Source organism: Leptodactylus fuscus, chromosome 1 (genome assembly GCF_031893055.1).
Source record: "Leptodactylus fuscus isolate aLepFus1 chromosome 1, aLepFus1.hap2, whole genome shotgun sequence".
NCBI lineage: Eukaryota > Metazoa > Chordata > Amphibia > Anura > Leptodactylidae > Leptodactylus > Leptodactylus fuscus.
Window position 1 is genome coordinate 218,518,985 of NC_134265.1, and position 72,089 is coordinate 218,591,073.

The following is a 72,089-nucleotide window of genomic DNA, read 5'->3' on the forward strand; positions in this document are numbered from 1 at the left end:
AACTCTGTGGAGGAGGGGAAAGAGCGCAGAAAGTAGTGGAACTGCTTCTCCTGCCATGTGTCCAGGGGAAAGAATTCAGGAGAAGCCTGAGGGCCTGAGAGCATATTCCATCCTACATCATCTCAAAGGTGACAGACACGGAAGATCCCATGACAACGCCAGTTGCGAAAGACGCGGTCGAGCAGTCCGGGTGGAAAGTGAGGGTTACCTAGCACTGGGAAAAAGGGAGAGTCCTTGGGAAGGAGGGTGGAGCGGACAAGGCCTCTAGAGCAGATCCGGATCGTGGGACCAATTGTTGGATGTGAGAAGAGGGACGACAAAGAGGAAGAGTCTAACCATGGGGCAACCTGCAGTGGAAACGGGGAGAATGCCTGCTCAATGTAGACCCAAGGCTATGACACACATACGGTATATACACTCACCGGCCACTTTATTAGGTACACCTGTCCAACTGCTCGTTAACACTTAATTTCTAATCAGCCAATCACATGGCGGCAACTCAGTGCATTTAGGCATGTAGACATGGTCAAGACAATCTCCTGCCGTTCAAACAGAGCATCAGTATGGGGAAGAAAGGTGATTTGAGTGCCTTTGAACGTGGTATGGTTGTTGGTGCCAGAAGGGCTGGTCTGAGTATTTCAGAAACTGCTGATCTACTGGGATTTTCACGCACAACCATCTCTAGGGTTTACAGAGAATGGTCCGAAAAAGAAAAAACATCCAGTGAGCGGCAGTTCTGTGGGCGGAAATGCGTTGTTGATGCCAGAGGAGAAAGGCCAGACTGGTTCGAGCTGATAGAAAGGCAACAGTGACTCAAATAGCCACCCGTTACAACCAAGGTAGCCAGAAGAGCATCTCTGAACGCACAGTACGTCGAACTTTGAGGCAGATGGGCTACAGCAGCAGAAGACCACACCGGGTGCCACTCCTTTCAGCTAAGAACAGGAAACTGAGGCTACAATTTGCACAAGCTCATCGAAATTGGACAATTGAAGATTGGAAAAACGTTGCCTGGTCTGATGAGTCTCTATTTCTGCTGCGACATTCAGATGGTAGGGTCAGAATTTGGCGTCAACAACATGAAAGCATGGATCCATCCTGCCTTGTATCAATGGTTCAGGCTGGTGGTGGTGGTGTCATGGTGTGGGGAATATTTTCTTGGCACTCTTTGGGCCCCTTGGTACCAATTGAGCATCGTTGCAACGCCAAAGCCTACCTGAGTATTGTTGCTGACCATGTCCATCCCTTTATGACCACAATGTACCTAACATCTGATGGCTACTTTCAGCAGGATAATGCGCCATGTCATAAAGCTGGAATCATCTCAGACTGGTTTCTTGAACATGACAATGAGTTCACTGTACTCCAATGGCCTCCACAGTCACCAGATCTCAATCCAATAGAGCATCTTTGGGATGTGGTGGAACGGGAGATTCGCATCATGGATGTGCAGCCGACAAATCTGCGGCAACTGTGTGATGCCATCATGTCAATATGGACCAAAATCTCTGAGGAATGCTTCCAGCACCTTGTTGAATCTATGCCACGAAGAATTGAGGCAGTTCTGAAGGCAAAAGGGGGTCCAACCCGCTACTAGCATGGTGTACCTAATAAAGTGGCCGGTGAGTGTATATATATATATATATATATATATATATATATATATATATATATATATATTATATATATATGTTTCGGTCCCAGGTGGTGTTTTAGTAGTTTTGTTTTTTATACACTGTAATAATATTCCTAAAAAGAGGAGCATAATATTTCTTCAAAAGTGGGACATATTCTTGTAAAACATTCCCTTTAAGTCTCATAAAATGATGCCCCCTTCCCCTGACAGATATCAAACCGCACAACTATTTTCATCTGCTTTTATTTTTTTATTTATTTTTAAGTACCATACAAAATGCCATTTTGAGTACCAGTCTTGGAAACAAATACTGGGTGTACATTAGTAAACATTTAGAAACAGAAACATTGTTAAGGAAAAAAAGACTAAATTTTCTGGTAACATATGTAACAAGTAGTTTTACGTACACGAGAAATTTAAAGTTTATGTTCCCACTGTTCAATGGATAAAACAGCCTTATGTCATAAAACAAAGTTAAACATACAACAATAAAGACAGCTTATGAAGAACAAACTTTCCGCGTCTGTGTCAAATTGCTTGTCATGTTAAAAAGAAAAAAAAAAAAAAAAAAAAAAAAAGAAAAGCTACCTGCTACAAAGCATCAGGTTTCCTCTACTCCACTTCCTAGTAAAAGGGTTAATAGTATGTATAGGTATCATTTTCACAGTATGCTTGATTTCCTGCACAATCTACAGCAAGAAAAGCTTACATGTAATAATCTTGAAGTGAAATGAAATAACATCTATATATAAAACATGGTTAGGTATAAAAATCTATAACACTTTCTAAATCGGCTTTATTGTCTGCATAGGGTTATAAAGTATAAAAGAATTTTAATTCTCTGCCTTAAGAAACAATCGTAGTAATGTGTCTGGATCAGGCACTAAAGAAAATATGAAGCAAAACAGATATAGTGCACTGTACACACCTTGTCACCTGTACATTAACTCTTGCAGTGCATGGCGGAGCTGTATCATTTTTAAAAACAAAATGGAATATACTTTTTGGGAGAGACTACTAATATGGTATCAAGGTGCTACAAGTGACCTGAAAGCTAGGCGAGTCTCCACAAGGCCAACCTGAAAACAGGTCATATCAGAAATATTGCTAATATGAAGGTTTTATGAAAGATTCATACTAGTCTGTCCCGGTGATCAGCAATCCGTTGACTACCTGCTTACTGCACTATATGTAGCAGTCAAACTGGACAAGTATAAAGCTACATGCACAGAATTGGATCAGATTAGAAAAGTCTTGCTTTTATAAGAAAAGATGCAAGAGCCCAGCATATCAACCCAGCTCTGCAGACAAATGTCAGGGTCGCCGGACTCAAACTGTGTTTTCCTCTTATGAATCAGTGTAGCCGAGATATCGCCATTTTTGGCAACCTCGATGCTACAAAGAGCTCATTTGCCTATTGACAAAGATGGGCAAATCTTGTCTATGGAGTCACCAGTTCACAAGGGGGAATACTGTTTGAGTCAGATGACATTAACTTGCGGGGTTGTGTTGAGATGCTGGTTCTGGTCCATTTATAATTACTAATAAGACCTAAATCAGTTATAACAGAAGGGACAATTGCTAGGAGCTACTGGTTCTACTTCTGTATATACCAGATAAGAACTACCCTCCAGTAGACCACAACTAGGTATAACTAGTATTTATCCACCTCCTTTTATAGTAGATTCTATAAATGAGAACTGCAAATAAAATGTCATCAACGTTTGCTCCAAATGTTTCCTTATACGTAACTCAAGAATGTGACACACTGCTCCCGACTGTTTCAAGGGGCAGGGATAGTCTAGTGCAATGACCCCTTGCAAACCTACAGATTCAATCTAAACTGCAGAAAAAGCATAGATAGAAAAATAGGCACACATTATCTAAAATAAAAAAAGTGTTACAATAGCTTATTTAAAAATGTTAAACGCACTAAGGGCAGGAATAAAGAATAAGGTACAGCATTCTAATAATAGAACAGCTTCCAACATGTCATTCATGACGCCCATCTTCAAATGCATATGAGAGGCTCTACTTGGATTCAAGAGTAGCTAGCAGTCTGCCATAGTTGTAGAAAGCTGCATGCTCGGGGCACAGCCTTCTGCAATATCCAAATACGGTATACATTGAAGAAGATATATCATCTACCTACCCCAATAGTCAAGCCTAGGTATCAGTCATTAAACAAGACCATAAAGAATTGAGGGAGGTGGTATACGTGACGATCAAAAACGTGTGTACCAGACTTTAAAAGACTAAAGTGCAAGTTTTTATTTTACCGTTGACTAAGTCTCTAGTATTCTGACCTTATCTGGTTGGAGAAACCAGGATCAGAATTTTTTGTAATCAAGATGTGCGGGGCCAGATTATTTGGCAGCAGATTGTCCTCCACCCATAGACGTAACATGGCCAATGTGTAGATAAAGGGGACGGGGAGGATATCCGTCAGCCAGTCTATGGTCAGCTTCACTGTGAGGTATACTATTGCAATAACTAAGAAAGGTGTTTTTTTTTTTTAACCATCTGGCGATGATTGTTTAGGAATGGTCAACCACACGAGGTGGTCTCTGAATTTTTTTTTTATTAAAAAACAAACAAAAAACCCCTATAATCCAGCAGTGTTCTCAAACTAAAAAAGCAATGTGAATTTTAGTGCATAAGTAACTGGACTGTACATTATCATATGACTAATAGGATTAACTGATATCAATTACAGCTTATGTGCAGTGGAATCAAGTCTAGGTTATGATAAAGTATATAACATCCACACTGAATGGCAGATTCTGACAGCAATGAAATTAAACTGTAGCTATACATAGTCACTTTTTGATAATCAACTAGCTCTCACTGGATTTCCACTCTCCTGTGAACAGATCCATTTCCGACACTCACTATATTGGGGTGCTGGAAGGGAGGGAGTACCTAAGTATCTGCCATAGTTTATATGTAAGAAGGAGAGAATAGTATAGCATAGCATGAAGAGCTCTAGGATTTTTTTTCATGAATACAGTACATTAAATGTGCAAACATTTTCTGACATTACCACTGTCCATTTTGACCTGTACAAAGAACTAAATTTACAGTAAATGTGAAGTAAACTGATATTGGTATCACTACTCCTTCCTACTCAATGTACATAGCTATCCTCTTATTGGACGTGATGGGGAAATGTAGTGTTCACACTCAATATTGCTCTAAATCTATCTAAAATTACACCATTTTAGTTATAGGTGGACAGTAACACTTCTGAAAACTCTAACGTACGTAGAGTTTTTTTCCTTTTTTTGTGTGGAAGTTTCCTTTAATAGTAGACTGTGCAGCTTTATTTTTACAAATATATCTGCAGTGCAAAATGATGGAGGTTAAGCTCTAAGCAGGAAACAGCGTATCCCATGACCTGCAAAGAAAAGATCAACCGTGTAGCAGCCAAGGTCCAGAAATGACAAATCTCAATGGTTTCATGGATTATAACTATGTGGGATAGACTACCTCAGAGCTGTTCACTGAAGTAACACTTCACGGCGTCAAATGTTTTCTTAGAACAAAACAACCTTCGTGCTTATGAGAACATAGAACACTCTTGTTTAGACTGGATCAATATTCAAATCACCAATTCCAGAGGGGGGAATTTTTTGTTTTCTTCTATCGAGGTCCATGCCTTTTTTTTTTTTTTACCTTGCTCTGGATCATTAGCGAAAGCCAAAGTTATAATTTATTCACACTACCCTTCATCCATGTCCTTTCATATCTTTTAATTGAACAAGATGTACAACCATGTAGTGTAAAATAGAGCATACTAATGTGTATCTTGCTGAAGTCTGTATGGGGATGAATGATCATTAATATGTCCCCATACAGTTGGAAGCACTCCCCGTTTTCATGGGGAGATGTGCCACCAACAACAATTCATTTTTGGCTAGCATAATATCAACCACTCAAAAACAAAACCCCATAAAAAGTGTTTGCACATTTGTAGGCTGATAAGGCCTTTTAGTGCGTGTGAAGGTTTTTGATGCAGTTTCTGAAATCAAACCCAAGTATAAAGAAATTATCACGGACAGATGGTACTGTCTTTTAAAATGGAAACACGTCCTTACATAAGACAATGATGGGGAAATCTCTTAAAAGGATTTTTTTCAATCATTGCATGACATTGTCGCAGTAATAAGAAAGGCACAAGGGAGAATATTATTTTACCCCTCTATAAAGCACTGGTGCAGCCGCATTTTAACTGTACCACCTAGTTTTGGACACCAGTTCATAAAAATAGAGAGCTGGAGAGTGTTCAGAGAAAGGAAACCAAATAAACATGATATATATATATATATATTTGGTCCTAAAAAGTGCAATATGGTAAAATATTTGTTCCACAAACGGGACAAAGAACACTGTGCCGAATTGCATTTTCTTTAATCATAAGCAGCAATCCTGTTTATGGCTCAGAGTTCAGAAGCATTACTATAACCTGTAATATTATGGAACATGCTTCCACATTAGGTAGAGGCAGAAAGTCTTGAGCTTATCTACACCACTACTCTATTCACATGATCCAACTAAGGTTCCCCATGCTCAGAGTCCTGTGGATAGAGAATAAATGGCATTAGAGACAAAACCCCCTTTAAGGCTTTTAGTTGAAATATATGGGTAATATAGTAGGTGCAATGTCATACTATACCTTAAAACCGTAGTTAAAAACCAAACAAGATTAATTTAATGAGGCCGAATCAAAGAAGGAAATCCCTTCATATCCGTACTATCTGATCCCAAATATCTGAACCCAAGGCTGTCAGAACAACTGCCAGCCAGGTAGAAAACGGAGCTTTCACATTGCCTTTTTATAATAAAGTATTATATTTCTTAATCAGATGCCAGTGATTCATGTTCATACAAGATAAAAATGTTAATAAAAAGGGAAAGAATGTCAGCATTTTACATAATTGTCAAGTACTAGTTATTAAACTAAAAAAAACTCCTTCTACTAGCATATTAAATATGCATATCATGAGTGCCGTTTTCTAAATGCTGGTTTGTAAAAGCAGGAGACTTAGGACAAATTCAGATTAGTATAGTGCCAGGTTTGTTACATGTGTCACAAGTAATTCAGCATCAGGTTACCCATTTGGATTGTAGACTCAGAATCCCACTGACCTTCACAAAGCCAAGTGAGAATATATACACTTTAACATGTGATTGACATGAACTACTTACAAGGTGAAATACTCTCACCACCCAGAAAACCATGACAAACTTGATACAGGTTCAATCTGTTCTCAAGGAGGTAAGTAATAAGCGTTGTGGTGAGCCCGCACCACAATCTGGTAACAACATTCAATTTCAGTCCAAAATCTTTAAGATAAGAGACTTATTTTCACAGCCATGGGTAACCCTCTGACAAGACAAATCAGATATTGCAGCAGGTGAATGGCTTCCATCCACATGTTATTGAGACCACTGAAAATGTGTTACAAAATACAGTTCTCCTGCTTACCCCAGCACAGGTATTAAATATATGAGCAAAACTAATTTTTGTAGACTGCTTTAGTGTTCTGCATCACCTCCATTAGCTTGGCTTTCCACAGTAGGAGATTTTCCTGTCGGTTTATAGACTTCACTTATGTGTACAGCACTAAATAAGTAAAAGAGGAAGAAAACCTTTTCTTGAGTACACGGGAAAGTGCTACAAATTGGACATATTCTAGTTCTGCTGCCTACACGTAATGTAAATGCTCACACACGCGGTGCTCATGGCAAGATGCAGATGAAGTGATTTGTACTTTAGAGTCTGATAAAATCATCTACATGGAAAGAGAAACATTGCAGGACTGACAAAAAAAAACTGATAATTGAAGATGTGACATCCCAGGTCAGAAAGGAATCCTGATTCTCCCTAGGTTTAATAACGCCAAGGAGAAAACTAACAGAAATCATATAAAAAAGATGAAATACCTCTAAGAGAAAATTGGAGGTATAATTCTTACTGCAAGTTGTTACATTAGATAGACTTTATACTACTACTGTTTATGGTATAAGCATTTATCAAAAGCATTAGGTGACACAATGCTACTGATATAACTGCAGCATATAAACACATCCAGCTTCACAATGGCAATGCTCAAAACAGCAAGATGTTCTAAAAAGGACCGAATATCCAAAGTCACATTTCTATAAAAATGTGACCCACAAAGCCATTAATCCCCTTGGAGAGTATTCTAGTAGGTAGTAGATCTTCATCAAAAGGTACAAGATCCTAAAGAGCAAACAGACTCAAAACTTTCCTCCAAGGGCACATTCCCATGTGGTAGAAGATACCATTGGTAGGTAATGAAAGGTTCACCGTGATGGTGGTGCCAACACAGGGTACATCAGAGTGACATTCAGGGCATCATTGTGTTGCACAAGTGATGTGTGCTGGTAATGTAGCACTAGTTCTTTTAGAGAAGCATAAAGGTAATAAGGTTCAGCAAAGCCATAGCCGGTGGCAGTCTTGTAGATAACGCAGTGCTTGGTGTCCCCATCAACCCTACAAATGGGAGATTTCAATTGTTAGTCATGTAGAATAATTAAATAGAGTATATAATGCCACATGTATCCCTTTACAATTTACTTACACAACTGAGCATGCATAGCAACCTTTCTGCCTGCTCTCTCGGATCAAGAAAGTACCATCTGGCTTCCCAGTAAGCATTTCTTCAGCCTGCTCACGTTTCATCTTTCCCATGTACCAGGTTCTCTCTTCGTGGTGTGGGAGATCCTCCTCATCATCCATCATGGAATATGGACTGAAAGGGAAGAAGCATCAGTGATAATGTCTTAGTGAAATGCATCATCTCAACCAACCAGTGATAATATCGTTTGGATAATAGTAGTATCGTAAAAAGTAGTCAAAAATGTCAAATGATATAAATGACTGGAATATGTTTCTTTCAAGTTAATAAGCTTTGTCGATTTAACACAAAATAAACAAACACAACACTTACTCTTCAGGCTCATTCTTCATGTCCAGCCACTCACTGATATCTTTCTGCCGAGCTCCTTTTCCAACCAGCCAGCTAAAAAATAAAAAAGCAATTGGTCAGTTCAATCAATTAAATATTGTAATTAGAGATGAGCGAACACTATTCGAAACAGCCATTTCGAATAGCACGCTCCCACAGAAATGAATGGACGTAGTCATCATGGCCGCTTTCATTCATTTCTATGGGAGCGTGCTATTCAAAACTGCTGTTTCGAATAGTGTTCGCTCATCTCTAATTGTAATGAAAATATAGTCAAAGTGTCTATTAAATGCAAAGAATGGTTAAAGAAAAAAAAAAATACAGAATACAACAAAAAGTATGTAATGGCACACTCAAAACACACAATAAAACCCTAAAGAAGAATTAGCAGTAGAGATGAGCGAGAACTATTCGAAATGGTAGTTCCGAATAGCACGCTCCCATAGGAATGAATGGGAGCAGCCGGCGTGCAGGGGGTTAAGCAGCAGGACGCCGGCCCCAGCTGCGTCCATTCATTCCTATGGGAGTGTGCTATTCGGAACTGCCGTTTTGAATAGTACTCGCTCATCTCTAATAAACAGCCAAACAGAAATCAGCCTTCATCTTTCTAAATGGTTCCGGAAACTGGTCACTACAGCACTATGCAAGAATCAACTCCAATATATCACATATACAAACAGGCCACAGAGAGGAACATCTGGAGTTAGATAATACGTCAACAAATCTGTGTAGCCCAAAATCAGTGCAAGTCCAGGGGTGCTCACATTGCAAAAAGACTGAATTTTACAGTACCTGCAAAGTGGATGGCTAATCCCATCCACATATTGCAGAAAAAAAATCTGCAGCAGAGATGCTGCAATTTAAAAAATGGGAGCGTTTTTTGAAAATCGCAGCATGTCAATTATACCTACGGAAAGGCGTTTACCATATAGGTGTAATAGAAGGTGAAAGTCTGCAGTGGAAAACTGGCCAAACTATCTGCAAAAAGCAGTGTGGGGAAAAAAAAACCACAATGTGTTTCCGCCACTGTCTTTTCAACAGCATTTTTGGCTGCGGCTTGTTATGTGGGGCCTTAGCCTAAAGGGCTAGTTCACACAGTTTTTTTGCAGGCAGATTTTGATGCGGAATCCACCTCAAAATGCGCCTGCAAAAAAGGCTCCCATTGATTTCAATGGGAGTGACTTACTTTTTTTTTTTTTCTGCTAGTGTTTTTTTTCTGTTAGTGGAAAAAAGAAGCGTCATGCCTTATCTAGCCGTGGCGTCCACAGCTGGAGACACGCTCCTGTTTAGGCCCATTCATTCTGGCTTAATCAAAAGCAGAATACCGCGACAGAATGCTGCATCAGCATCCTGTTGCGGCTAGCCGGGCGTAATGTTAACAAGGTGAAAAAGGTTTCCGCGACCTTTTCCTCCGTGTAAACATACCCCAAAGGTGGAGAAATGTAAGAACTAACTTCCAGTCACGAAATCCAATACAGTCAATCATTTTCCCCCTGATATTTCCTGTTGAATTAAAGATGGAAGGCGTTCAAGCACATAACATTGTTAGAGTAGGGGCACGTTTTACACGTTTGAACACCTTTAGGTTACATTCGCATCTGTGCTTGAGACTCCAAAAAGTTTCCTGTATTGGCTTCTGCAGAGTCTATGTTTTATAGTACACTAGCTTCTGCTGGCGACTTCGTCTGCTGGTTGTTGTTGGCGATGAGCCGCTAATAATTAGCCAAATGTGGTTGGTGGTGACCCACCTGCGTCCACGTGTCAGCTCTGCTACATCTGTGCAGCAGCCCCAGCTGTATGCACATCTGTATGGAGATCAGAGCAAGCTGTGGTACCATGCTGCCTCAGATCGGTTACATAGGGCAATTTGGATCACAGGGGTTGTCTTGTTTGAGTGTCCTAGCAGCGTCTGTGTTAGACACGGCTGAATGGCTGCTGGTGAAATTTGACACAGTTCGCCCTCCCAGCATAGTCCAAGACCACATGCCCCCGTGTTACGCACACAAACTGCTAGCGCACCGCCCCAGCGCTGCTACATCTGCTAATTTTGAATACAGGGCTTGCGTTGTGTGAGAGTGTCTGAGCAGCTTCTGTGTTAGACACAGCTGAACGGATGTTGCTGAAATGTACAACAGTTCTCCTTTCTCCCCCATCCGAGGCAGAACAACATATTCCTCACTGAAACTCTAAAGCCGATATACTACTCTTGTCAAGACACAGCCTGTATGATCTGTAGTCTCCTGATCTTGTATGAGACTCCATTTTCTTCAGCTTTCATACTGTCTGGCTCCCTCCTGTTTAGCGCTGCCCCCAAATTAGTGTGTAGCTCCACCCACCACATAGCATGATCCTATGGGGTGGCTGAAGGGCCTGTGATGACATCAACGGTTCTCAAACATAGAGTGTGTGTAAATTCATGCTTAATGGTCATGTAGTGAGGTCATTTACCGGGTTAAAAAGTAGCCTATATTTCAATCGGGGTTCCTATCTATCTATGTGCCAAATTTCAGCCAAATCCGTTCAGCCGTTTTTGCGTGATTGAGTAACACACACACAAACTTTCACATTTATAATTAGTAGGATTTATAATATTAGTAGGAAGTAGGATAGGATAGGATAGCAGTACATGGCAAGCTACAGAATGACAAAATGTGATAAATCAAGAGCTCTAAACAGATCATAGAGTAATTCAGCAAAGAAAATTTGCAGACAGACTTGCTATTAATGACAGCTTACTACTGCTATGTACTGTGTAAATAAATGCCAGTTGTAGAAGTCATAACACACTGAAATATTTTTTTAGCCCAAAATACATGCACATCAACCATAAAAAAAAACTTCAAAGCCTTGAAGTGAGACAGAAGAAGCATTAAGCCAAGCTACTTACACAAGATACTGATCTCTAAGCTTCCGAAGCTGCATTAGGTCAGGCTTCAAGCTATTCATTTTTTTGTCAATCTCTCGGTTTTCATTTGCTTGCTTCTTTAAGTCTTGTTCCAGTTTCTTTTTGCTGTCATGGATCTCAGTTACCCGAGATTTTAGTTTTTCAGAATTTATCATGATTCTGTTAAAAGTTGGATATATAATATCAGTGACAAAAAGGACAAATATTGTATGTACACGTTTAAGTAAATTATCTCGCAAAAAGTCTTAGAACTAACACCTCAGATAATAGATAAAAACACTTCAAAGCAAATCATGCATTTGTCTATTCATTCTGTATTTTGTTTGTAGATGGTGTTAGGTCATGGTTCTTTTCTTGGATTGGTAGAGAACCAAGGCATTCCTATCGTAAAAAGGTGAACTGATAGGGTTACACACCAATAGCCAACAGTAATGTAATTCAGGCACTCAAAATAGCGCAAAAAAGATTATATTTTATAAGTAGAATATTGTTGTTTTGAAGATGATATGAGAAGATAAAGTAAAGTGTCCATAGAAGTATCAGGTGAGTGGGAAATGCCCACATAGGAGTTAAGACACCAAAAGAGAAAGGAGAGAAAGCCCTCACAGTTTGTTACACAATTTCTCCTGAGCACGGCAATACCCCAATACGTGGTCATAATCTGCTGTATGACATGGTGGGGCTCAGAATGGAAAGAGTGATATTTTGCTTTTGGAGGGTGAATTTTGCTGGAATAGTTTTCAGGTGCCATGTCACATTTGCAGAGCCGCCAGAGTACCAATACAATGGAAACCCCCCAAAAGTGACCCCATTTTTGGAAATTACACCCGTCATAGAATTTATCTAGGGGTAGAGTGAACATTTTAACCTCACAGCAGTTTCACAGATTTTATTAACATTGGGATGTAAAAATGAAAAAATTATTATTTTTTTTTTCCAATAAATCATCCATTTAGCTCCATATTTAAATTTTTTGCAAGTGGTTAAAGAAGAAAAACCACACCAAAGTTTGTTACATAATTTCTCCTGAACACAGCAATACCCCATATGTGGCCTAATCTGCTGTATGGGTACATGGTGGGGCTCAGATTGGAAAGAGCGCCATTTGGCTTTTGGAGGGCAGATGTTGCTGGAATAGTTTTCTGGTGCCATGTCATATTTGCAGATCCCCTAAAGTACCAATACAATGGAAACTCCTCAAAAGTGACCCCATTTTAGAAACTACACCCGTCAAGGAATATATCAAGGGGTATTATCATTTGAGCCTAAAAATGCTTCCCAAAAATGTATTGTACAAAATGAAAATTGAAATTTTTAAAGAAATATGCAGGTCTCTAATGCCCCTTTGTAGCATCAGAGACCTGCACTCCTAAAACTAATAAGTGGGCCATCCCAAGGGGCAAAAAATAATATATATGGATGTACACTGCTGTTTGGGCACACAGCAGGGCTCAGAAGGGAAGGAGCACTGCGCTTTTTAGCTTTTGGAGTACGGATTTAGAGGGACTTTCTGGACACCATTTTGTTTTTGCAGAGCTCTAGAGGTGCCAGTAAACTGGAATTCACCAAGAAGTGACCCCATTTTGTAGGGGAGGTTTAAGGGTCTCTGCAAATGTAACATGGTGTCCAAAAACCAACAATATAAACCTGCACTCCAAAATCACATATCGCTCCTTCACATCCACACCCTGCTGTGTGCCCAAATGGCGGTGTATGCCCACATGTATGACACTGGTGGACCCAGGAAGACTTGTCAAACATCCAGAGCTAACTTATTTAAAGCGTAACTAAACTTTTGGACAACTTTTGATTTTCTGGCAGTATTTGTGTCATTAATAAATTTGGTATAAATATACTTTAACAATTTTTGGATCCTTTTTGTGAAATCCTGAACTTTTTCCCTCTTTCCCTTATTTCTGTATTGAGAGCAGTTCTGCTTCTCACTGAATGTTACTGTGTATGGAATATGGGGCTGTGTAAGATGTAGAGAAAATGAGAGTAGGAGGGAGGGTGAGTTATATTTCAGCCATAAAATAAAGTGCATACACTTGGTGTAATATGAAAGAGGAGATTATCTTCTTTCATATGAAACTAAAGTATTATTTCCAGAGATATCACGGTTTGAAAACAGTCGGGATTGGGATTCTTATATCATATATGTAATACAACAGTATATAAATATCCCACTCACAACTATTTTCAGCCAATGGTATCTCAGAAATAATTCAGTCATATGTATTGTGTTTGGAGGAAGTAAATGCTAGTAAAAAAACAAATTTGGGGGGATTATTCATTATTTCTTGTATCTAGTTCTGACCTTTCTATCTCCTGGTTGTTTCCCTCCCGGCGACACTTCTCGATATAGTCCTTTGTAAATGCTTCTTGGGTCTGACATTGCTCCTCAAAGATTTTGATGGTTTCTTTGAAAGCTTCAATAGCTGTCCGCTTCATTTGCAGTTCCTATTAAAAACGACAGACAGAGGATGTGATGTAAAACCTGTGCAGAGCAGAAAATCCCCTAAAACTAAGCACAGTCAAGGGGATTACCTGAGTTGTCCTGGTATATTCCTCATAAAGAGAATCAAACTCCCGACTTTTATCTCTGTACTGTTGGCTGTAAATTTTAAGCTGTTCCCCTACAGCCTCCACACTGTCTTCCTTGACAATTTGGTCCTAAATTTCCATAGAAAAAAAGAAATTAGCTTGATTAAGGAAAACATGAATATATCTGTGGAGCCCACAGTAACTAATCTTACCTGCTGGTATTTGGACATAGGGTACAGAAGTTTGGTGTCCAGTTTAGCATTGTACTGAGCGAGAGACTCATGCCGATAATGTGCAATCAGAGCCACAACAGATGTAAAAGTCAGAGGTTCCGAAAAACCGTACATGTTTTCCCGATGGAATATTTTGATCAGCTTATTGTTCCCACCCTTCCTAAAATACAGAGGTTACAAATGGTATTAAAAGAACACGAATGCTGACTGAATTTGAAGAGCTGCAAATAAACCCACCCTGTTGTAACTCACCAATATCATTGAGATAAAACACAACAAAACCACAAGGGAAGACAATTTCATGTAGAGTTTTATTACCTTAGAGTAAGTGTGTACTCCCCTGGGATTTTGCTAGAAGCATCTCTCACCAAAAATGTCCCATCTGGAGTATCGCGAAGTTTATCATTTACTTCCTCCCTGAAACAAGGTATTATTGAAGAATTTAATAGATATGGAAATGTCAAGATCACATAACCTGCTCTGATGCACCTCCGTTTCAATCAAATAAAACAAACAAAAAACAGGATCATTTGAAATCAAGCATTTACACAAATTTGCCACACCAGCAGTCTTAATGTACTCCTAAAGCTACCTTGAACAATTTGAAATTGATGACCTATCTTAAGAATAGGATCAGATAACACAGACTATATTGTATAAACAAGTGAAAATCTTTACTGATATCACGTATGTTCAGGATCTGAAGCCCGGATGCTTGTACATGAGGCAGCTAGATTCACAAAAGCATGATATAACAAGTGTTTGTATACATTTGTTGACATACTATGGTATTCTCAAACAGACACATACTGGGGGCTGGGCGATTATGATCTAAATCAAAATTAATTAAACATTTTAACTTGATTACAATTAAACAATTTTAGATTACTATACACTACTATATTTTGTTTTTGGTTATTCACAACAGCAATCCTGATTGGCCAATGTTCAGTTAATGGCAGTATGCGACAGGATGCCCTGTTCACACGGGCAGCGGAAGGGCGGATTTTGGCACAGAGAGTGACACGGGGAGCCGCGTCACTCTCGGGCCAAAATATGCCTGCCACGACTGTCGAGGCTTCCCCCTCCGGAGTTGGCTCATATGAATGGGCAGACTCCGGAGGTTGCTGCCACCTGAAGAAAGGGCAGCTCACTTCTTTCTTCTGCTAGTAGCAACATGCCGCTAGTGGAAAAAAGAACGCTATCGGTCTCCATAGACCACCATTGTGAGGGGGCGGATTATGACGTGGATTCCGTGCCATAATCTGCCCCCTCTGTGCCTGTGTGAACTAGCCCTAAGATATCTCAAATAATGGTTATGAGCAAGTTCATGAGATGACTTTCGCTTTGTGCTATTTTATGAATAACTGTGCAGTCTTAAGATATACAGTAGATTCCTGCATGAGACAGACATTTCTAGAAATCTGCTGTATGTGAACATGTCCTTACACTAGGCCAGATGTGACACAGTTGTGCAGTTGTTGACATTTCTATGAACATAAGTACTTCAGTTGTATTTTTAATAGTTTTATTGCATATTCATATTTATGGTAAAGATTTGGGGGTATCACAACTAAATGAAACATTATTTAGTATGACCTATAACTAACTGTTCCTGTATTGAGAGGTTTCTGCCTCTCACTGAATGTTGCTGTGTATGGAGTAAGGGCTTGGAGTACGGGGCTGTTTAACACAGAGAAAATAAGGGAAGGGGAGTGTCACAGTGCTATCTAAATTATTTATGGGGCAATGGGGACTTGCGCCAGGAAACTTCAGGTCATGCTTTTAAATAGCGTTTGCAATCAGAGTGAACTCTAAACATAGGCATTAATGCTAAGTCTCTGCTGTATAATACAGCAGAGACCTGCGGCTATGTCGGCCGCAGAGCAGTCACCATTTTTAAAGACCCGGTTTCTGCCATACAGCAAATGTTGAGAACTAGTTAATTGTGGCTCCTCTAAATTTAAGCCATAAGTATGATTATAATTATGAGTGAAACGTTATAGAAAGGTATACGAACTCCTATCTTTTTACATTTTTTTCTGTCGATGTAGCTCATTGAGGGCATCATATAACAATGTTTACTTAATTTTATTAACTCTTTCTGGGAGTGATTTGAAAATAAATATTATAGTAATTTGTGCCATTCACACCATAGCATAAATAATATGTTAACTTTATTATGTGTGTCAGTAAAATTATGGTGTAACCAATTAATACCTTATGTTTTGTTGCAGTAATATGATAAATGTTATACAAAAGGAATAACATTTTGATTTGACCATTGACTAAGCTAATTGAAGGCTTATTTTTCGCAAGACAAGATTTGCTTTTCATTGGTACCATTTTAGGACACCACTGTTTTTTGGAGTCAAGCTGCCTCAAGAAAAAAGATTTATTTTTATTTTTTAACCTTTTTTACATTAGTTACAGAAGCCTAATTTATAAAAAAAAAAAAAAAAAAATAAAAATTGGGGATAATTAGAGGCTTATTTTTCTGGGATGACCTGTACTTTCTACGGATACCATTCTGCCTTACATGTGACTTTTTGATCACCATCACTTCATTTTTCACTGACAAATGACTGATGTGCCAAAAAAAATAAAAAATCCAACCCAGTAATCAGCATTATGAGACTGCAAAAACAATCATATAGATTGAATACATCAAATATAAGGGAAAATATCAGCCTCACCTAGAAATGTCTCCCCAGTACCACTCAGACTCCTGAAGTGTCCCTCCAACCCCATTGATTGTAGCTTGCAGTTTGGGTTTTGCTGGTTTGGGAGGGAGTGCTGGATAGGACAAGGAACCAGAAAAAAAGGAAACTTCATTAAGCAATATGTATATTTCAAAGGCTTTATTTTACCAGATTTCAGTAGGACAAGACTTGAAACTTTTCAATATATATTATACTTCTGTACTTGTACCTGGGGGAGGCTGATCTTGTGAAACTTCATTATCTTGAAGTAGAAGCTCCAGAAGTCGAGCAGGATAATCTGGAAAAGCTTCTGCCCTGATCAGAGTAAAAGAAAACATGAAAATGTTAGAAAGAGGCGCCAGCCCTCTTATGCTTTAGAGATATATTATTTCAGGCCGTGTTTACACAAAGTTTATTACAAACCCCCTTGTATCTTTAAAGGATATGCAAATTGGCAGATTTTGGCAATTACCAGTATCCTCATGTGCATGTTCTAGAAGTGCCAGGATAATTGGCACTTCTGGAGTGATATACTTGAGTATGTGGAATCCAATATGGGTCTCAATTGTTCAGTCAAAATGTTGTCTCTTTGGTATTGACATTGAAATCTAAGTCTTCTTGGAGCCCCTTTGTGTACATGCACTTGGAACATATTTTCCATCTGGAATTCCAGATAGCATATGTGCAGTAAATTACAGAACAAACAAGGTGAATAAGCGTAAAATTTGCAACAAAAAGTGCAGCTTTTCGGCAAAGCCAGGAGTGGATTTAGCAGAAGGAAGTGAAAGTGCTTCCTTTATATTTAATTTAGCTTTTGAAGCCACACCTTAAAGGGATTCTACCATTAAAACACATTTTTTTTCTAGTTAACACGTCGGAATAGCCTTTAAAAAGGCTATTCGTCTCCTACCTGTGGAAGTGCTCCATCGCAGGAAATTGCGGTCCCAGCCATAGTGCGGGCACCGCAATTTCGCGCATGCGCAGTACGTTCGGCAATCTTCGCCGAACAGAGCGTACTGCGCAGGCGTCCGACAGACGCTGAAGAAGCAAGGGGAGGATACAGAAGACCATAGAGGCGGCGCTGCGGTTGGTTTTCGAGCTGCAATGGGGACGCCCCCATCACTGCTCCTGCGATGGGGACGCCCCCATCGCTGCGAGAGAACTAATTAGCATACCGGTACAAACCGGTATTTTGAACGAACGGCGCGGCGGAGAGCACTTCCACAGGTAGGAGACGAATAGCCTTTTTAAAGGCTATTCCGATGTGTTAACTAGAAAAAAATGTGTTTTAGTGGTAGAATCCCTTTAAAAAGGCATTTTCTGTCTCTAGAAGCATTTTTATAGTGATTACTTATTATAAGGATAAGCCATCACTAACTGATCAGTGGGGGTCTGACATCCAGACCCACCATCGATCAGCTGATCCAACTGCACGTGTTTGTAAAATAAGCTGATTAGTGTGGGATCTGTATTAGAAAGCGTAGAAGTAGCCCTACAAGGTACTGGCATTAGTTTCATACTGATTTTCCTGGTGACAGATTGCCTTTAAATGCTAAGTACATGTAAAAGTGTTTTAGTTTTTTTCAGAGACTCAGCACCATTAAGGCTGCATAACACGAGCTACAGTTTTCCTTGAAAAACCAGTAGTGTATTCATGGCTTATTTTGTAATATTTGAAGACACTTCTCTACACAGGAGATTCGTTGTTCGTTGTTAAGTACAACCATAGTACATAGTAGCATACTACTCAGCCATATTCTAATCTCCAAATCTGTGTCTCATTGGGGCTCTTATATTATCCTGGATAATACAGGTGAACGCCTGGAGGAATGTATTATTTCATCACAAAATCAATAAAAACTTACCCTGTAATGACAGGTCGAAACAGCAAAGGTCCAAACACCTCTGCAGCAAACTTCACCGTGAAGCCATTCACATGACTGAAGTTGCATGCTTTTCTGATGTGTTGGAGGACATACTGGAAAGTGAGAACGTGCTGTATGGGAACAGCAGGTGGTTGTAGGAATGACAAAATGTGTGCTCTCTTCTGTACATCTTCCCCATAGTCTATAGTTATGCAATAGAAAGCAAACATTAGAACAGCCATAGTGAACCTGTGACTATCCAGACAAGTACATTTAATAGATCAGTACATAAAACTACATTTAACCATTTCATTCTCCTTAAATTAGAGCACAATTACCTGTAACTAGAATTATCTTATAATGATCAAAAAGGGCACATAGGAAACTATTCACAGCGACAGGATTTCATACAAGTCTCGTGTTCTTGCACCAGTAGGGGGCAGTCCTATTCAAATCTGAGTTTTGTGCCATAGGCATTTTAACAAATATTTCATGTGAATGTCACTGTAATATGCTAGAAAATTAATTCCATACTCTGAAAGCAAAGGAATTCACTTGAACTCTCGGCCTAAACCAGATTTACTATTCACAGCATAAGAGGTGGCTTTCACCATTTCCAATAGCCAATCCAAACATTTCAGATTTGCTAAGATCCTATTTGTTATAATGGCTATATGACTAATGGAAGTTTATTTACTTAGTAACGCCTGAATGAGATCCCGGTGGACATGTGCTGGAACTACAGGACTAGGTAACTCCTCCAGGAATGACTTCACCATGTCTGTGAGGAAGTGTGTATCTGCCAGTTCCAGGTCTACCCCAGAGAGATCCGAAACTACAAAAAGGAAAATAAATAGAGGAAATATTAGTCTCAGTCACTACCTCACAGCTAGAGTCTTTATTCTGTTGTGGACCAAGCCAATTTTTACATTCTGAAGAAATTTATTTCAAAGATTTTTTTTTGTTTGTTTTAACCATTTTTGTCACCAAAAGGATACTCTAATAAATATTTCCATAAGTTTAGAACAAACCCTATGGAATCAGTCATATTGGCAAACATATGGCAAAAGGAGATCCAAAGGAACGGCACACAACGTTTGCAAGATTGCAGATGAAGCCACGTCCCTTGAGACACCACATTCTTTCTTACTATGAGGGTAAGATCCCTACAATGAAGAATGGTAGTGGCAGCATCATGCTGTAGGGGTGTTTTCAGTAATTTGGGACAAAGAAACTGTTAAGGATTGAGCGAGAGAACTAAAAATGGCTGTTCAACAACTACCTCTATCCATCCTAACAGAGCTTGAGAGGAATGAGAAAATGACATAAAAATCCCAAAATGCAGGTGTGAGCAAACTGAAGTCTACTCTCAGCCAAAAGTGCTTAAACCTAAGTACTGGAGAAAGGGACAGAATACCAATGTACTACTACGACTACTAATGCAATATTATAGTTTTCTTTTTTCACTGATTTTACATTCTGTTTTCACTTTGTCAACATGGGATAACAAGTGCTCATAAAATGGGGAAAAAAAAGAAAGGGTCTGAAGACCTTCTGAATGCACCGTAGGAGGGAACAGCTGGAGAAAAACTGTGTTCGTGTCACTTTCTTATAGGCTTTGATTTTACGGTGTTCACTGTGAAGCCAAAATGACAGGTCACCTGTATTCTATGGGTCGCTACAATTCCGATGGTAACCAAAGTTATATTGTTTGTTTTATACTCTAACCCCTTTAACAAAAATCCAAAATAATTCTTAGCGTCACCATATTCTGACATCTGTAATATATATATATATATATATATATATATATATATATATATATATATATATATATATATATATATATATATATATATACATGAGGATACATAAGGTGTCTTTTTTCTCGCACGCCAGCCGTACTTTTTAGTAATACCATTTTGGGGAATGTCTGAAGTTTTGATCACTCTTTATTCAAATTTTTTTAGGAAGCAGAACTGTGAAAAACAGCAATTTGGCTCTTTTGATTTTTTTCTTTTCCAGCTACAACATTCTATGTATGGGCAAAATATGTTTATATGTTTGTAGTCCGAATAATTTCGGACATGGGGACATATAATTTGTTTATGTTTGTTTATTTATCTTTAATTCAAATCTAGGGAAAGGGGGATGATTATTAAAAACTTTTTATTAGCCCCAATAGACTTCAATACAACTGCAAGCTTGCAAGCCAAGGGTCCTGGCTTGAAATTTATAGAGCAAACATGGAAGGGGTTAAAGGAAGTCTGTCACCAAGGTAAAGAATATCAAACCAACACCACCACAGTTAGATGGTTCAGGCTTTCCTGATTGTAAGAACGTTTTACTCACGAAAATCTGTGTTGTTACTGAGATATTCATTTATCTCACAATATGCAAATGAGCAATCTGGAGCCGCTGCTACGCCCCACACTGCTCTGATACAGCCTTCTTCCTCCTCTCTTCTTTAAGTGTCAAGACCAGACAAGATTTCAACTTGGCTCCCTGGGCAGTCCTAGGCGCAGTCCTAGGCAGTGTGTAGTGTAGCACCAGAACCGCCTTTGGTGCCACAGACTTTTGCATATTTAGAAATAAATGAATGTGTGTGCAACAGAGGAGTTTATAGGGAAAAAGCATATACTCAGGTGAGCCTGGCCTACAACTGAGATGTTGATTCTTCACCCTGGTAAGAGAACTCCTTTTGAAAAGCTGGAAACCCTCTGAAACATTATGGCCTCTTTTAATGATTGTATTTTCTATTATTTATATGATTATGTTGGCTACCATCTTCTGTAACTGTATCCTTTGTTAAGAGCAATTTGTGAACTGCTTTACAGCAGTCTCATGGCCATAGGAGAGAATAGATTGGAGCTGATTCAATGACGTCTATTGGAGACTTTTCTAGACAAGCGCTATGAGATAAACTGTGACATCATGTATTGTTAGTATTGGATGTAATAATGGGTGTTATATGGTGTGAGAGGTGTTATCTTCTATAGTAATCTTGCCTGTCTTGTTAGTAAAGGAGGTAACTGATGCAAAGACAACAATACAGAACTGGCAAGTATCAGTGCATCATGCTGAGCTATTTTGCAAGGCTCTCTAATGGAAACTGGGTCTGAAGGGGACCATTTGTGTCAGTTTAAAAATAGTTCTGGCACGGACAATTTAATTTCTCTGAAAGAGAAGAACATACTAGCACATGTGAACAAAGCCTTAACCTGGTGGAAAAATAGAAATGTTGCAAGTATAAAGTAGTTCTCCACCCCTTGCTGTACCAGCTGGAAGTATGGTAGCTGCTTTTTCAAAGTAAAGCAAAGAAGGTATGTCAGCTGGTTAAACCCTGACTGGTGCTGGAAAGAAAAACAAGGAAATATAAAAGTACTAAAGTGTGTGCAGGCTACAATGTTTATTCACCTTCATGCTTCCTATCAGCAAAGCTTGTTGGGTGCACTGCATGTAACTAATGAAAAATACCAGTCTCAATATCAGTATAACAAAACTAATACAGAAAGTGTCAAATGCAAAGGAAAACCTTAGTACAAGATATCCCTGCTATATCTGCTAAAAAGGAATGATCAGACACCCTCCCCCCCCCCCCATGTGCTATACAGAACCTTTTAAGAACTGGTTCTTACCGGTTTTTCGTGTGTGTCTAAACTCTGAGCCAGCAGTCCTGTAAAGCATATCATTGTCCAATCCTGGGGGGGAAAAGAGCATACAAATCTAAATTTACATAGCATCAAAATCAGCTCCCAGCCCCCATGCCCTCATCACACTAGGTACTGCATCTCTCATACCATACATATAGTAATTGGACACATGATAAAGAAATAATCATTTTACAGTATTTATACAGTACCAACATATTACACATTACTTTTATAAATCAGAGAGAACATGAACATATATATTAGACATTGTAGTGTAACAAAATACTTAACATATCAAACTATAGGAGTGAGGACCCTGCTTGCAATCTATGAGTAAATAGGGGGACACAAGGTAAGAGGCTTGTTTGGTATAATGGCCCAGCCATCTTTTAATAAATTATGTCATGTAACCAACTGTAAGACGCCACACGCATCTGTATAGATCAACAAGGCTATACACCAATACCTAGATAGAGATAGATAGACAGATATATATATATATATATATATATATATATATATATATATATATATATAAGCTAGTTACCCATTTGGAGGTCTAGTGTGGTTAGCTCGTTTCAAGTAATTTGGCAAAGTAGTTTGGCTTATTGTCCCCCTGATGAACCATATAAGTTTGGGGCATACTTTGTATATTTATGTGGTTTTTGGTGGTGCGTCAATATTTATTTCACTACTTAAGTGCTTTCACATGTTTATGTCCTGGGGATCAGAGTTGGTACCACACCATCCAAAGTATGCTTTTTACTGTGCATGGAGTGCAAGATAAGTTTCGGAAGTAGGGGTCAGATTCTAAGGAATAAAGTAGAAAGCATAGCTTAGAATAAGAAATGTTAGCTTAGAGAGAGGAACTATAGAACCCTGTGATAAGTCTGTCTAAAAAGATATGTTTTTAGGGCATGTTTGAATCTGCCATTATTGGATATTAAGTTGATTGTTCGGGGTAGAGCATTCCAGAGAAGTGATGCAGCTTGAGAAAAGTCTTGGAGATGGAAGTGGGATTTTCAAACAGAGGATACAAGTCTAAGATCATTTGCAGAACAAAGAGGATGGTAGACAGGGAAAAAATGCAGGGTGAGTGTGCAGGCCTATGGAAGGATATGAGGGGGATTGTAATAAACATAAATAGTATTTTGTAATGAATGGGCAACCAGTGCAGCTAGTAGCACAAGGTAGATATATCAGTGTACTGGTTCCACAGAAAAACAAGTCTTGTTACTGCAATCAGGACAGATTGTAGCAGGGAGAGTTTAGTAAATGGGAGACCGATTAGTAGAGAATTGCAACAGTCAAGACAAATCAGAGAGACAATACTGTTTTTTGCGGTTAGGTTGGTTTGTAAAGGGAGTGAACACAAGAAGTTCAGTTTTTGAAAGTGAATTTAATATACAAAAGAAATTATGCTAAAGACAGCAGAGACACAGTTTGGTGTTTTGTAGTAGAGAAACTGTAGTAATGCAGGGGTGTTATTATGGGATGAGGTATAGAATTGGGTGCATAATGACGCTACTGAAAGTCAAATCTGGAGAGAAGGAGAAGAAATAGCAGCAGTGAATGATACATGAAGTTAGCTACCAGGGACAAGTAAGAAAACCAAGAAAGCAGTGTCCTTGAGGCCAATACAGAGGTATGTTGCAGAGATATTGCAGATACTGTGGAACTTGCATAATTTCTACTATACAGAGAAGACGATTGTCTCATGTCCCGGGGCGAACCAAGGCATGGGCATGGTGAAATCCTTTCAGACTATGCTCCTAAACACAGATGGTCATGGGACTCAATGAGAAATGCCAAGATCCATCTATATTTGCTTCATATGTAAAGGCAAACAATATTGATGGCCTAACTTTAAGACAGGTCAGAGAGCCGGACACAAGGGAGTCTTGCCGGTCAGCTGTTCTCAGTAGCTAACCGAACAGATAATTGTTGGGATTGCATAGTGATAGCCTGACCTAGCCTAAGGATTTACCTTCCATACTCTTAGTCTGTAAAACTCATTTAACTGCATGCACAATGTGCCTTCCCTTTTCTGGGCAGAGAAATTATTGCCATTATGCATATGCGCAGGTCCCCATCAATGAGGCAGCCAATAACCCAGAAATGAGCTAAGGGCCAGAGCATGCACAAAATAACAATGATTGCTGTGTCAACAAAAAGGATACTATGTTGTTCATATGCTGGTTCTTGTAGCGGATGATGTCAAAAGCCCTCTCTGATGCCCATATGTCCTAATGGAGCATTTGCACAAAGGTTGCGATGGCAACAATCTCACCTTTTTGTTCAATTGCTTTGAGCAACCTTATAAGGATTGGAGGTGCTTCTTCCGGAGTAAAAAACTGATCAACAAGTTCAAGTACGAGGGAACCTAAAGCAAAAGAAAATGAAAAAGTTATCAGTAAGTAACTTTTCTTAGAACACATTTTAAGGGAGCCTTCACACAGAGTAAACGCGCGTGTAATTTTGCAAAATACATGTGTAAAAATAAGACTCCCATTGACTTCAATGACATTTTACAGGCGTATTTTTGCACGTGTAAAAAAATATCATTGAAGTCAATGGGAGTCTTATTTTTACATGTGTATTTTGCAAAATTACACGCGCGTTTACTCCATGTGAAGGCTCCCTTATGCTAACACATTTAAATCATGAAATCCAGCAGTTTCAACTCTGTTTGTGAAGCCTATAACTAGACTTACATTTCTTATGTAGGAGAGGGTTGTTGTATTTTTTTTTTTTTCCAGCAGTCACGGCATTATCAGCACAGGCATTACAATGACAGGTATCATCTATATATGGGTAACATAGGACCCATCATGTAATTTATAAGTGATGGAAACAGTTTATTTGCAGTACAGCTTCTTTAAATTCTACAGTTTTACTCACCAGAACCCAAGATAAATATGTGTTACTTAAAAGATTTTGAAATTAGGTAAATACAACCCTAAGAAAAAGGTTTGAGGCATTTTTTTTTCTTTAAAAAAACCAGGCCAAAATGCAGAAGCACTGTGTGAAAAAAGTAGTATATCATTACTGCTAGCACAAAAATTACAAAATATATGGTGGGGGTTTTTTTTTGCTGAAAAACTGCATGCCGTTTTTAGGTGTAATCAATTTTATTGAAATTTTCCAAAACTCAAACAGAATAGAACAACAGCAAGCCGTGGCACAATTGAAGAAGTAAACAAGACCTGGGAGGGCCCAATAATACGACTTGTATACAAATGATAGAAAAGGAGACAAAAAAGAACAAGCGAAAAAACGATCAAGGGGGCTCGAATTAGAGGACCATAAAAAGAAGAAGGAAATTAAACAAAGAGGATAATTCCGCAGATTCCTGAAACACCACCCACGGCCGCCAGAGGGTTTCAAACTTGGTCGGGTATACAGAGTCCTCTGCGACTAGGGCCTCCGTCTTCCTGATGAGGAGAAACTTACATGCTATTTTTAGTTGCCCTAAAACCTAAAAAAGTTTTTCAGTTTACTGGCTAGGTGAAATGGATAATAATATGTCCTAGGTCATATGTAATAGGCCTATGTAATATGCCATAGGACATAGTGCCAGAGTGGACACTAAGAGCCCCCTCTGTGGGCACAAGCACAGTCGCCCCAGCCAGGCTCCTCGATCACTCACTAACAGAGAATCCGGAACACCTGTCCCAGATCCCCTGACAAGCAATCCTGTGCTTCTTTCAGTTGCATTTGCAAATGCAGATCCACCTAAAAACTATTAGTATAGGTCACAGGTCCATGGCTTACACTGAGAAGATTGTGACCTCTGACCCAATGCAGGCGATGACTTCATTCATCAGTGCCTGCTTTGCTGTGGAAGAAGGAGGTCACTCTGCTGCTCTTCGTGGGAGTGCTGGTAAGTACAGGAACATATTATACTGTGTGGGGGCCACCGTGGAGCATATTGGATTGTGTGGCAGACCTTCACTATTCATATCAGACAGTATCTGCTTTATAGATATGTGATATTATTACAGGTGTAATAACATTGCAGTTACTATAAGGCTTAGTTCACACGCAATTACACGTGTGCATATTCCGTTGCGGCTTTCCGCTCCTGATTAAGCCCAAATGAATGGGCCTATTCCGGAGGGGGCTGTTGCGAGGCGGACACCGCGGCTGAATCCGCCTGAAAAACGGCAGCTCGTTTCTTTTTTCCGCTAGCGGCATGTTGCCGCTAGCAGTCTGCATAGACCACCATTGTCAGGGGGCGGATTATTACCTGGATTCCGTTCCAAAATCCACCCCCTCTTGCCCCATGTGAATGGGGCTTCACACAGATCCTGCGCAATGAAAATAGCAAAAGTTAATTGTTCAAAAGTATACCAAATGCAAACTTCTACCTTTCAGCACACAGTTGTTGTGTCCATGATTGTCTGCAATTGTGGATCCACACAGTGTTAAGGTTAAAGGGGTTTTCCCTAACTACATAGATGATTTTTCACAGTGCAGTGATATGGGTATGACCTGTTGGACACTTAAAGAGGACCTTTCACCACTTTTGGGCACATGCAGTGTTATATACTGCTGGAAAGCTGACAGTGCGCTGAATTCAGCGCACTGTCGGCTTTCCCGATCCGTGCCCGGTGTAAAGAGCTTACGGTGCCGGTACCGTAGTGCTCTATGGTCAGAAGGGCGTTTCTGACCATTAGCCAGGAACGTCCTTCTGCCTCGCGGCGCCTATCGCGCTGTGCTGTGGAGCGGGGAGGAACGCCCCCTCCCTCTGCTCACACAGCTCGTCCATAGACGAGCATTATCAGGAGGGGAGGGTGGAGTTCCTCCCCGCTCCACAGCACAGCACGATAGGCGCCGCGAGGCAGAAGGACGTCTCTGGCTAATGGTCAGAAACGCTCTTCTGACACTAAAGCGCTACGGTCCCGGGACCGATAGCGCTTTACACCGGGCACGGATGGGGAAAGCCGACAGTGCGCTGAAATCAGCGCACTGTCGGCTTTCTGGCAGTATATAACACTGCATGTGCCCAAAAGTGGTGAAAGATCCTCTTTAAACTGTTCCGCATGAAGAGACATGTCAAATTTGAAAAATCGAGCTCTGTCAAACTTAAAGGGACTCTATCACTGGGAAAAGTCATTTTTAACTAATCACATCCTTGCATAGGCTTTAGAAAGGCTATTCCACACCTACCTTTAGTATGTAAATTGCCTCAGTGGTGTCTGAATAAGTCCATTTTTATTAATATGCTAATGAGCTTCCAGCCAGCACAGGAAGTTCCCAGCAGCCTCCTCTCTCCTATTATCTTCTATGTGTGTGAAGCAAACAGGAAGCTGAGTCATCAGCAGCAGCAGCAGTCTCAGATAGGAAACAACAGGAGAGGTGTGCACGATCTATCGTGCACCAGTCTAATTAGCATATGAATAAAAACTGACTTATTCAGAAACCACTGAGGCAATCTACATACAAAAGGTAGGTGTGGAATAGACTTTCTAAAGCCTATGCAAGAATGTGATTAGTTAAAAATGACTTTTCCTAGTGATAGAGCCCCTTTAAAAACTGGCTGCTGTGGGAAGGGGTTAATTGTCCTTCAATTTATATAAAGCTTGCAAGTCTAACAGTAAACTCATTTTTAAGGATCACTTCAGTTGTGAAGGGAATTTTAAAGGCATATATATTAGAAAACCCCCATATAATACCCCATTTTCAAAACTGCACCCCTCAAATAATCGAAAACTGCATTTGTGAAGTTTGTACCAAAAGCACCTCTCTTACAAAAACATATAGATTATTATATATGACCACCGCCTACTTTTGATGTCAACGTTAAATAACCAATCGCAGAAGGCACGTGTCATCAGCCATCTGGGTGCACTCATCATTGTGGAAGGCACAATGGATCAACACAACTATGCATCTATCCTTGCGGACCATGTTCACCCCTACATGCCAAATGTTTTTCCTCAGGATGATGGCATCTACCAGGAGGACAATGCAACGTATCATAAAGCTCGCAGTGTACGTGCGTGGTTCGAGAAGCACCAGGATGAGTTTACCATACTCCCTTCGCCAGCAAATTCCCCGGACTTGAACCCAATCAAGAATCTGTGGGTCCACCTCGATCAGGTTGTTCATGCCATGGATGCTCAACTGCGTAACTAAGCGCAGCTGGCCACAGCACTGGTGTCGGCATGGCTCAACATCCCAGTGAACATCATCACAACATATATATATATTTTAGTCTACCTCATCCATAGGGGAAACGCATAATAGGGAATACACCCTGAATCCATACATAAAGACAAAATATTACCGCATGTCCATACTAGTAGATAAACAAATTATTTCTGGGAAAGCGTATCAAAAATCTAATGTTATCCAATAAATAATCCCATAATCCATAAATATTCATTACAGATACACAAAATATTAAGCATCCGCCATCTCATGTTGGTTTTGTTGTTGTTGACCAGCAACCTGCCCTCAGTGACGATGACGAAACACAGGTGCCATCAGGGCAGCCTGTTGCCATGGGCAGTGTGCAGGAGGAGGAGCCAAGAGAGGAATTGGAAGAGGAGGTGCTGGACGGCGAGGACACTGACACCACCTAGACAAGGGGATGTCAAGCGGAGAGAGCAGTGTAGATGTGGAGGGAAGTGCAGCACCAAAGAGGGTGGCTAGAGGCAGAGGCATATCCAGAGGCAGAGGACAGCTGCTTCACCAAAGCCAGGCCACAGCCAGCAGGGTCCTAAATGTTCCCTCTTGTAGTCAGCCTAGAAAAACTCCCCCATCCGACTATGAACAGCCACTGGATAGACCCATCATTTTTATGTCCACCGGTGTCAAGCACCCCGACATGAAATTTCAGGTGTGTGCTCAACCTCTACTAACCCCAAGGGCCAAAAAGACTGCTGATGCAAGGCTCAGCTCACCCAAAGAGCAAAAAACTCTGCAGGTAAAAGGCTGACGTCACCTAAAGGGCCTCAATCTCTGCTGGTAGCTCAGCTTAAGGGACTCTAACTTAATTTGGAAGGGCTCTCGTTAAGGGCCAGAAAAGTGAATTTTGGAAGGTCTTACCACATCACACACACACAATGACAGTTAAGGGTGGGGGCTGTTGGATTTCCCATTGTCTATTCCATCTGTGGTTGTCATGGGCAACGTGATTTAAAAGGACTGCTTGTTAAGGTTTCATTAGCATAATATTTGGATTTCTGTGCATACAATTGTGGAGGAAAGAAGGTTTCCAAGTATTTTTCCACTTTCATAGTGGTTCTATTGAGTTTGGAAAGTGTGTAGTTGTTAGGCTGTGATATTGGGGTAATACTGGGACTTGGGCGTGTTAGATGCCCCCAGACATGCTTCCCCTGCTGTCCCAGTTGCATTCCAGAGGTGTTGTCATCATTTGCTGAGGTGTCATAGTGGACTTGGTGACCCTCCTGAGTCGAATTTTTGTTTCCCCTGAAACAAACCTTTTTTCCCATAGACTATAATGGGATATTCGTTTGAATAGTCGAATATTGAGGGGCTATTCGAAACGAATATCGAATATTTTACTGTTCGCTCATCTCTATTCTCTTGACTATGTGGCGTTTCTGTATTTTTTTTATATGTATCGTTTACTATTTTTCAATAAATATTAAGTATTTCAATATTACGCTATGGCACATTTGTTAACCCTTTAAAGGGGCTCTATCATTGGGAAAAGTCATTTTTAACTAAGCACATCCTTGCATAGCCTTTAGAAAAACTATTCCACACCTACCTTTAGTATGTAAATCGCCTCAGTGGTTTATGAATGAGCCCGTTTTAATTCATATGCTAATTAGACTCTTGGTGCACCCCGGAAGTCTCATTGTGCACACTCTGCATGTCCTTTCCTATGTATGTGTACAGCACAGGCTGCTGCTGATTACTTCCTGCTTGCACACACAGATAGGAGAGAATAGTAGAGAGGAGGATGCTGGGAACTTCCTGTGCTGGCTGGAAACTAATTAGCATATGGATATAAAATGGGCTCATTCAAAAGTCACTGAGGCAATTTACATACAAAAGGTACGTGTGAAATAGTCTTTCTAAAGGCTAAACACGTATGTACTTAGTTAATGATTTTTCCCAATGATAGAGCTCCTTTAACCTCTTCCCACTCTGTGCTGTACTATTACGTCACACACAGCACCAGTATGTCGCTGTAATGCCATGGGCATAGGAACATTGCAGCATTACTTATGGACACTTGGCTATGTTGCACCGCAAAGGGCTTGGAACACAGCATCCAGGTGGTCTGGGAGCAAGATCAACGAAGCCTGCCACCCTTTGGATCCTATGAGATAAGATTATGGGGTCCAAGGGGTTCCCATGGCAGCCAAGCATTAGCCTCCTGTCCACCTATGCACAATTCCCGGAAGGAACCTATGTGCAATGTTCTGCAATACAAAACAAAAAAACAAAACCCAACTTTACATTTAAAAAAAACAAAAACAAAAAACAAACAAACATCAAAACAAAACTATTTTCACTTTTCATCAACGGATGAAAAAGCTCAGGTATCCTGGATATATTCCTTCAGGGGTGTAGTTTCATGGGGGTCACATGGCATGGTGTCCAAAAACCATATAGTCTAACTTTGCTTCAAAACCACTCCTTCCCTTCTGTGTGCCAAAACAGCAGTTTATACCCACATAAGACATTAAATACGGTATTCTGGGTAAAGCAATGTCATACATGTGTGCATAAACTGCCGTTTGGGTACACAACAGAGCGCAGATGTGAAGGAGAGCTATGCGCTTTTGGAGTGCAGATTTAGAAGTTTGGTATTTGGATGCCAAGTCACGCAGAGCACCTGACGTGCCAAAATAGTAAAAACCACTATTACAAACAGCACCCCTCAAATATTTAAGTGGAATAGTGAGCACTTGTTTTCCCAAATGCGAATGCACAGCAGATGGTGAAAAATGAATACATAAGCTGTGGAGTGCATTGGGTACACCAAATTCCATATACTGGTAGCTTTTCTAACACCTCCTATGATTGATATGCTATAGGGGTCATATCTGTTGTCTTTAACCTCCATAAGCTTGATGGTATACCCTGATATACGCTCGCACAGCTTACACATTCCTGTCCTGCTCCAGCCAGTTTTACCCTAAAGATGTGGCAATTTTTGTTGTCACATTGTACAAGCTATATTTTTCCTTTATTCTCTGATGATCCAGCCGTATGAGAGCTTGTTTTTTTTCGTGGGATGAAATGAATTCTGTAAAGATACTATACTGGGATGCCTAAAAGTTGATAACATTTTTATTAACTCTTTCTTGGTGGATTAATTAAAAATAAAATAAAATATTATTATTATTATTATTATTATTATTATTAATATGATTGCGTTGCTTTTGACCTTTTAAATGTTTTGCCATTCAGAGTCCTTTTTTTTTTTTTTTTTTATTTGACACTAATTTTGCAAAACAAAAACCCATTGACGCTAGGTTCACACTAGCGTTTGGCAGTCTGTTCTCAGCTTTCCGTCTTCTGCATGCAAAAGACGGAAAGCTGTCAGAGCGGGTCCGGCCGTGAGTGGTGGTGAGCGTTTTATGCTCTCCGCCGCGAAACCGTTTTTTTTAAATTGGACACAGAGTACTGCATGTCCGATTCTGTGTCCGATTTTAAAAAAACGGTTTCGCAGCAGAGAGCATAAAACACTCACAGCCGAACAACTTTCAAACCCATTTGAATGAATGGGTATGAAAGAGTCCTGCAGGTTTCCGTCTCCTGCCTCTGTTTTGTGCAGGAAACGGAAACCTGTAAAACTGAGACCAGGCGCAGATGTGAACGAGCCCTAAATAAGGTTTCAGTTTTATTGTACGGGTTGTTACAGACTTGGCGATACCAAATAAACTTGAACCGGAAATCTTCCAAATGCTGGTTCAGTAGAATACTCTGCAATATATGTGTATTGCAGTGTATACAGGAAGTCAGTTGGATAGGCTTACTTCCTCTTATAATGGTAAGATCAACCAGGTATGTGGCTCTGGCAAACTCATGGTCACTGATCAGACGCCAGGCTGGAAATGCATGTCGGCACCCCTCGAACACATCACTGGAGGAATGGGAGGTAGTATAAAACCGAAATACCTCAGTTTCTGTGGTCACGTTTGACCATGGAATCCAAGAGGTTAAAACCAGATATCAGTGCCCAGTTTCAACCAGGGAGCCGCTACATAGGTCACCTGCTCATAATACGTCACCTTGCATTAAGGCATTGGCGGATATAATGTATTATTACATCCGGTGTTGCTAAGGGCTTAAAGCTTTAACTAAACCAAGATCATGTCCCTGGCCCACCTGGATTATGACATATCACTGGGTAAAGCAGTTTCACATCAACCAGTGTCAGAACATGGGCAGCTGACAGTCTGCAGCCAGGAGAAAATGATTTTTTATTTTTTTTGGTCACTTCAGATGACCCCAAGGGAAGGTATACCATGGACTTTTGTTCATGATATTAAACCCCTCTTCATTATTATTGCCATTTAACCTCTTATATTCTAAAGGTGACCGCTGGTGTCCGTATGCAGCCTCTCCACCTGAAAACCTTTTTTTTTTTTGCACAGACATGCATGTACGACTTTGTGTCCATGCATGTCTGTGCAAACAGAAAAACCGGTTTCCAGGTGGAGAGGCTGCATACGGACACCAGCGGTCACCTTTAAAAACCCATTCAAATGAATGTGTTTTAAAACTGACTGTTGGCAAGCCATCTTTTGTCCAGTTTCCCAGGGGTTTATGACAAACACCGTGGTGGACAGAGTGTGAACGGCACTTAATAGTTATTTTAGCCACAAATTTCAAACCTTCAATAAAAAAAAAAAGTGACAGGTTTTTTTTTGTAACTTTAATGTCACTGTTGGGGTATATTCACACAGTTTTTGAAGGAAAAAAAAAAAAGAAAATCAGGAATTAGGAAAGTTTTTCTGATGCTTTTTTTTTTTTTTTTTTACATGATGTGAATCAACAGTACAGTTAAAAAAAAGATATGTCCGTCAAGTTCCACCAGGGGTCAAGATAGGGCCTGACATTCTATACATTTTTAAAAGAATCAATGCCATTTTTCTCCGTTATCAGGTTTCCGTCTTCTGCAGAAACCTGTCATGCCGAGTCCGGCGATGAGCGCCGGTGAGCGTTTTATGCTCTCCGCGGCGAAACCGGTTTTTTTTAAACCGGACACAGAGTACTGCATGTCCGACTCTGTGTCTGGTTTTTTAAAAAAAACGGTTTCGCCACGGAGAGCATAAAACGCTTACTGGCACTCATGGCTGGAGACTTTTTAGACCCATTCAAATGAATGGGTTTGAAAGATACCGGCAGGTTTCAGTCTCCTGCCCTGTTTTGTGCATGAAACGGAAACCTGCAGAACGGAGTCCCGGGCGCAGATGTGAACGAGCCCTAAGCAGTTGTTGCTGCTGTGACCAGCTCTTGCTATTCCGCAATGACCTTACAGTGTAGTCGTCTTGGGAGCATCCTTTGTCTTTTGAGGGGATTTTAAATGGAACAGTTTTTTTCCAATATTTCTTGTATTGGCCATTTCTATAGGTTTATCATAGCTCTCTTTGAAAGCCTCTTCTCAAGATTAAAGAAATGCAACTCATGTAATCTCTCCTCATAACTGAGGTCCTCCATGCCCATTATCAGTTTTGTGGCCCTCCATTATAACTTTTCCAACAGTAGGACAACCTTGCTATGCTCTGGTACTCAGAACTGAACAGCGTATTCCAGATGGCAACCCCAATGATTTATAAAGTGGAAATATTGCAAGGCCATACCCCTTTTAATACATGACCGGATCCTGCTGACCTTAGAAGCAGCGGATTGACATTGCATGCTGTAATTTAATCTATGATCTACGAGTACTCCCAGGTCCTTCTCCACCAGCTTTACTCCCCCTAATTGTAGAGGATCACTGTTGTTCTCATATTAAATACCTACCTCCCTGCTATGATTGACAGGGCTAGGCGGTGCACATGTTACTCATAGCACAGAGGTAGGGAGGGAGGGTCGGACTGAGCGCTGGATTGCATAGATTTAGATATTGAAGGCGCAATGGTGATGCTCTAGTTGCAATAATAGCAGAAAGGTAGACTTATGCCTTACAGAAAATTCGGTTTCACCATGACAGCACTAACACCACAGAGACTCTGATGCTTGACCCTAATAGAATTCACTCTGTTTCTATTTAGAGATGCAGCATTAGGGTTTATTAGAGCAAATATAAAGTTAACTGATCTTATGTCTATATCTAATATGTATTTGCTTTAGAGGTGCATAGCTTTGATTCTCTTGGCTTTATCCCTGTATAGCACTCTTAGGATGCTTGGAGCAACAGCTTAAGCAAATTGTGGTTTTACTGATACATTACTTTTCATGCTGTGCCTGTGATTGTTCAGGTATCTCAGCAGCTGGCTGGGACGCCATATAATGAGTGTGTTGTTGGCGTTGATGATTCTCCTGTTCTAGCCTTTTGGCAGCTCTGAATCCGGTCTGCCGCTGAACTTGTTCCGCACACTGTTCCTGTGATTTTTCTGGCATCTCAGCAGTTCGCTGGGATGCGATATAATGAGCGCGTTGTTGGCATCGATGATCTCCCTGAGCTCCGTTGCAACAAATTAGATTTTCAATCCCCCCCCCCCAATGTTTAAAATTGCCAAACAGCCAATTTAGATTAAAGTTGTTTGTGAGAACACTGCCTAGAGCAGATCAGATAATATGGAAATGCATGTACACAATGGACTCAGAGTTAGCTGTGTGTTTACGTAGAGAGATACAGGCAGATCGGTTATCAGCAAAGTGCAATTAGTGAGATAAGCTGCTGCCAAGAGCAGTTTAATATAGTATGTGAACATAAATTCATAACAGTTATGAAGCCATGTCATTTACTAGGATAAAAAGTAGCCTGTGTGTTAATCGAGGTTACAATCTATCTATGTGCCAAATTTCATCCAGATCCGTTCAGCCGTTTTTGCGTGATTGAGTAACAAACATCTAAAAACTTTCACATTTATAAACATCTACTAAATACTACATAAACTAAATCTAAACTACTAAACTTTCACATTTATAATAAAATATTAGTAGGATAGGCGTAGGATAGGATAGGAAGGATTTATAGGAGAACAGAATTTAATTCCACTAGTTTCTAAAGGGAATTACTTTGGTCACCTCTTAGAAATGGAAATAGAGGAAAGAGCAAGACTTTGAAGCTTTTCCTGCCCTCCTCCTCCTCACACACATCCTGGCTCTGTGCTTAATCCTCAAGTCAGGTTCATTTAGCCTTGTCAGCAAATTCCAAGCTCTCCAAGCACATTAACTCTGCAATGGCCATGCTCAGTGAGAATAAGTCATCTGCACCTTAGCTTCCAAATAAATCTTAACTAATACAGCACAATACTTACCCTAAAGGACTTGTACTGAATGCAGAAAAGACTATATGTGCCTAACCAACTACGGTAATAAACGCATTAAGATTTAAGTTACCTTGTCAATACAAAATCTTTTTTGTGTAACTTTAGAGACGCAAATATTTACAGTACTAAATATACAAGTAAAACTCAATTTTCATTGATCCTTTATATTTTATGCAGCATGGGGGATTCAAATAATGTTAAAAATGACAACAGTGTTCACAATAAAATATGTAGCTCGGTCCATGCTATATGGACTGCAATGACCAGCATTACATAAGCATTGTGAACTCAACCACATACGGGTCATATACAATTGTAGGAGCAATCCTATACCTCATGAAAAGTGAGATAAATAAAATAAAGGGATTTCTAAGGAGTGATATGTGCCTGTTATCTGGAAAACCAAGACTTATAGTTGCAGACAAAGGCCACGGCATCCATAAGACGACATATAGGATTTACTATGTATGGAGACTATTGACTCTGTATGACTCTGTTTTCTATGGAGTCTCGATTGTTCCACATTTTCTGATACAGCTGTATTGGTGAAGTACCCTACACTGTACTGGCAAGGAGAAAAAACAAAAGAAAAATCACTGGGTTTTTGTTCATTTAGGAGGATTTTCTACTCTGCCTCCAATGAGAACCAGTACCCTCCTTTCAACCTGAAATAACGAGCAAGTAATTTGAGAGAGTTGTGGCTATACTTAGGTAGGTGTCACATGGGTATTGTTTAGTACAAGGGTACTCAACTACTTTTAGTAAAGATCCACTCATTGGGGGCCACCAGCAGGTGTAGATCCAAGCTTAACATGTACAGTACTGATTTTAAGATACACCTTAGGTTTAGACAAGAAAAATTTGGAAAAATATTTTATAGTAATGTAACTTTTGTAGTGGTGAAGACGAGTAGTGGAGTCAATGTCACTATAGTATGTAAAGATAGTTAAGTCCACTTACACAAAAAGCCCTATTATTCTGAGTGTGTGGGAGGAGGAACTAACTTGGCATTATATTGTGTGGGGGCCACTAAGGAGGAGTACCTCGTATACTGTTTGACCTGCTCTATTTCCTGGTTTCAGTGGCAAGTTGGTTGGAAGGCCTGACCTGTGTGATGTGCAACTCATGCCAGCAGCATGCTCTTGAGACTTACTAATAAAGATAACAGGGGAACTGATCAACTTTGAAGAGCTGATAGTCAGCTCCATTTGTCGTCAATCACAGTGAAGAGAAGAGAACGGAGGTGGATGTACCAGTCAGTCTATGCTGCTAGATAGTGGAAGTGGTCTGAAGCCACGGTACAAGATCTGGGGTCGGCAATCCATTACCATGACAGCAGGGAGCTTATTGAAGGCTCCTATGCTTGTCTTGCATAGCCTTGTATTACAATTTGCAATGCATTACATTTATAATCAGACCCCTGAAGAGCTCTGTTAATTACAGTAAATAAAAAAAATGTAAAATTAAGATTAAAAATTTTAATCACCCCGCTTCTCTACAACACAGATAAAACTAACAAGGAAACAAAAAGTGAAACAGATCAACTTCTAAAAAACACTTTCCCATGCGGTGAATGCCATAGCAGGAAAAATAATCAAAAAGAGCCGAACCAGCATTTTATTCACCGTTTCTCCTCTTTCAAAAATTTGAAGCAGCGATTAAAGCAATAGACGTTCCCCAAAATAGTACAACTAAAAAGTACATCTGGCCCAGCATAAAACCTTAAAAAAATAAAACACTAAAATTCCCCAGAATAATACCGACCCATAGAATACAGGAGACACGTAATTCTGGCTACACAGTGAATGCCGTAAAAACAAAGTCTAAGAACGTTGAAGAAATCTGTTGAAAGTTCCACCCACCCAGTACTTCATACCGAATAATAAATGGACAATTACAAAGTACAATTTATTCCACAAACACTAAGTCTTCATATGGTTCTGTGAACTGAAAACAACAAAAAAAAAAAGTTATTAGGTTTGGAATTTGGGAAATCAAAAATGAAAATTGAAAAATGCCTGGAATGGGTTAAATGTGATCCTGGAGATGAGTATACCCCTTTCTGCAAAGCCTGCTTGGTACTGAGGATGTGAACATGACAAGTCAGGAACATATCCCAGCACATATTAAGAAATTCTCTACTGCCTTTGTATTAAGAGCTAAAATCAAATCATCATGCTGGAAACTATTTGAGAAGAATCCTCTCACGCTAAGGGGGAAAGAATTGCCAGAGACATGGAAGGAACTCCTCCCTCCTCCCATGTTCCAAGAGGGATTTTTTTCTCTCTTTCTGCTTAGCTGCTTCCCATGCAACCAATTGAATTTTTACCACGTGTCTGAAAGAAGGGGAAAAAAAATCTGAAACTGGTTTTAGCAAGTTCAGCCTGCAATGTCTGCAACACAGGGGAATATCACATCCATATATAATCCACCAGTAAGAGTGTTAAAGAGTTAAAAGCTACATTTTATCCCTTTTTAAATAAACAGGACAAAAGGCTGAAAAGTCAGATTTAGGCTGCATGACGTGTACATGTACTCAGGCTGTTATTACATTAATGGGCTGCTGGGAATGTCATCGAAGTGAATGGGGCGCCGGTCACTGAAGCACACAGTCCGCCTGATCACAAGGGCACGTGACAAATAGGCCCCCAGTGAGCTGATCCTCATCCGCTGTTCTGTGGATAGGGGGTCTGTAATGTGGATAGTGTCTGTAATGGGGCAATCCCTTTATTGCTAGATTTATAGCAATTATGATAACCCATAAGTTTTCAAAAAAGGTCTGCCTGTCTTACGGGGCTGTCAAATATCCATATAAAGAACCAGAAGAGAGTCCCCTGTTCGGGACCTCCAACAGTTAAAATGGAGCACAGAGCACTTGCATAAGCAGCGTACATCGCACGGTCCAAGCCCTGTGACAACCAGGTGATACAAACATGGAATTCTGAAAAGGGAAAACTCTTTAAGCTGCACATTTTAAAAAGGGTTGTCCAAGACATTAGAAAGTCATAAAGCAGGCAATATAGACAGGTCTCTGCTGGTGTTTACAGTCAATTTCTACGAATGGGCTGCAACAGTCATGTGCAGGTAGTTACACCGCCATCACTAGAGACAGCCACAGAAAGACTCAAGCACAAGAACAGAAGTTAATTTTTCAGGTCATACTTAATCGCTCTTCAGGTCCCCAGAGTATAATAAGCTGAGGTTATCGAACATAAAAGGACACTGTTAGGCCAAGGCCCCACATAGGATAAAAATCGCAGTGTATGGGATTCTGGCTCATCCGAATCACATTTCAGAGAAAATAAAAAAAACAGCAGCAGAAACGCTCTAGTTTTTTGTAAATCGCAGCATGTCAGTTATGCTAGTGCTTTAATAGAAGCAGAAAGTGTGCAGGAGAAAACGCTGCAGAATCTCTGTGAAAAGCGCTGTAGGAAAAGCCGCAAAGCATTTCCACCGTGGTTTTTCCTGCAGCACTTTTTAGTTGCGGTTCGCTACCCTAACTAAACCGAAATAACCAACGTGAACAAAATAAACCAGGTTATTCTGGTTGATGTTCGGTTTCAGTTATTAATCTCCCAGCCCTATCACATTCTCTTTCCACAGAAACCCCTGTAATTTCTCAAAATATCAAGACTATGTGGAAGCTTAAAACCATATGAATTTCATATGGAAATCTGCAAATTCGACCTTGTTCACAATGTACTTGTATAAGAAAAGTCAGCTGACCCAAGAGCGATGATCAGGGACAGATGTTCTTCAGGAAAACATTTGTTCACAATCTTTGCCTAAATGTCTGGACACACGTGTTTTATACCAGTATAATATATTTAAAACAAATGAGCCCACACAATGGTGTGAAAGACCCTGCTAGAGGTTGCCCCCCATTCATCTCTGCCAGCCTGGCTCTAGCCAGTTGAGGATATTCATTTGGCAGCCAAATGAGAAGAAAGCTGGATCTGTAGAGCAAAGATTCAGGTTTTGTTCCTTGCTTTTACAGCACCCCCCAATTACAAGCATGAGTAGTATATTCTGCAGTATAACCATTATTTCTTAATTATAGAAAAAAAGAATATGCAGATAAGTCCTTCTTGGTGAAAAAATTAATTAATAAGTCATCACTTGAATCATGTTCTTCTATATAGAAATGACCCAACTCTATTATGCTGACTCATTTGTTTAGCTTGGTTTACTTTGATCCACTTTTAGTGTGAAAATCCGATGTAGTTTTAGGTTAAATGTATGCTGAGCTATGGAAAAAATCCTGAAGAGTTCCCAAAGTTTGAAGCACTAATGCACTATGGCAAAGTGCTAAGGTTTATTGAGTTACACAAAGTACATCATTTAGTTCCTTCTATTTTACGGTTTTGTGCTATAGTTGTTTTTCAGTTAAAAGAAGGGTTAAAAGGAATTTGGCAGGCGAACAGCTGTCCTCTATAGAAAATGTCTGTGACAAGAGACGATATCGGAGCTGGCTTGAGGAAGGGAGAGAAACAATAGAGGAATTATGCACCCAGCTGGCCCTCCCTAGCCTTTCTTTGATGCCGACAGCTTGTGGGCCAGAGTCAGAGAACAAGCTGAGTTTCATGGGTAGGGCACACTATGCTGTACCGGCGAACAAGTCGCAAAGATTTTGTTGTGTATGAGTGAGCAGAGTGTGTCTGTTTAACCATCTAGATAAGAATCTGTACTGATGCTGACTATAGTCAATGCTTTTAAGTGACGCATGCACGGGCGCCAGGGCTCCAATCCCAATAAACCTTTTCTAAGTTTACACAATATAGAGCAATGCACAAAAGGACCCATCAGACTGATCAATACTCAACTTTGCAAAAGGAGTTTTCCCACTAAAACCATTAATCCTCCATCCAAAGCATAAGGCATAAATCTCTTATCACTGGGAAATCACAAGTGTCCCATGTGACTGGAGCAGTGGTATACATGGTTCACCACTTCTGCTCTATTTACTTCTATGCAACTAATGGAGAAGCACCATAGACGTGAATGGAGCACTGGCTGAGCATACACAACATGGCGCACTTCCGAATCACTGACTTCCCAGACACCCTACCAACCCTAACCCTGTAGGACTATTACTGATAAGATTAGAGCAAGAGTACACAATTTATTTTGGTACATGGGGGAAAACTGGAGATACAGTAACAAATATTGCATAAATATGGATTTTTTACTTACACCAAGATTATAGTGTTTGCCTCATAATGACCCCATCTGTCCATATGTACCACAATTTCCCTGTACTAGGTGCGGCGGGGGATAAACTCGACTGTCCACAGTTTTCTGTTTGACAGTGATGACAGCGGTAGGGTTCGGGGCCATAACTAGTTACCCTAGGGCTGCATTTTGAAATAACCATTCAAGAAACAAGCATCTGGAAAGTTTCTGGGAATATTCTATGAAGATGATGCCACCAAATGTCAGTACCGTGAATAGAGTAAATACAAGTGAATAAGTTTAATTGAAATGTCATTCACATGCAGCAGACTCCGTTTTTTGTGAAACCCTCACCGCGGTCTGTTTTGGAAGCAGCCAGGGGTTTTACAAAGTCTGCCAAGTTAAAGGGAGTCTGTAAGCAGGAAAATCTGCATCTTCCATACTAATGAGAGTACTTAGAAGGACTGCTTCTACAATTTCCAGAAGTGCCTTTCTTATACTGCATTGCAGCTCCATTTTCATGTAAACAAAATTTTCTTTTGTTATGCAAATTAACTGAAAAGGGTTTTGGGGAGGCTTATTCTCTTGGGAGAAGTTTAGAAGCCAACCAACAAGGCACTATCATGAGTCTGACAACAATTTAACTGCTGACAGACTCCCCTTAAGGAAGACCTTACTCCCAAATGGTAATTAGGCTCTATATAATGACAACTTTTCCTAATTATGCTGCATACAATGTTGTGGAACTGTCAATACAACTTCACAGAGATTCTACTTCACTTTTCAAGGACAACTTGCTCCTGGACAGCAAACCAGGCTCATTATTTTATGAGAGTTTGGAATACATGCTAACTAGGCATATCTGCAATCTAAGAAGGCTGGATAACAATTTCAACTGGATTGTGGTAACTATTGCAGCTCCTCAATGTTGCCATCCAGCTTTCCAGGACTCACACCAGAAATCAGTCTACATGGAGATTTATTACTACACATCATGGCAAATGTCCGCCACTTCTATAAGCTAGATCAAAAGCGTTGTGGAAATATTGGAGGCCGCACATTCTGTACACAAAACCCCTCATACTATTTGGTTCACTTAGAAATTTCCTTATTTTTTAAAGAAAAGCAGTTTTTTTCAATGAAGAAAACATTAAATGAAACAGAAATACACTCTATACATTATTAAGGTAGTAAAGGACTATTCTAGCTGCAAATGTTTGGTTTTTAATGCAATATCTACATAGGTGTATAGTGGCCCATTTCCAGTAACCATCACTCAGGTGTTCTAATGGTACTTTTGCTAACTGTGTAAGAAGGCTAATGGATGTCTAGAAAACCGTTGTGAAAGTATGTTAGCACAGCTGAAAACAGTTTTGCTGGTTATAGAAGCTATAAAACTGACCTTCCTTTGAGCTAGTTGAAAATCTGAAGCATTTGTTGGTTCGATTAAACTCTCAAAATGGCCAGAAAAAGAGAACTTTCATGTGAAACTCGACAGTCTATTCTTGTTCTTAGAAATGAATGCTATTCCATGTGAGAAATTGCCAAGAAAAGGAAGATTTCTTAATGGTGTGTACTACTCCCTTCAGAGGACAGCACAAACAGGCTCTAACCAGAGTAGAAATAGAAGTGGGAGGCCCCGCTGCACAACAAGATAAGTACATTACAGTCTCTAGTTTGAGAAATCGACACCTCACAGGTCCTCAACTAGCAGCTTCATTAAATCGTACCCACAAAATGCGAGTGTCAACATCTACAGCGAAGAAGCGACTCCGGGATGCTGGCCTTCAGGGCAGAGTGGCAAAGAAAAATCCATATCTGAGACTGGCTAATAAAAGGAAAAGCTTAATATGGGCAAAAGAACACACACATTGGACAGAGGAAGATTGGAAAAAAGTGTTATGGACAGACGAATCGAAGTTTGAGATGTTTGGATCACACAGAATAAAATTTGTCTAACGCCATCTTTCAAGCATGGTGGAGGTCATGTGATGGTCTGGGGTTGCATTGTTGCTGGTAAAGTGGGAGATTTGTACAAGGTAAAAAGGATTTTGAATAAGGAAGGCTATCACTCCATTTTGTAACGCCATGCCATACCCTGTGGACAGCGCTTGATTGGAGACAATTTCATCCTACAATAGGACAATAACCCAAAGCCACCTCCAAATTATACAAGAATTATTTAGGGAAGAAGCAGGCAGCTGGTATTCTATCTGTAATGGAGTGGTCAGCGCAGTCACCAGATCTCAACCCCATTGAGCTGTAGTGGGAGAAGCTTGACCGTATGGTACGCAAAAAGTGCCCATCAAGCCAATCCAACTTGTGGGAGGGGCTTCTGGAAGAATGGGGTGAAATTTCTCCAGATTACCTCAGCAAATTAACAGTTAGAATGCCAAAGGTCTGCAAGGCTGCAAATGGAGCATTCTTTGACGAAAGCAAAGTTTGAAGTAGAAAATTATTATTTCTAACCTTGTCAATGTCTTGATTATATTTTCTATTCATTTTGCAACTGATTTGAGAAAAGTGTGAGTTTTCATGGAAAAACACAAAATTGCCTGGGTGACCCCTAAACTTTTGAATGCTATTGTATATCTAGTAAATTATAATGCTTATAGATGGATCATAAGTGAATTACATTGTTATGTGTCTATGTATGTGATGTGTTGGATGAGTCAAGGTGGGACTATTATCCTTCTGTGATCATAGGACCTGATCTCTTGTCATTTTATTGTCATGTCTAGTCACAGCACTATCTAAAGTAATGCCAGACAGGCAAAGTGTATTAGTCTAACAAACCCCTGTCCGTCTCAGGAATAAGTCAGGCATAAGAGAGGGGGAATTGTGGCCGAAAACTAACCTGAGGGATCTGCATTCAGATTTGCCAGGTGGAGATGGAGTAGTTCCTTCCCCAGCTTTCCTAAACAACGATGATGTATTTTAACCCCCACCTCATACAGAGAAGGGCACGTCTGAATAAGCCAGAAGCTAATCATTAGAAAAAAACATGGATTTCATGAGACTGTGTCACACTTAGGAAGTCAGCAGCAATCGGAGTGTGTCCAGCCCATCTTAGAGATCCTCCAAGTTCCATGTAAACAAAAAGACTAATTCACAAGGTTTTTCTTCTTTCCTTTTCTTACCTTTTTCCCTTCAGAAGTTTGGAAAAGTTGAGCTTTCTCTGTGGAGCTGTAATGAGTTGTACTGTTGTACTACTGCTAGCATTACTCAAACAATTCTTGGCACCGATACCACACTTATTTCTAACTATTAGTTACTTGGGGGATGCCTTCCAAAATAATGGTCACACTCACTATATAGATAAAGGAAGCAGCCTAAATCCAGCCCTCTCCTTTCTGGCTCACAAGAACTAACTAGAATAAGAATGGTTAGAAGGAAAAAAATAAAAACATGGCTGTTGCCCTTTAGATGGATTACCACATTTTTGCAGTTTCACATTTTTCTGTAATTGTGATGCAAAACAGAATGAGAGTCTAAATAAATAAATAAATAAATAAAATCAGATTGCTATCAGGTATCATATAGGAAATTATCTGTTATATATTTGCATGGTTTAGCGGTCCTTTCATGTCAGAAAAGTAACCTACCTGACTGGTCTATCCTAGATGTAGTAGGAGTTGCAGGCAGTGGTCGCTGCCCACGTGGACGATGAGCTGGTAATGACATTCGTACAGGTCCAATAAATTCAACATAAGTTCCTGGAAAGTCTCCCTTCTGCTTGGTTCTTTCGTTGACTCCCAAAATCCAGCCAATACGATGTGGGTCTCGTTCATCTCCATCTTTACACCCTAATGCTAACAAAGATGCTCGACTGACAGTTAGGACATCACTAGGCAAAAGGTCTATGTCTTCCTCTCGTTCTTTCTCATATGGATACAGAGCTCGATACTGGAACCCTTCGGTTGACATTGGTACAGGATATTTCCTGTTAAGACTTCTAAATGTCCAAGAAGTCTCAAGTGCTTAATAACGTACTTAGTCCATTACAGCACCAAAGAAAATTTTTGGGGAAAAAAAAAAATTATGCTGGTGGGCTTTCTTTTAACATTTTTTTCTACACAAAGGTTACAGAGAACCCTCTTCTGAAGTGAAGTTCACATTCAACTAATCAAAAGTAAATAGAGAACATAGAATGTAGTATGGCCAAGACAACTATGTCTCTAGCTGCCTCTTATTCTGAGCTTGAAACCTCTATTCAGCCAGATGATAGAGCACAGGAAAAGTGCGACAAACATAATCCAGGACTTTTCAGGGATCATGCGGCAAATGGAAGAATAACTACAACATGGGGGAAAAGAGATAGGATTTTCCTTATAGTTCCTGCTTCTTCCTTGATCAGTGCTCAGCTCCTTGATGGTTGCAAATCTGAAAGAGAACAAGTACACTAACTTAAGAAAAGGCTCAGAGATCAATTACACCTAGATTAAAGGGATTTTAAGGCAAAAATATTGATGACAAACCTAGACATAAGTCATTAATAGGAGTTATGTGAGTGTCTGATGTCACATGGCCACTGACCAGCTGTTTTCAGCAGCTGATACACACAGAAGGTAATGGCCAGACCAGGCACTGCAGATCAGCTCTCATTCATATGAATAGGAGCTAAACTGCAGTGAAGTTGGTTCAATCATTACATAGAGAACAGAGATGTTAGCAGCTGATACACAGAGAAGGGAGCAGGAAAGCAGAGTACGGCTAATCCATGGGAGTGGCGAGTGTCAGACCCCCATAGCTTTATTAGTGTCCTATCTATGGGGTAGATCATCAATTCTTTTAGTCCAAAGAACTCCATTAATGGGCGACTACCACCTTCCCGAAACATATTCAACTTTCACCACTGTATTACAGAGCACAGCGATTACCTTTGTTATATATGTCACTGTCGTAGATTAGGAGAAAAGTAACTTTGAAATGATACAAATTAGGCAGTTGGTGCACTGGGGGCAGGCCTTCAGCTACCCAGAGCACTGCTATTACTGCTCAGACCTTCTCCTCCCACCGTCATGACATCATCCATCCTACTTGAGCAGAAAGAGCAGTGCTCCCAAGACTGAAGGCCAATGCACAAGCTACTTCATTTGCGTAACAATTCAAAGTTCTTTTACTCTAAACCTACAAAAGTAACAAAGTAAAGTTATGTTATTTATCACTGTAATATGCTGTGTAACACATTGGTAGCAGTGGAATATGCTTAGCACTTTCAAAAATCTGGTATTCAAATATAAACTTTCTTTGCACAACTTTTTTGCATGTTCATATAAAAGCTGTACAAATATTTATTATACTATTACAGGGGTCCTCAAACTTTTTAAACAGTGGGCCGGAGGCAGAGCAGGTCGCTCAGACATCGGGAGCGGTGCCCTCCAATAGGTAAAGTGAAGTGCGCTCCATGGCCTGGCCTGAGCTCCCCAAGAGCTTCATTATAAATGCACGCCTGCCGGCGTTGTCGGCGGGGCCAGACAGAAGTGCTTGGCGGGCCGCATGTGGCCCTCGGGCTGCAGTTTGAGGACCCCTGTACTATTATATAGTGTTTCTACATGTACAGAGATGTCAACCTGAAATAGACCTTCACACAGTAATTCTAGAATGTCATTTTGTGGCAAAAGCAGGCGTACCTTTTCAAGGGCCATGGTCGTTACTAAATAAATACTCAGGCCCCATATTATTATAATGGAGCCCAAATAAACAATTTTTGTTTACACCAATCACTATAATTATAGTGTTAATTTATTCAATGGGGGTTCCGTTCCAATGTTACTGAGCAGATTAGGACCTGACCTATAATTAGAACAGAACATTGGGCTTCCCCATGCGAAGAGCCTTGGCCCGCACACTCAGCTATATGCATGAGGCCTTGTTATGTTTTGTGAAGCTAATTTAATAAGTGTATTAGTAAAATGGGTTTATTGGAATTTACTTTATTACCATAAAGTTTTAGTAATTGCCATTATATATATGTATGTATAAATATACATATGTATATAAAGTCTTAAAAAAAAAAAAAAAAAAATTGAATAAAACTGTATGTATTCTATGTATTAGACACCCAATAATGATTCCCGTAAGGCAGTCACTCAACTGCTTGAGCCACTGCCTCCATCACTCTCAATGTTGAAGTTAGAGAAGAGAAAAACATTCCATATTGAGTAATGGAGGCAGTGGATCAAGCAGTAGAGCGGCTGCCTTACATATAGCACATCATTAGGTGTGATCCTGGGTATACAGAAAAAAAAAACACATTGAAGAATGTTCCCACAACAACTTCCTCACTACAGTTCTGTGAATACTAATGAGCTGGCATCTGGTGACAGTCAACTACAATCGAGTCACCAGGTGTTGGGGCCTGAAGACCGGGAGACTCCCGGGAAATCTGGGTGAGTTGACATGTCTGCATGCCACCAGGGTCATGGGCTTGACGCACTGCAATGAATGGAAAGTAGATGTACACAGTTTGTAGGTCACAATTGCTAGTGGAAAATACCTACTCTTGCCTCTAAAGGCAAAAAAAACAAACTGAGAACATACAGCAATTTAGCTCTAAATGAAATCCTCTCCTGACATTGGTCTGACAGGAACAACCTTACCACTTTAGAGGAACTACCCAGTTACGCTGGCTTGACACCAACGTTTGCATTACGTTCAGGGATTCCGTTCCCCTCTCTGGATGAACATTTTGAGAGAAAAGCGCATTTTTCGCCCTTTTCGGGCAGAAACCCAGCAAAACCCACACAGACTACATTATAGTCTATGGGGCCCGCAGGTTTCCTAATGTAACCACTTTTTATGCGGACTAGGTTTCCGTTCAGAGGGTCCCCAAGTAGACCCCCAAATGGAAACCGAAGGCAGATGTGTACCAAGCCTTAGACAGCAAAATTTCAGCCCTTTTAGTTAAACTATTCAGAACTGAGAATGGCAATACATACATAATATAATATATATCATGGTCCCCTGAGCTCCTACGTGGCTTAACATTGATTAGTTACGGCACCCACCATCAGGGTGTCGGTAACTACGGTTGTTACTGCAATTGTTGTTATTCTGTTGGGGAATCGGCTGACTGAGCGTCTATTCTCTCCTGATGAACCCGGTGTTGAATAGCAACATTGTGTGAAACGCGTAGAGGAAGAGAGAAATACATAATTTTCAAAGGGGCAATGTGATACATATATGCCCTTATCCCCTTTAGGAGCTATATCACATTGAGTGGTTTTTATATCAATTACTGCTCTTTGCAAACCTGCAATGTAGTAACTGCTCCATATAATGAACCAATGTTTTAAGCACTATACGTCTGATTGTCTAAAAGGACTAAAGAATACTATAATTAGTGGGTTCTTTTACTAATGTCCTTCTCTGAATGTGAATAGTTACCAATATCTGGGACTATATATTTCTATTTTTGACACATATAGAGAGGATTGTGGTGTATGTTTAACACACGTTTGTTACTATATGTATGGATTTTAAGAGGACTTTTTGAGTTTTATTATTTATATTTAGCCATTTTTTGTAGGGATACAGTTATTACTGGACCACACATTTTGTTATTGTCCTGCATTAGGAGGAACCCAGGGCCAACCGCACCAGCATATGGTCTCACAAGGGGTCTAAGGATCTCATCTCGGTACCTAATGGCAGTCAGGCTACCTCTGGCAAGTACATGGAAGGCTGTGCAGCCCTCCAAAGAAATGCCACACCACACCATTACTGACCCACTGCCAAAACGGTCATGCTGAAGGATGTTGCAGGCAGCAGATCGATCTCCATGGCATCTCCAGACTCTGTCAAGTCTGTCACATGCTCAGTGTGAACCTGCTTTCATTTCTGAAGATCACAGGGCGCCAGTGGCGAAGTTGCCAATCCCGGTGTTCTGTGGCAAATGCCAAGCGTCCCGCACGATTTTGGACTTTGAGCACAACCCCCATCTGTGGACATCGGGCCCTCATAGCATCGTCATGGAGTCGGTTTCTAACAGTTTGTGCAGACACATGCACATTTGTGGCCGTTTGGGGGTCATTTTGCAGGGCTTTGGCAGTGCTTCTCCTGTTCCTCCTTGCACAAAGGCAAAGGTAGTGGTCCTGCTGCTGGGTTGTTGCCCTCTTACGGCCCCCTCCACAGTTCCTGGTGTACTAGCCTGTCTCCTGGTAGCACCTCCAGCCTCTGGACACTACACTGACAGACATAGCAAACCTTCTTGCCACAGCTCGCATTGATGTGCCATCCTGGATGATCTGCACTACCTGAGTCACTTGTGTGGGTTGCCCAGGCATTGGAGGGAGGTCATACAGGCACGTGGAGGCCACACACACTACTGAGCTTCATTTTGACATGTTTTAAGGACATTACATCAAAGTTGGATCAGCCTGTAGTGTTTTTCCATTTTAATTTTGGGGGTGACTCCAAATCCAGGCCTCTATTTGTTAATAAATTTGATTTCCATTATTTTTTGTGCGATTTTATTGTCATCACGTTCAACTTTGTACAGAAAGTATTCAATGAGGATATTTCATTCATTCAGATCTAGGATGTGTTACTTGAGTGTTCCCTTTATTTTTTTGAGCAGTGTACAATTCACTGATAGCAAATACAGGTAAAAGCTTCATCATACCAATAAATAAAGATTCTGTAGCATTCTCTGTGTTATGCTGTTATTCTCTTAAGTTTGGGTTACACTACAATTTTACAGTTTGTTGCACTGATCTATCAGAACAATGGACTGTAAAACTAAGAATTTCAGTCATAATTGAGTGCAGGGATAAGAAAAACATAGGTAAGGCTGCAGTCACACCTGTGTTGGGTGACAGTTCGGGTACTTCACCCCCTTTTCCATTTAAAATATTTGATGAGAAAAGTCCTGCAAGATTATAGTCTATGAGGTCTGCGGGTTTCTGTGGGTAACAGCTTTTTAAGTGAATAGGGTTTCAGTTTTTTAGATTCCCAAACAGACCCTAAGAACAGAAAGCCGAACACTAGTGTAAATCACCAAATGTAAAGCACCATGGAATTAATGGTGCTATATAAATAATAATAATAATAATAATAATGTGAACCTAGTGTAAGGCCCACTTATCAGCTCTGTGTATTTGGTTGGAAATGAAAAAAGGCAACATGTTGGTTTTCTTTTTCTGTCTAAGGAAACTGAAAGCAGAGAGAAGAAATCTTCCAATTGTTTTCTTAACATTGCACATTTGCCAATTCAAACCTGAACGTGTTCTGTTCGTATCAGTCATTATGTCGGTTTCACAGTCCGTTGTTCTGAGTTAGTCAGATCAAAGCAATGAACTGTAAAGCGGTCATGTTAATCGGGCCCTCTCATTCCCAGAACCATCATAATATATTTACAAATGGGTGCTACAGGTAAAGGGCTCGTTCACATCTGCGCCCCAGCCTCCGTTCTGCAGGTTCCCATTTCCTGCCCGAAACTGGGCAGAAGACTGAAACCTGCAGGCATTTTTCAAACCCATTCATTTGAATGAGTATGAAAAGTGTCCGACCGTGAGTGCCCGTGAGCGTTTGGTGCGCTCTGCGGCGAAAACGTGGGTTTTTTATGTTTTTTTTTAACCGGACACAGAGGCGGACATGCAGGACTTTGTGTCCGGTTTAAAAAAAAACGGTTTCGTCGCGGAGAGCATAAAACGCTCACTGACGCTCACAGCCGGACTCGGTCTGACAGGTTTCCATCTTCTGTATGCAGAAGACGGAAAGCTCAGAATGGAGACCCGAACGCTGGTGTCAACACAGCGTAAGGGGTGTGTCCTGACACTTTGATACTGTCAGGAATGGTGACATTTAGTTGCAATTTATTCATAAATTCTAGAAAATATAACAGAGGATCTGAACAACACAGAGTTCTAAGAAAATATACTGTAGAATTGGCATAAGGCTACAAAATGACTTTTTAAAAAAAAAAAAATCAACTCGATGTCACAATGCAACATTACTGCGATACGTATGCATACACAATTGCTTTTTATCACAATTGCAGCTGCACAAATACATATGAATAAAAACATCCCTGCAATAATCTGGACAGTATGCAAAATTACACTAAAGATTATAAAGAAAGCTATTGAAGCCGTGTGCGAATCACTGTTGCATTGAACACAATTGCTGTCTATGGGAGTTATGTTGCATTCAACTTTTGTGTCACGTGATACCACAGAAATACATTATGGTTTTAAGTTGTGCAACAAATATCTCACTGTAGCCCTAGACAAAATCAATAGTCCAAATTAAAAAAAAAAAAAAAGCTTCTGTCTTTCCTTCCTGTGACGCAGTCCCCACATTCGCTGAATCAGATTACACATGTCTACAGTAGACTATGGAGAGAGTACGGGTAGGAGAGAGCAGGACCCAAGTGCCACCCACTGACCACTGACATACCCAGCTGCCATTTGCATCATAAACGAAGAAGATCTGAAAAAACACAAACGACCTAATGTAATTAATTCACTGTGCAACACACAAATTCTAGTCAGAGTGAGAGTCCGCCGCCAACGCCACACCGAACACTGACTAGAATATGGATTTCACCACCTGAACTGACGTGTTTTGCAACTTGAATGCTCTCATAAAACATAGTTCTATTTCTTGACAGATACAAGCTATGGTCCAACATTTTACAAGTGTCACATGGCCGCAAAAACAAAGTCTTCCCAATTTATAGAGGGACTGGCATATTTATGACATATCTTTCAGTCAGGATGGACTGTGGTAAGTGGTTAACCCTTATATTACACATGACCTACTTCGAAGGGATAGATGCAACAAAATGAATGGTGTACAAATGAAATAACATACACTCAGATAACTGCATCAGTCATTCTCTGAGCCAGAGGAAATGTACTGAATGAGAGGGAAAAAAATGATCCTGAAGAATAAAGCATGGATTTTGCAGTGCTCTATTGTGTGGTAGAAGATGTGGGGGGAGGGGTCACAGTATAATACATACCAGATGTCTGTACTCTCACATTGTTGCCAAATTGCCAAACTTGTTTAACTTCTACAAATCCAGAAATACTTACTACAATTGAAAAAAAAAACAAAAAAAAAAAAACTGTCAGCTGCACAAACAGAATTTCTTCCTTTAGAATACACCCTAAGGCCAGGGCCCCACGAGACGGAAACGCCACAATTTGCTTGCAGCAGAAACGCCGTGGCGTTTTACAGTACGGGCAACGTTAATGGGATTCTATGGCCTGCAGACACACTGCAATTCCCAAAACCAGCGCAGTTTGGAAAACGCAGCATGTGAATTATACCTACAGAAACACTGACACCCTTCTGTATCACCCTTGGTCAGAGATCACGCCCATCACGCGTTAACCCCTTCGCTGCCACAATGAATTATAACCATGGAATCTAATGATATGATCCAGAGTCTGTCTTGTACGTTCCAGCCTTTATACATTGTAATCCATGAGTACTGCATTGTGTGGTAGTCAACTAGCGGGAAGGTAATCACTGGTGAAAGTCCTAGAGTGGGACGAAAACTAAATAAACAGATTTTAAAAAGTTGAAAAAAAAAATTAATAAATTCCACTTTGCCTTATAGAAAGGCTATATTGAGTAAAAAAAAAAACCCTTTTTTTTTTTGCACGATTTTATGGGAGATTCTATACATTAATATTGTGGCTGGTCATAAAAATTTTTTTTTGCTGACTCGAATATAAGCCGAGGGGGGTTTTTCAGCACAAAAACTGGGCTGAAAAATTCGGCTTATACTCGAGTATATACGGTACATATTTTACATGGTGAACAGCAAAAGCGTTAAACAGCAATACCAAACTGATTTTTTTCTTTTATCCTCCCAGAAAGGGAAGGAAAGGTTAGTCAGTAAGGGTTGGTTCACACTAACGCTTGTATTCCGTCCGGAAGGAGTCCACATGGACAACCCCCGCACGGAATACAACTGTAATTGTAAGCAATGTGCTTGCAAAGCACACGGACCCCATAGACTATAATGGACTCCCATTATAGTCTATGTGCTTTGCCAGCACATCGCTTACAATTGCGATTGTATTCCGTGCAAGATAATTTGATAATTATAAATTAAAGAGGTTTTCTGGGCAAAAAAAATGCATGATTTATTTATTTTTAAAAAACAAAACAATGTCTGTTAGTACTACTAATGGGTTAATAAATGCACCCATATACCTTTATCCGTGTTTTGAGTGATTTCTGGGAGCTCGTCTCCTGCTTTTGTTTACCTGCGTTAGCTTCCTGCTATGTAACTTACTCATTAACCCCTCTAGCCTTACTTCCTTCTCCTTCCTCTCTACCCCCTCCCATACACCTCCTCCCTGTCTCTCTAGCTATCCCGCACTTCCCGAACTACTCAGCCCAACCCCTGACCCATATTATATTCTTACCCTCCACGCTTCTTTGTGTAAGATGGCTCTTCCTTCTCCTGTACTGATTCAGTCTTCTCCTCCAGCAATGATCCACCTCTACTGCGCATGCATGGATGCCCAAAAGAGGTGGCAGCGGCGCGCACAATGAAGAAGAGCACGCACCCTGCAGAATCATTACAGGTGGAGGAGCCGCCTCGCCAGAAGAAGCCTGTAAGTATAATGGGGTGGATGGGGGAGGAGTAGTAGTGACAATTAGTTTCCAAGAAATGGATCGTAACTGGAGATTTACCTAGACTGCCAGGGCAGTCATGTGAATGTCCCAGGCGCATTTTTAGTCTGGATTGTCTGAGTAGGGGATGTCAATTACTCTGGACCCATGCCTGAGCAATAGAGCTGGAGTGCCAACATGCGTAGTAGCACAATAGATCTGTACCAGAAGACAGGCAAGTATGTTAGGGAGGGGGTGGGTTGTTGAGTTAAGTAGGGCTTGTAGTGGGCTGGATAGCTATGGAAACAGGGAGGGGGTGTGAGTGGGGGGGAGGAGTAAAAGAGGGAGGGTGAAGGAGTCAGCTCAGAGTGAACAGCAAGGCATCATGGTAGTTGTAGGAAAACAGAACATGAAGATATCTATGTAAACAAATGCAGAAGATGGCAGGAGCTCACAGAGAAAAACAGAAACCACTCAAAACACTGCTAAAGGCATTGGCTACACTTATTAACCTATTAATAGCACTAACACACCTTTTTCCAATAATTATTTTTTGCCGGAAAAACCCTTTAAGGTACCTGAGTTACATGGCAAGTATATTTACTGCAAGACTTAAAAATCTACAATAAAAAAAAAAAAAGTTACATTTTCAGGAGAGTTTTTATTATTTTAATTTGACTGCTAAGGCTAGGTTCACACTTGTGAGCTTGTCTTTTTATGGGCTATTCCATAAAACTGCGGACCCTATAGACTATAAGGGCCCCTTCACACGGAGTTTACGTTCCGTGTATTCTGTCTTCGCGCTGTGTATTCTGTCCATTTTACACGTGTAAAAATACACATGTGAAATGTAGTTAGCCATTGAGTTCAATGGTATGTTCATATAATGCGTGTCTTTTTGCGCGTGCGCAGAGGCGCGCACAAAAAGACGCGCGTTATACAAAAAAGCCATTGAACTCAATGGCTAACTACATTTTACACGTGTATTTTTACACATGTAAAATGAACAAAATGAGCAGAGCGTATACAGAATACACGGAACGTAAACTTCGTGTGAAGGGACCCCAATACTGACTCTGACAGAGAAAAAAAGTCCTATGTGCAGTACTTTTCTCTCTACCAATTATTGGCAAAGAGCGCTTCCATCAGTACTGAAGTTACACTGTCACAGGCACTGTCTCCCTGTTTACATCTTGGGAGACAGATTTGAATATTCTTCCCATACTGAAGTTACAGGCATTTTGGGAAGTAAGAGGTGAGCTGCATAAAGTACTCAATGGCCTGCTGTGACGTGAGCATTCGGCATCCATGGAAGAGGGGGAGTGGTGATTACTGAACTCAGCTTACCACTTGCTCCTCATGTTGCCCGCAATGACAACATCCATCAGAACTGATGTCAACACTCATCGCAGTTAGAAAGCACAGAGCAGAGGGGTAAGTAATGAATATTGTTTACCATTTGCTTCTTAAGCATTACTGAATGTGGAGGCCATTACATTACAAGAGGGAGCATTGTGGGAGTCATTATATTACGTGTGGGGACCATTACATAACTGCTAACTGAGGTCGCAAATAACGCGTGCGTGGTAGGGATGTTTTCACACTAGGTGGTACTTTGCTTGAAAAGGTTGAGAAATCCTGACCTAAAACCTCACAAGGATTCTCAGACAGAAATCTATGGCAAACACAAATGGTGAAGGGGCACCATGGAGCTATAGGCGTTTCTGTATCTTTTAGGATAGAATGTGTCAAAAGAACAGAATTTATGCAGTTGTTTGTCTACATTCCTAACCCTTTGACACAATCCATGCAAGCACTTAATTATCATATAGTGTATAATACAAAGTGCCCACTTAGCGTGTTTATTGCTATAAATTTAAGAATTTCCGACGTGAGGGCATGCATGGCATTATACATCTAGGAGTGCTGGTCTATTTGTTGTTTGGATCATTTTTACAGTCTTTCAGTAAGAAATGGGTTACCCCAGGACAGCCTGTAGAAACGCGATATACCCAAATACTAGTTCACATGCCAAGCAAATCTATCCACAGATGATCTACTTCACAACAGACACTGAACAATAATACAGACTTGTGAAGTGTGAAATGTGCCTTTAAGATACATGCCCTTTTATGTGAACAGTGGAATCTTTTCTCTACAAGCAGAGAATGCCCACTAAACTCAGATAGTATATACGTCGGCTCGAGCCACTCTTCTACTAGTTGGACATCCATTTATCTGAATGCCTACCATCTGTATAATAACGCAGATCAAATTTTGGAGCAGATTTTCAGAATCAGCAATTTCATGTCTGACAAATTCAGAATCAAATTCCTCCATGTGAACCACCTCTTGGTTCATAGACTGAATTACAACTATACGGCCCTAGAATGCATACCCATAGAAATCTACACATTCACGCACCAGGGGCCTTTTAGGCCTGTACTAGGTTTACATGTGATACTCAGTCTTTTTGTCTGTATTGTTGCTGGGGAAGAACTTTTATGACTCTGCTATTGCTGGGAAGAGTGTGGGGGGAGAGGGGGGGGGGCAATAGCAGAGTCATAAAAGTTCTTCCCCAGCAACAATACAGACAAAAAGACTGAGTATCACATGTAAACCTAGTACAGGCCTAAAAGGCCCCTGGTGCGTGAATATGGGGTAGTCCCAAAAAATGGTTGTTATACCGAAATGCCTGTAACATAAAAATATATGAATAACTGGAAATTACTAACAACTATATACCTGAGGAATACCTAGATTTTCAAAATTCAAACTAAAGTACTTTTACAGAAAATAGAAAACAAGTAACCTGGCAGGCCTGTGAGGCCCCAGGTATGCGTTTTCGGGATAAGAAGATCTCCATATACCTGAATTCAGTGCACTGTCTGCTTTCTAACGGTATTGGCAGCACACTCCTGTTAATCTGCAGTTTCTGTGGCTGGTAATTCTCTAGTAGCTACAGGTGATTGTTAGGATAGATTCACAAGGAGGAATCTGTCACGGATTTGGGAGCAGATTCAAACCCGAATCTGCCTTCCATTGTTTTCGATGGGAGGCAGAGACTGTAGCAGGACACTGGAGAGAAAAAAAAAAAATCAGTGTCCTGCTCTATCTTGCTGCAGAGTCCCTGCTGATTCATTTGGGCCTAATCAGTAGAGGAAAGATGCAACAGAAAGCGACAGCCAAATAAAACAGCAGAAAATTAAGAGGAATTTCTCCTCATTTTCTGCCATGTGAACCTACCCTTAGTTTCCATTTCCTGGGGTGGTCATCAAGTGAGCCTTTTTGATCATATTGGACGGATTTCATACCTGCACTTGAAGATGCTTTCAAAGTTTTTGAGATTTTTCCATAATGACTGACCTTCATGTCTGAAATGACTGTCCATCATTACTTTAGACATGAAGATAAGTCAATCTGGAAAATTTCTAAAACTTTGAAAGTATCTTCAAGTGAGCTATGAAAACCATCCAACGCTATGATAAAACTGTTTCTCGCCTCAGATTAGAGCCCAAATAAATACTTGCATCACACAGATGGTACCAGACATCTCAGCACTCGTTCACATCTGCGCCCGCTCTCCGTTCTGCAGGTTTTAGTTTCCTGCACAAAACAGGGCAGGAGACGGAAACCTGCCGGCATCTTTCAAACCCATTCATTTGAATGGGTTTGAAAAGTGTCCGGCCGTGAGCGTTTTATGCTCTCCGTGGCAAAACGTTTTTTTTTTTTAATCGGACATGCAGTACTCTGTGTCCGGTTTAAAAACAATGGTTTTGCCGCAGAGAGCATAAAACGCTCACCATGTTCATGCCAGCAGAAGACGGAAACCTAATACGGAGTGCCGAACGCTGGTGTGAACCCAGCGTCAACTGTACTTTCTACATCGATTGTAAGCCCTTGCAGGAAGGGCCCTCTATCCCACTTTGCCAGCTGGTCATTGTTAATATTAGATTTGTTTTGTATATTTTGTGTACTGTATGTAAACCCTCAAATGTAAAGCACCATGGAATTCACAGTGCTATATAAATAATAATAACAGTACAAAGAATTAATGCAAAGAATCCATTACTGCAAAACAAGAAGAAAATTAATTGTTTGTCCCAAAAAAACACAAGGAAAGGACATTAGACCTGTGGAAATCTGTAGTTTGGTCTGAGGAGTCAAAATGGGAGATTTTTAGTTCCAACCACCAAGTCTTAGTGAGAGACACAAAATGTACGTGGATGGTTTCTACATGTATAGTTCCCAACTATGCTGGTGACAGTGTTGGTGATTCACAATTCAAGGAACACTCAACCAGTATGGCTGCAGTGACATGCTATCGAGTCTGGTCTTAGCGGGAGCATTAATTGTTATTCAATAGTACAACAACCCCATAAAAACACCTTTTTTTTTTTTTTTTTTTTGAATGCCCTAAAACTGCCAACATTACATTCAGTCCACGAAAAAAGTGGGAGTGCCACTAAAAAATGTGTACGGAATGAGTCCATCGCAAGACCATCTCCAAAGAGAATAGGCTCCCAACTCTCCCCAGACCGAAATAGGGAGGCTAATTGCTCTGATAGCCTCATAGTACTCACTCAGAGTACTCCCAGAGCCTGCAACTATGTCCACTTACACATAAGCAGAGGTGAACCCGGTAGAAGGGAACCTAATGGCTACACACTCTTCTCCTTAGACGTCGGAAGGGACCCAAAAGCACACCTTCATCCTCACAGACACACAGTGACACGTATAAAACATAACTGGATAGAGTGCCAGTGAAGGCCCGGTCTATCCGTCGGCTCTATACAAATTACGCATGCCAGTATAGACCAGACATAAGGGTGGGTGCTCTGAAAGTGTAAAAAATTCTATGCAATGTGTCGTCACTGAGTGGGATCCCATCCCCAGCAGTTAGGGTACCATGGAGCCATCTCATACCCCTGGGGCACTTGCACTTTAAAGCCTCCAAAGCGCAACCCAGACCATGGTTTCAATCCCCAGGGGTCATCTTTCCCTAGTATGATTCTCTGTCTACTTTCACAGCGATCTATTGGCGCCATACAGTGGGGTGCCAATAACCGCTACTGTTGTGTGATACTACACAAGTGGTTCTCTGACTTACTTTCACAGCGTTCTGTTGGCTCCCTCCAATGGGGCTGTTCTCCCACTGGTGGTCCCCATTACCAACTGCTGCTGATAAGAACAGATACTACATTCAATCTCAACCAGGGGCCCAGAAGCGATAAACACCCTATAAACACACATCTAGGCTAGGTAAGGGCTATCTGACCAAAAAGGAGAGCGATGGAGTGCTTTGTCAGAGGACTTGGGCAACCCAGTTACCCAAACCAGATGAGTTGGACCAGTGAGTGAAGGAAAAGCAGCCAACAAGTGCTCAGAACCTCTAGAAACTCCATGTTATCTCATGAAGCTAATGGAGAAATGGTAAGAATGTACAAAAAGGGTCTAGTTTGTGGAATCTAAGATATAAAAACATTCTGGTTTAGCACTTTTTTGTTTACTAATTAATTCCACGTGTTTCTTTGTAGTTTTCCCAACTACCATGGCAACTCATCAGCACTTCTCATTTGAGACAAGGACCATAAATGAAATAACAGAGAGACTTCTCCTCACTGTGTCTAAAAACCCAGGTACCACTACTGACAGTGGCATCTGAATGGTCACATGGTCGGGATCAGAGTTAAGTCGGCCTGTTCCAGGCACTGGATGCAACTCTACATCTGTGTGCAGCAAGACCAGATGTACTATTAGGGTGCCTTCACATGGCGTAGCGCACCGCTCCTTTAGACAGGTATCCGAGCGCGGCGCTTCAAAACAGAGCCCATTGATTTCAATGGGCTCTGTTTTGAAGCGCCGCGCTCGGACACGTGTATAAAGGAGTGGCGTGCTACGCCGTGTGAAGGCACCCTTGAATCCAACTTACCACTGACATTGAAACGTGACTTCAATCTGGATAACCAAAGTGGTTTTGTCCACATTGGTTATTTTGGTTTGGTTATTACAGCGTTTGCAACCTTTTCTGACATTTCAATCAGACCGAACACATCCGAACCAGAACTGCCATTATACTCTAGGGTCTCTTCAGGCCAACTGGCATGCCACCACTGACTTTACACATATGGAGTCATTCCTCCCGAAAATAATTGGTCCTAGAGGAGAATCTCTCTGTATACACTGCCCTTGAATGAGCTAGTTTGGCAGCAAAGTCTAGTATGGTTTTGGTGCAATAAGGTTCTGGACACATGGTTATGCAGTGTGTTTGGAGCTTACGGTTATGTAATGTGTATGTCCCATACTTATAAAGAGTGGGATGAGACAAGGCATGTTCTGTGAGCTTAGGAAGGAAGAGATTCTAGGAGGTAATGGGGAAGTCTTAGCCTGGTCTGGAAACTTTGCAGCTGGCCCAGGACTGTGTCCTAGATCTAATCACTGTTAAGAGAGGCTGTCTACTAAGCTGTGAGGATAAGTTGTACAAGGACCTCAGAGCATAGACCCCATGCACGAGGCATTGGGCCGACAAATCATAATGTTGATACCCTATTAGGCTTATATATGAGAGAGTGAAAGAGAGAAAATGGCACTTAGCAAAAGTGGAGGCTACAATTGGGAGTACCATCCGCCAGCTCATCAGCAACTCACAGTGGTAAACAATTAGGGCGCATTCACATGGAGAAAAATGGCGCTGAATTTGGTGTGGAATCCGCGTCAGATTCAGCACTGAAAAGAAAGCCTCCCATTGACTTCAATGGGTTCCTAGCAGAAAAAGGAACCCATTGAAGTCAATGGGGAGGCGTTTTTGAATCTGACGCGGATTCCACACCAAATTCAGCGCCATTTTCCTCTGTGTCAATGCACCCTAACAAGAGCTCTACCTCCATGTGTGTAAGTTATTTTATAGCATTGCTTCCTTACATAAAAGTTACAAATTACCATGATAACCTTGAGTCTCCTGAGACTTATCCCTGCACTAAGATCATGGGCTCTCCAATTCCTGCCAGGCTCAGATGGGCTAAGCTCAATTAGGACATAGTCCTGGGAAAAAGCTACCACCATCATCAGGCACACAGCAGTTCCCCTCAGCACCGCACCAGCCCAGAATGACAGAAGGAGGATATCAGTATAGTTTTGGTTCAAGTACTACTACTCCCAATCTCTGGGCTTCCCACAACGCAGTTAATGGGGAAAGACACCACAAAAATGCACTCAAAGGGAGTCTGTCACCCAGCCCTGCAGATAGAGAGATTGCAGTGATGCTAACTGAACAGTTGTTTTAGTATTGTGACTCAGGAACTCTATTGCCAAGATTTTCCTATTTTTATCAATGAGCTCTTTGGAGCAAAGTGTGTTGGAGCAAAGAGGTTATAAAATAAATCATACATGGGTACTGCTTAAGTAGGTCAAGTTATTGTAAACTTGGTATGTCTGAAAATGGCCTTTGGTTAATTTTGCATGCTGCAAGGCTCTGTTCACACATGCAGTAGAACTTTAAAGAGGGCCTTACATGTCTTCAGATGTGAAGTATTATATACCGCTAGAAAGCAGACTGTCCTGACTTAATTCAACACATTGTTGGCTTTCCCAGTATCTGCGCCAGTGATGATGCAAGGCTGTAAGGCCCACCTTTCTGACAGTGGGAAGACATATGTGCCAAAACTAACAGCACCGATATCTCCAGCACCCGGGTGTATACCAGGAAAGCCGACACTGGATTCAGCACACTGTTGGCTATCTAGGGGTATATAAAACCGCACATCTAGGAGCACGTGAAAGTTGTTCTTCTCAATTATAGAAGTAGAACAAGAAAGAGCATGATCATGCTGGATCTGACACACTACAAACACCAAATATAATGGGGCCCATTAGGTTTCTGTCATGGGCCTGCTGTTTTTGACGATCTGCTACGAAGGCTTCTAGCTGAACCTCTAATGCACATGTGAACATAGACCAAGTCTATTAAAACAGCTGGAAAGCTGGGAGTTACACATACTAAAATATACCCACATTACAGCCGTGTCTATGCTATCCTTTAGGGCTCATTCACATCTGCACCCGGTCTCCGTTCTGCAGGTTTCCATTTCCTGCACAAAACAGAGGCAGGAGACGGAAAGCTGCAGGACTCTTTCATACCCATTCATTCGAACGGGTTTGAAAGATGTCCAGCCGTGAGCGGCGGTGAGCGTTTTATGCTCTCCGCCACTAAGCAGTTTTTTTTTTTTTTTTTTTTTAAATATAGTATAGTATAATACATGGACGCTATGGAAAGCCCCTATAAGAGGGTACTTGAGTATATACCTAGACATATAGTACATGGACGCTATGGAAAGCCCCTATAAGAGGGTACTTGAGTATATACCTAGATGTATAGTACATGTACGCTATGGATAGCCCCTATAAGAGGGTACACGACTATATACCTAGATGTATAGTACATGTACGATATGGATAGCCCCTATATGAGGGTACACGAGTATATACCTAGACATATAGTACATGTACGCTATGGATAGCCCCTATATGAGGGTACACGAGTATATACCTAGACGTATAGTACATGTACGCTATGGATAGCCCCTATAAGAGGGTACACGACTATATACCTAGATGTATAGAACATGTACGCTATGGATAGCCCCTATAAGAGGGTACACGAGTATATACCTAGACGTATAGTACATGTACGCTATGGATAGCCCCTATAAGAGGGTACACGAGTATATACCTAGATGTATAGTACATGTACGCTATGGACAGCCCCTATAAGAGGGTACACGAGTATATACCTAGACATATAGTACATGGACGCTATGGAAAGCCCCTATAAGAGGGTACACGAGTATATACCTAGATGTATAGTACATGTACGCTATGGATAGCCCCTATATGAGGGTACACGAGTATATACCTAGATGTATAGTACATGTACGCTATGGATAGCCCCTATAAGAGGGTACACGAGTATATACCTAGATGTATAGTACATGTACGCTATGGATAGCCCCTATAAGAGGGTACATGACTATATACCTAGACGTATAGTACATGTACGCTATGGATGGCCCCTATAAGAGGGTACACGAGTATATACCTAGATGTATAGTACATGTACGCTATGGATAGCCCCTATAAGAGGGTACACGAGTATATACCTAGATGTATTGTACATGGACGCTATGGATAGCCCCTATATGAGGGTACACGAGTATATACCTAGATGTATAGTACATGTACGCTATGGATAGCCCCTATAAGAGGGTACACGAGTATATACCTAGACGTATAGTACATGTACGCTATGGATAGCCCCTATAAGAGGGTACACGACTATATACCTAGACGTATAGTACATGTACGCTATGGATAGCCCCTATAAGAGGGTACATGACTATATACCTAGACGTATAGTACATGTACGCTATGGATGGCCCCTATAAGAGGGTACATGACTATATACCTAGACGTATAGTACATGTACGCTATGGATAGCCCCTATAAGAGGGTACACGAGTATATACCTAGATGTATAGTACATGTACGCTATGGATAGCCCCTATAAGAGGGTACATGACTATATACCTAGACGTATAGTACATGTACGCTATGGATAGCCCCTATAAGAGGGTACACGAGTATATACCTAGACGTATAGTACATGGACGCTATGGATAGCCCCTATAAGAGGGTACACGAGTATATACCTAGACGTATAGTACATGTACGCTATGGATAGCCCCTATAAGAGGGTACACGACTATATACCTAGACGTATAGTACATGTACGCTATGGATAGCCCCTATAAGAGGGTACATGACTATATACCTAGACGTATAGTACATGTACGCTATGGATGGCCCCTATAAGAGGGTACATGACTATATACCTAGACGTATAGTACATGTACGCTATGGATAGCCCCTATAAGAGGGTACATGACTATATACCTAGACGTATAGTACATGTACGCTATGGATAGCCCCTATAAGAGGGTACACGAGTATATACCTAGACGTATAGTACATGGACGCTATGGATAGCCCCTATAAGAGGGTACACGAGTATATACCTAGATGTATAGTACATGTACGCTATGGATAGCCCCTATAAGAGGGTACACGAGTATATACCTAGATGTATTGTACATGGACGCTATATTGCGGTCACTAACTTGCTCCTCACAAGTGGCTGCAGACGTCGCTCACAGTACCGCACATAAAGCGCAGCCGCAGCTCTGATGTGGGCTCTGTACAGATCCAGCAATGCCAGAGCCGCACGTGTGTGCAGGCCCGGCCTGAGCTGAGCTGGCACCGAGCTCCTCCACTAGTTGCAGGCTTTGCCGTTCGCTCTTCGTTCATATAACTTTGTGCACAGTAACCATCCCCGCCAATACCCAGTGTCGCATCCTGAGCCCATCTGCCAGTTGGCACCGCATCTTACCGCTCGGTGCTTTCCTCGCCAGACCTGATGCATGGCCTTCCCCAGCTCCTCCGTTCTTCTACTGCCTTTACATGCCGAGGCTCCCGGGAGGTGCCATCATGCAGCTAGCTGAGCGTGAGAGCCGAGCGTTTCCGGAAACTACCGAAGTGACGTTTCCTGGTGAAGCCGAAGGCTGACGGAAAAGGACGAACGTAACCGAGTGGAACGATAGAGCGGAAGTGTCCATTCTAGAGAAGCCGAAAGACAACCTTATGGTGGGCTGTTACGCGATAGGGCATCCTTCTCCCATTCTAGGTGGTGGAACTAAAAACATATACGGTAACTTACATTTCACACTGGAAGAGGCTACTTGAAATTCCAGTAAAGTGATACATGAACAACGCCATCATATTTCAAGTGGCAGTCCATAAATAATGCCCCCTTTCTGCCCCAAAACAGTAACAAGCACCCCTTATGTCCACACTCTATTGAAATAACCACCTTTATATCACTTCATAGATTTTTACACCCCCTCATCAGTTATTATAGTCCCTGCTTATAAATAATAGTCTCTTCATATAAGCAGTGCCCCAGATCAGTAATAGCCCCCTCTCATAAATAATAGCCCCATTTCCCTCTTAGAAAAAGTAACCACATTGTAACGTCTCCCCTTATTATAGGCCTATTATAAATAGTTCTAACTTTTTAAATAATAGCCCCCTTATATATAATAGTTTCTCTCCTATAATAGCCTCCTTATATATAATAACAGTTCCCTGTGTATATATAACAGGCACCTCCTTTTATATAATAGTTCCTCCCTTATACATAATAGCCCCTAATATAACAGTCTCCCCCTTATAACAGCCCCATTATATATAATAGATCCTCTCCTATAGTAGCCCCTCTTATATATAACAGTCCTCCCTTTATGATAACGCCCCCTTATATATAATTCCTCTCTTATAATAGTGCTCCTTATATATAATAGCTCCTCTCCTGTAATAGTCCCACTTAGAATAGCCCATTTATGTTTAATAGCCCCCCTTATATATCAGTCTCCAGTTTATAACACTCTCATTATATATATTTCCTCTCCTATAGTAGCCTCCTTCAATATAACAGTTACCCCTTTATAATAGACCCCTTATCTATAATTCCTCTCTTATAATAGCACTTCGTATATATAATAGTTCCTTTCCTATAGTAGCCCCCTTATATATAACTGTCCCCCTTAAAATAGGCCACTTATATTTAACAGCCACCTTTATATATAACAGTTTCCCCTTAACAACAGCCCCCCTAATATATAACAGTCTCCCCCTTATAATAGTCTCCCTTGCATATAATAATCCCTCTCTTAAAATAACATAGTCCTTTAATAGTCCCACAGTGGGAAAATTTCAGAACACTGACGCTATATATAATAGTTCTGTTATTATAAATACTAGCCCCTTATACTTAATAGTTCCCCTACTATAAATATTATCCCCCCTATAAATAATATTTGCCTCCTTAGCAGGTAATCCTTATCCCTTACCATAAAACAATACATTTCGTACTCCCCTTACCGCACTCCCAGTATGAGCGGAGCAGCCGCAGACTCTCCCTGTATTAATGGTGCAGGTGACACGATGCTGTGACATCATCACGCCATTTGCGCCACGGCGTCCTGTGTGATACCGGCATTCTTTTATGATAGAGCAGAGACTTTTCAGTTCCCTGCTCTGTAATAGAATTAAGCAGTATCAGCCTGCACAGCACGCCGATACAGCTGTGGAGCTCCCTGGATTTTGAGGGACCCCCTTGTGGACAGGGCCCTGGGCAATTGTCCAGTTTGCCCCTTCCTAACGCCGGCCCTGGTCATTGTAATAGATTAGGGGGCCCTGCTCATTTTCTGGAAAAGGAACATCACCAATATAACCCCCTATCCCCCCAGCCCCCCCTCCACCCCATCATACTTGCCTATTTTCCTTCCAGACTTCCCACTACGGGACGGCGGCTCCTCTTGTATGACGTCTGCCAGTGCATGCGCAAGCCAAAGGAGCCTTCCACGCTTGCCCAGTAGAGGTGGGTTGCTGCCTGTAGCCAAGGACAGCATTAGGGGGTGGGGGGGGGGGGCAAGCTGGGCAAATGTCCAGGGTCCAGGACTCCAAAGGGGCCCTGTGATCTGCAGCACCAGACCTTTGGTCTGTCGCTCCGGATCAGGGGAGCCCTAGTCCCGTGAATATACTGTGCACATGGAGATCTATTATGGAGCTGGGAGTTTTAGTCCCTGCTCCATAATAGATCACTACATAGAAGACGGAGCAAGGACATTGTGGTGACGTCATCACTGGTCCTTCGCCAGAGGAAACAAGCAGGGAGAGACTTCAACCTCAGGATACAGCAGGGAGCCTGGGAAAGTGAGTAAAGGTTTATTATTTTGACAAATTAAAGGGGCTTATTATTGATAAGGGGGCAGATATTTACCAAAAGGGATTAGTTTTAATACTTGCAGGGCAATTTGTAAGGTGAGGGGGCTATTTATAAGGAGGATTTATTGTTAATATCTATTATATAAGGATGTGGAGGGGGGCTAGTTACCCTACCTTTATTAACAATAGATCATCCTTATAACCCCCCATTTATTATGAATAGTTCCTTTCTATACCCCCCTTATAATAGTTCCCCCATTTATTATAAATAGCATATAAACATATATATATATATATATATATATATATATATATATATATGTTACTATCCTATTAATATTATAAATGTGAAATGTTTGTGGGTTTGTGACTTTGGATGTTTGGCGGTCAATCACGCAAAACCCGCTCCACCGATTTGGCTGAAATTTTCCACAAACATAGGCACTACACTCGATTGCGCAATAGGCTACTTATCGTCACAATAGCGCACATACGTTTTCCCCAGGACCCCCACAAAACCCAAACTCACATCACTATCTCTGCAATCTCACACAGTTTGGACCATAGCAAGCCACAAAATTCATATTACCCTCTACAGCAGAGGTCAGCTACCCTGGCACACGTGCCAAGCGTGGCACTCCTGCCATATTTCACTGGCACGCCAGCAGCACAGGACCTGCAAGAGTTAAATGAAGTCCGAGCGTCCCTTCAGTGCTCTCCTAGAGCTGAGGCATAAGGACACTCCCCTTTGAGAGGGGTGCAGGAAACCCAGGGGGTGGAGCTTAATCGCTCAAGTCTCTGCCTGCTATAGTGGTCTGCATCCTGCAAAGTCTGCCCGAGAAGGAGAGGAAGCTGCTAGCAAACTGAAAGTAAGAAACACACAGCTCCCTTCCTTTAGTTCCTATTCTCATTAATGTCAGGCATTTGGGGTTATTAGTTTAGTGTTAGTAACTCCATGTACCTCACATTAATAGGAATAAACCCCATCATGTCCCTTATATTTATCCCTGTGTGCCCCATATAAAGGTTACTAATATGTGAGACATGGAGGTACTAATAAAAGACCTCAATAATGAAGATACTTAATTATTACCTCCGAGTCTCTCACATATCAGTAACTAGAGATGAGTGAGTACTGTTGGGATCAGCCGATCCGAACAGCACACTCCATAGAAATGAATGGATGCACCTGGTACTTCCGCTTGGACGTAGCTGGTGAACTTAACCCCGCGCATGCCGGCTATGTCCATTCATTTCTATGCGAGCGTGCTGTTCGGATCGGCTGATCCGAACAGTACTCACTCATCTCTATCAGTAACTCTTACACAGGGGTTAATGTGAGGGACATTATGGGGTTAATTGCTATTAATAAGAGGCACATGGAGTTACTAAACTGTCATGCACAGGGCCAGACTTTATGCTGCTTGTTCAAGAGTATTCTGTGCCCAAAACTTACATGTACTGGCGGAAAATAACAAATCATACAATGTCGTATATCGAAGTATATTAACTTGAAATACCTCTGTCCCAAAGACACTATGTACAGTTTATACCAACACCGTATAGCAGCTGAACTACAAATTACATTCAACACAAAAGTCTCATGTATTCTCTGGATTACAGAAAAAACAAGATACAAAGTTACATTTTATATCCCTTACCTTATACACACTACTAAAACCTTACCCGCGCCTGTATATACCCACTTCTACAATCACCGCAGACGAAGTCACGGGTACCAGCTAGTTAATAATAAGGGCGGGTGAGGGAATATTAATAAGGGAGCTATATATATAAAAGGAGGGACAATTATTAATAAGGCTAGGGGAACTTTTATATATAGGGGGCTATTTATAAGGAGGGACTATTAATAATAAACCCAGCTGGGGAATTATAATTAATAAGGAGGGATTATTATTAATGAGGCTGAGGAAAGTATTATTTATAAAGAGGGTGGCTATTTGTAGGAATGAACTATTGCTTATAAGGGGAAACTATTCCTGATGGGGCAGTATTATTTATAAGAACAAACTATTATTAGTAAGGTGGCACTATTATTCATAAGCATGGCCTATTATTCATAAAGGGACGCTATAATAACTCATAAGACAATACAAAAGGTGGGGATTTCTATTTCAGAAAGGGGGGTTGTTATTACTGGGGGCAGAAAAGAGTATTATTAATTCACTATTTTAAAAGGAGTTTTTAGCCGCAAACTGATTTTTGATACTGATGACTTTTCCACAGAATCCACAGGACAGGACATCAGTCTGTGATCTGTTGGGTCTGATTGTTGTAGCTGCCTCCATGTCCTGACAGTTTATAGTGGAGAGGATGCAGCACCGCTACTATTCAAGTAATAGGACTGGCACAGCAGCGCCATCCACTGTATAGTGGTGGCTCTGGGTAATTGCAGCACCGCTCCTATTACTTGAATAGTAGTGGTGCTGATCCTGTCCACAAGCAGGGTCTGGTACCTGGAAGCTGCTAGTACATCTGATCTGTGTGGGGTTCAGTTGTGGAACCCTGACATTATACAGTATACTGACTTACTGATGAGCTGTCCTGTGGATAAATTATATACTGACATACCGATGAGCCATTCTGTGGCTAGGTTATCAATATAAAAGAATCAATTTGGGGCCAGAAAACCTTTTAATTGATGTGATGTTCATTAGGTTAGGAGTCTGTGTAGTGCATGGCTATGGTCTTTGATTCACAGTTTCACAACTATATATATCTTTACTATTTTTTTTGTATTCCTGATCTTTTGAAACTATATCAATGCCGCTGGAAGCGCAGCCCTGACTTCTGAAATGACTGAATATGATGGTGTTGGTATGTCAGGTTATGGGAGCCCCGCTTTTAGTTTCGCCCAGAGCCCCACTTTATCTAAAACCGGCCCTGCTTGTAGTGCAGCGCATGGGACTATTGCCCATTCACTGGCAGGGTCAAAGAAGAGGAGAAGCCGTCCCACGAAAGGAAGTTTTGAAGGAAGGACAGGTAAGTATGATGGGGTGGGTGGGCATGAATTAGTTGGGAAGGGCTATTAGTGGGCAGGATAGCTAGGGAGAGGGATGTGAGAGGGATGTAGTGTGAATAAGCCTACAACTACCATGATGCATTTCATGAGCTAAGGTATGGTTCACATCTGCGTTCAGTATTCCGTTAGGGGAGGGAGGAAGGGAGATTGAGTAAACTGCAATGCATCATGGTAGCTGTAGGCTAAGACAGCAGGAGGCAACCCATGTAAATAAATGCAGAGGATACCATGAGCTCCGAGAGAAACCCAGAAATCACTCAAAATACTGCTAAAGGTATTTGGGTGCACTTATCATCCCATTATATTTTGTAAGGGGCCACTGGGGATATATATTAACCCTTCCCGCCAGTGACATTTTTCGATTCTCTTTTTTAACTCCCTGCCTTCCAAACCCCATAACATTTTTATTTTGCTTCACAGAGCCATACGAGGACTTAACGCTTGCGAGACAAATTGTTGTGGTAATGGTATAATGTATTATTCTGTACTGGGACGCTGGGAAAAGTTCAGAATTGGGTAGAATTGGAGACAAAGTGCATTTCTGCAGCTTTCTTATGGGCTTCATTTTTACGGCATTCACTGTGCAGCCAAAATGACATATCACCTCTATTTTATGTTTTACGGTTCCGGGAATACCAAATTTATATGGTTTTATTTACATTTTAACCCCTTAAAAAAATCTAAAACTTTGAAAAAAATGTTTTTTGTTTTTTTTTCTAAAAGTCTCCATATTCTGACACCCGTAACTCAAATGTCTATAGTTTTGACCACCTTTTACTCAATTTTTTTTTTTATCAGAGGCAAAACAGTAAAAAAAAAAAGGTGGTTCGGCTCATTGTTGACACTGCGTTTCTATGGCCACTGGGCTTATCTGCTCATTTCCCAAGTGATGTAACTTCCTGCTCTCAGGGAGGAGGGAGGGTCTGACAAGCAACGGAGCTCCTCAGATAGGGGAGAGGGGAGGTGAGAGCTCTGGGATTACTGTGCTGTCTATCTTCAGTTTTTCCACTTATCAGCTGGTTTAATTGAATTTAGCTGATAAGGGCTGAGATAGGGAGTCAGTTACCTCTGTATGTAATGCAAGCTGACTCAAATCCAGCTCTGCTACATCAGTTTCCACATCAGCGTCATACTGTGGATCATAGCAGATAACAGAGCAAGTGAAACCCCTCCCACCAATGTGCCAAGAAATCCAGAAAGTGAAGAGAGCACAGAGCCTGTAGGCTGCAGAGCAAGAGTTATGGTAATACCCCTTTAAGGTCTGCAGACCAGGCATTTTCTGACACAGGAATACCTAATGTTTCACAGTATTGAAGTACTTTTATATGTGTTCTAGGGAAAGGAAAGGGGGGTGGGGGTGATTTAATTTTTCAATTTATTTATTTTTTTTTAAATTGCACTTATAATTATTATTGCACACTAGTGGTCTTGAACACCAGAGAGCCTGATCACTAATGCAATGTATTACAATGCTAATGCATTGCAAAATATTGACACTTCTATTACAAGTTACGTTGAGCATCCTGCAATAGAAGGTAATGGGGGTGTTCAGAAAGCTCCCTGCTGTCATGGTAATGGGACTGTGATAGGGCACAAAGGGACATGATAGGAATGAGCAAAATCAATTGGTGGGGTCAGGGCACATCTTAACAAAAATAATAATAATAATAATAATAATAATCTGCAGATAGTCTACTTATATGTCCTCCTGAAAGTTGGGAGATATGTCTAATTGTAAAGGGAGAAGGTTTGCACTGGGCCTACCAATGTGTTAACATTTCTATGTTCACATAGCCATAGCCAAGTGTTACTATTATGTGATACACCATGCTTCCTGGGAGTTAATGAGGCGGGTAAATAATGGAGTTACTTACTATTAGGCTAAGGCCTCACATAGCGTCCCACAGCAAAAAAGCTCTGTGGGAAAAACCGTGCCAGCAATGCATTGCAATTTTTCCTGCAGCACTTTTCACAGAAAGTCATAGATTGTAAGCTCTTGTGAGCAGGGCCCTCAGTCCCATTGTGTGAATTGACTATTGCTCTGTAATTTATCTTTTTGTCTGTACTTAAAGGGGTTGTATAGACAAAAATGAACAACCCCTTTAAAGGGCTTTTCCCATTTCCCCGCACTTTCTGGTTCTTCTGCTCAACGGGTTTATTCCAGAGTTCCACTGAAGCCACTGATTGGCCTCAGTGGTCACGTGATGTTACTACCTGTGAGATCTCAAGTCTTTTCATGAGATCTGCTGAGGCCAATCAGCCTCTTCAAGTAGAACTCAGGAAAGACCCAGCAGAAGAACCAGGAAGTTTCGGGAGGACACCAGAGCATCGGGGACAAGTATGTATGATTTTTCTTTACATTTTTTCACTGCACCTAGCTGATTGAAAAGTTAAAGGAGTTTTCCAATTTTTGTCCAGTATGTTGGCACTATATAAATAAAATGTATTATTATCTTTTCTGTCCTAATATTACAGAAATGTTATGTTTA

The 72,089-nt window shown here is 40.9% G+C and overlaps 1 protein-coding gene across 1 annotated transcript; it reads right to left on the reverse strand.

Moving 5' to 3' along the window:
* Nucleotides 1-7,577: 7,577 nt before the first annotated feature.
* PIK3R2 (phosphoinositide-3-kinase regulatory subunit 2) lies at nucleotides 7,578-45,181 on the reverse strand. The gene is made up of 15 exons (XM_075283131.1): nucleotides 44,747-45,181; nucleotides 24,824-24,916; nucleotides 22,519-22,581; nucleotides 19,578-19,715; nucleotides 18,881-19,082; nucleotides 17,245-17,330; nucleotides 17,010-17,109; nucleotides 14,632-14,730; nucleotides 14,293-14,473; nucleotides 14,084-14,209; nucleotides 13,854-13,996; nucleotides 11,519-11,695; nucleotides 8,614-8,685; nucleotides 8,245-8,415; nucleotides 7,578-8,156 (listed from the first exon to the last, which is right to left on the reverse strand). The coding sequence occupies exons 1-15, from the start codon at nucleotides 45,066-45,068 to the stop codon at nucleotides 7,967-7,969; spliced, it is 2,163 nt and encodes a 720-aa protein (XP_075139232.1). The 5' UTR covers nucleotides 45,069-45,181; the 3' UTR covers nucleotides 7,578-7,966.
* Nucleotides 45,182-72,089: the final 26,908 nt, after the last annotated feature.

Excerpts from the sequence above, each read along its gene's own strand:
- PIK3R2 (XM_075283131.1), bottom strand. The coding sequence starts at position 45,068 with ATGTCAACCGAAGGGTTCCAGTATCGAGCTCTGTATCCATATGAGAAA. Across the intron at positions 17,110-17,244 it reads ACAAGATCAGCCTCCCCCAG|CACTCCCTCCCAAACCAGCA; the intron begins GTACAAGTACAG and ends TGTCCTATCCAG. Across the intron at positions 14,474-14,631 it reads GAGTACACACTTACTCTAAG|GAAGGGTGGGAACAATAAGC; the intron begins GTAATAAAACTC and ends TCTGTATTTTAG.